This window comes from Sceloporus occidentalis, unplaced genomic scaffold (assembly GCF_023333645.1).
Source record: "Sceloporus occidentalis isolate IW3139 unplaced genomic scaffold, rSceOcc1.0.p SCAF_50, whole genome shotgun sequence".
Lineage (NCBI taxonomy): Eukaryota > Metazoa > Chordata > Lepidosauria > Squamata > Phrynosomatidae > Sceloporus > Sceloporus occidentalis.
Genome location: NW_028317030.1, coordinates 4638348 through 4703640, shown reverse-complemented (window position 1 = coordinate 4703640; position 65293 = coordinate 4638348). Strand labels below are relative to the sequence as shown.

At 39.5% G+C, this 65293-nt stretch overlaps 1 protein-coding gene across 1 annotated transcript; it reads left to right on the top strand.

Moving 5' to 3' along the window:
- The first annotated feature begins 4736 nt into the window (after nucleotides 1-4736).
- On the top strand, nucleotides 4737-63551 carry LOC149288681 (myoferlin-like). The gene is made up of 54 exons (XM_089491385.1): nucleotides 4737-4824; nucleotides 12550-12605; nucleotides 14832-14923; nucleotides 22036-22144; nucleotides 22508-22604; nucleotides 26816-26970; nucleotides 27342-27470; nucleotides 27794-27856; nucleotides 28032-28082; nucleotides 28371-28401; nucleotides 28620-28735; nucleotides 28838-28964; nucleotides 29452-29555; nucleotides 30705-30773; nucleotides 30885-30928; nucleotides 31487-31569; nucleotides 32403-32441; nucleotides 33549-33673; nucleotides 34559-34672; nucleotides 35600-35777; nucleotides 36118-36242; nucleotides 36725-36831; nucleotides 37198-37390; nucleotides 37774-37929; nucleotides 38174-38305; nucleotides 39099-39262; nucleotides 39684-39798; nucleotides 40042-40147; nucleotides 40576-40718; nucleotides 41090-41260; nucleotides 41683-41794; nucleotides 42433-42510; nucleotides 43470-43651; nucleotides 43744-43902; nucleotides 44445-44543; nucleotides 44843-45004; nucleotides 45427-45592; nucleotides 46372-46448; nucleotides 49626-49637; nucleotides 51327-51425; nucleotides 51665-51790; nucleotides 52324-52479; nucleotides 52857-52948; nucleotides 53634-53804; nucleotides 54142-54290; nucleotides 55324-55463; nucleotides 56671-56759; nucleotides 57365-57460; nucleotides 59011-59152; nucleotides 60285-60384; nucleotides 61379-61554; nucleotides 62603-62712; nucleotides 63027-63174; nucleotides 63513-63551. The coding sequence occupies exons 1-54, from the start codon at nucleotides 4737-4739 to the stop codon at nucleotides 63549-63551; spliced, it is 6162 nt and encodes a 2053-aa protein (XP_089347511.1).
- Nucleotides 63552-65293: the final 1742 nt, after the last annotated feature.

The following is a 65293-nucleotide window of genomic DNA, read 5'->3' as shown; positions in this document are numbered from 1 at the left end:
CAAAGTGAAGACGATACCCATCGTACAGCGCTACGGAATATGATGGCGCTGTATAAAAACAAGGAATAATAATAATACATGGAGGCTAATTTGAAGTCCTAATAGAGATATTGGGTAAAGAATAGATAAATTCAGATTTTAAAAATCATTTTTTTATAGGGCTTTAATTTAGGAGGACCAGGCAGGCAGAGGTGTGGGTGGAGGCAACTTCTAGTAATATTACGCATACATATTTCATGCAATTTTTCCAGTATGTTTTTATTAATGAAGAAGAAATGTGACTTCTGGTGTTGTGTCACTTCCTTTAGACTGCACCGTTAGTATTGTGACAGCCTCATCTTTTATAGCAAAACCATTCTCCAAGTTAATTGCGCATTTTTCACTATAATGGTGGAAGCAGGAAACCCCATAACGAAGACGATGTGCACGCAGATTAACGTTAGATTAGTATGATAGATAAATACAGAGGGGTATTTATAAAAAAAAGTTTGGAAAGTGATTTTATCACCGTAGCAACCAATGTAATCCCTGCTTATTAGACCATTGGCTTGGTTGCTATGGTGATAAGAGCACTTTTCCAACTTTCCACTGAAATTAGTGCCGTCATTGACTGGTGTGTTGCTGTTCCTGGCAAAGACAAATGGAGGGGTAAAAAGAGTCAATGATGGCAAGCTCAAGCAGCAATTAGGGGTAAGTGTTTAGTGGAGAGGGTCAGAGCTTGTGGCAAGATGGTGGTTTGCAGAGCTTGGGGGCTCACAGGAAAAGTTTTCCTATCAAGGGTGTAATAGAAACCACAGGGCACCTGGTGTAAAAAATTGCCCCTGGCCCCGCCAACTTCACCAGGCAACATGTCCCACAGGGCCAGCTTTGTCCCCAAACTGCTTGTGAGTGACACTTTTGCCCCTGAACAGACTAAACTATTAGTACTATGTATGCCCCAAACAGCTTCCCTGTGCCATATTTGCCCCCAAACAGCTTGTCGGTGCCCTCAAACAGCCTGCAGGAGTCCCTCTTCCTTCATGCAGTGATCCAGCATGCAGGAAGTGGATGTGATGTCGCTTCCTGCAAGCTGGATCAGTCAGACACAACATGCAGGGAGAGTGTGAGCAATCATCTGATCGAATGATCTTTACACTCTCTATTTTAAAAGGGGCGGACAAGTGGTCGCAGGGGTCTTCTGGACCCCCTAGAATAGCAGGCCTGGCCACAGTTGCAGCTCCTGCGACCATAATTGTTACCCCTGTTTCCCATATTGCAACAGCTTGTGGCAAGAAGGTGGGTTGCAGATGCTTGGGAGGTTACAGCAAACGCTTGAAGAGATTTGCAGCAGTCTGGGGACCCCAGGGGAAGAGAAGACCTCTGAGGTCTCAAAGGCTTAAGTAATTTTATTTTACATACACCTTTTCTATGCTATCCAAATAAAGGTACTGGGCCAAAATCACGACTGCTTCCTAAGGGCAACCAGTTAATGGGGGCCTTTTTAAAAAAAAAAAAATGATCTGGGGCCAAGTTTTCACTATAGAGGAATCACCATGGAAACGATTTGAAATGTCCGACTTATTATCGCTCTATATAGCCCAGAGTTTTATGAGCACCAACATTCCAATTTCTAGAACACATTGTAATAATGATTCTCCTGGATTATGCGGCTGGGTTGCGATTTTGTTATTTTTTTCAGTTATAACTCCATATTATACAATTTCCTTCCTTGAAATGCTTTATTCAGCCCTTCCTTCCTGGCAGAGAATCCACCGATGTCTAGGATGCCCCTCATAATTCTAACACACAAACATAGAATTTCAGACCCGTTCGACCCGGTCTAGTCGCCCGTTTTTCGCTGCAGTTAAGACTTAATCAGTCCTTTTAGATTCAGGAACCATATGCCTATCCCATGCATGTTTAATTTCCCTCACTGTTTAAGGCTCTACCGCTTCTGCTGGAAGGCTGTTCCCCGTATCCACCACCTTTTCAGCAGTGTAAAACTATTGATGGTCCTAGTGTGATTGAACGAGTGAGGTCTCTTTCTATGGCTTTCAAACAAATGTTACTATATGCAGGTAACCTACTGGCGCCCACAAAGTTGGGTAAAAGGAAATTAACTCTTTGTCTCCTGAAATGTTATTGCTGATTTCTTTGTAGGAAAGTAACTATGTAACGAAAATAGATGAATGGTGGACTTGGCCCACATGTAACATAAGCAAGACTGGAACAAGATACCGGACGCGGGTCTCAGCTGTTCACTTACATATACATTTAAGAGCCGAAAAAAGCAGATGGAGGCTGCGGAACGGTTTACGGGAGCCGCTAAAAATGAAAACAGCTGAAATTCCACATTTAAGAGGCTGGGGGTTGGCAGACAAGATGAGACTTAAATCGGGGTAACCACATTTCCCCTATACTGAGGAACACATATGGAAGCCATTGCTGACTGCTGCCCTGCATAATGCATTATATATAATATATATTTATAAATTTGTTTTAACATTTCTGCAGTTTTTGTGTTCAGCTGCAATTTTCTTCTTTCTTATTTACTGTACCCACAAATTATAAATTGATTTTGTCAGGACAAGAAGAGCTTTCCTTGGATACCATTATTTTGATCATATCATATAATGTATTAAAAAAACATAATAAAATACATTACATTCTTACATTCCACACTATTTGGTTGTTTTTTTGTACTTTGGGGGCAAGAAAATGATTTTTATGTATATTTCTAGCGGGAGTGGAACACCTATGTTTTTAACATTTATTTACTTTTTTTTTTACATGTCAATGGTTCCCCTTGTGGTGTCATGGTTACATCACTGGACTTTTTTTTACATTTTCATTTATTCTTTATTTAAAATGTTTAAATATTTAATTTTTTAATTTTTATATATTTTATATTTGCAGGGCTCCACTGCCCATGCGTTGCTTATTGCAGCGTCTGTGAGGTCTCAGGATGGACGTCGCCATCTTGTAAAAGGCATTCTGCTTTTCGATTGGCGAATGTGATCGCTCCAATGAATGAAGTGATTAGAAAGCGAACGTTAACTGCAGGTGTTAACTTTTCTGTGACCTGCCTGGCATGTCAATTGTCATTAAGGGGTTAAAGCCTGTAATAAATCTTTTTCAAATATGAGCAAATTCTGCTATCTACCGGCGATATATGTAATCTATATTTGTCAAATAGTCTTTACCTAATGTATTGGTTTGCCTTCAAAATATTGTGTGTTGTTGGAGCTATATAAATAAAAGATAAAAATAATAATAAAAGTAAATAGAGGGAACAAAAACAGTGGTGGTTTTCCATTTTTACATCTAGATTGTAAGCTCTTTGAGCAGGGCCCTTATTACCTTTGTTTCTGTAAGTCCAGATTGTCATTTGATGCATTACTAGTTTTGTCCTGTTTACTTGTACAACACTACAGAATATGATGGCGCTATATAAATCAACAAATAATAAATGTTACAGTTTACATATTGTAGTTACAGTGGTCTGCCAGCAGGGGCAGTATCGGAATGCATCAAATGGCAATGATGCAGCTGCTCGCGTATAAAGAAATATGCGTCCGATGGGATGATATAGGGGTAGGTAACCTTGGGGTAACCTTTTCTGCTGCCTTCAGCCACCTCCTCCTCGCTCAGCGTCTGCACCACTTTAAAAAGAGCACCTTTCAGACACAAGCGGCGAAGTATGATGTCATATCTCGGCGAGCTGTGTCTATTGTATACCTTTAAGACAACGCTTCCTTATAATTGGAACCGATGTTCTAAAAGAGTGCATGCAATATGCGTCATGCAATGAACGATCGGAGCTCTTTTGAACTGACATCAGTCGTAGTAATATGGGCTACTACTTATTGGATGAGATATTTTAAGTATTTTTTTACCTTCTGCCACTCAAAAAGGTAATAAGATCTAAAATATGTATTTTGGTCTCTAACAGTTTCAGGGGGTGCAGCGTTAAAAATAAAACTTTTTTTTACCAAATGCAGAAAGTAATATGACGGATTGGGTTAATATGTTTATTTCTGACGTTGACCAGGAGCACTGGCCAATGCTGACAACTCTTTGAAGACGCATACCTTTCTGATCTAAAACAACTCATTTTGGTTTGGGGCTCATTTCATGTTTTTAATGTAGGACTAGCAAGAAACCGAATACAATGTGACAACAAGCCTTGTATGGACAGTCCTGGGAACTCAATGGACACTACTGACAATCCATGGGCAGTACTTACAACCTATGGGCAATACATACAATCTATGGGCAGTACATACAATCTATGGGCAATACATACAATCTATGAGCAATACATACAATATATGGGCAGTACATACAATCTATGGGCAATACATACAATCTATGGGCAGTACATACAATCTATGGGCAATACATACAATCTATGGGCAGTGCTGACAATCTATAAACAGTACTTGAGAATTCTATAGACAATCCTAACAATCTATTGCTTTTGCTTTAGGGCAATTTAACCAAGAATTGCTCCTCTTTTCAGCGTGCATGAAAGCGCAGGCTGGTACCTGTTTCTGTTAGTGATCTGCAGAGAGATCGGTTTACAGGTATTTGCAGAACTGCCTTTTTAGTGAGTAATAAGGTCCACCCTTCTCCTATTGTAAAGCTGCTTCCCCTCTCTCCTCATTAGGAGCTGCCTTGTCCCAACACAAGGCTGGGCAGGCTTCTCAGCGACACGCAGCTTCTCCTAATGCTCCTCTATCCCACATCCTTCCAAAATGCTCAAGGTGTTTGTGGATTCAGCGGTTAATATCCCCAAAACCAAGCTTGGGAAGCCGGATCCTGTTGTCACAGTGGTCTTCAAAGGTAAGGAAGAAACTCCTAAGTGGGCATTCGGAATCTGAGCGCATCTGAAGTTCCATTTACAACCCCCCTTTACTTGGCTCTTGGAATAATATAATCTCCTGAACTCAAGAGACCATAAAAATGAGATTTATCTGCAACTGAGAAATGCGTCTTCTTCTGGAGTCCCTTTTATCTGAGTTGGCACCAAATGCAAATTTGTAACTTTCTATTAATTTCATTAAAAAAAAAAAAAAAAAAAGTTTAACTACAGGAATCCAGGAAGTATCTCGCACATATGTTATATGTGACGATACGAGGCACGTTGCTGTGTGTTTATTGAAACATGATACTTTGTTTTACATATAGGAAAATCGTTTTTTGACGACACGGCTTAAAGTATAAATAATCATGATAATTTGTAATTACTAACATTCCATTCCTCGTTTTCTTAGGTTTAATACTTTATTAGGTCATTTCTTCTTGAGCGTGATTTTCTGGCAAGGTTACTTATTCGAAACACTCCATTTCAACATAATACACATAAAACATGTAATTATTACACAGCATAACCTTCTTAGTTCATTCTGGAGGTATTACGACTCTGTAGAGCATTCCTCGCCATCGTGTCCATGATGGGGTTAAATAGCTGTGCTGAGAACAGTTTTCGGCATTAAGGAACACGCCTGCCGTGCATTTGCGGTTACTTTTGTAGGTGATTATTAGACACGATTAAATTCTTACCTACCGGGCATACCCGCAAGCCTTCTCTCTGTATTAATGACATGCAAATGCCTATGGTTACCGGATGTGTTTTGTACAAATATTTTGGAGGTTGCTTAAAGGGTTAACTAGTGGAATTTCTAAGTAGGTGTTTTTGGAAATGTAAAGGCCTTTACTACTTAAAGAAATACCTTGCGGCGGAGGGGGGTTATTCTTAATTCAAGGTTCTGGGGATGTGTTTATAAAATTTAATATTTATAATATTTCTAAATCTATATGCAGCTCTGTTGATTGGTAGGTTCCTCAGCGCTGCCTTTCTTCTAGAATGATGTTAAAATGTACTTTTTCCCTCTCGGATTAAAAATCTTATTTATTGTTAGAAACCTCTAAATCCACAAATATGTGTACCACCCTCCACGCAGGGAGTACTTTCCAGGCTAGAATACTATGGGTGTTGGGGTATTAATGTTGGGCAGCTGATGGTGATACAAAAAAAGCAATGAATGCATTTTTATTTTGTTTTATTCTTCTTCTTTTTTTTTATTTTATATATAATAAACTTGTAAACTTGGATAGGTCTCCCCCCTCTATCTGCTTAGATGGTATGGTCCATGTTAAGTCTGATTCCCAAATCCTGCTGTATCCGGTGATCCTCACCCTGAAGTCTGGTTTCTATGTAATAACAAAAAAGAAAATCACTAGGATTTGCTAAAAATGTCCTCCCTGCCCCCTTTGCTCTGATGATCTCTTTCTTTTAACACTTTATACCGTAATCTAGACTCTTCATTACTTTTCTTGACCATGGCAGTCCAACCAACCATTCATTCTATTTAGCATTTATTTTTTCCACTTCCTCTTGCTTTGCACTTTTTTTTTTTTTTTTTCTCTTTGTGTAAAACTTTCCTATGTTCGTCTGGTAAAAATATCAAATTACTGCGCTCTGTGCCAGATTTTATACCCTGCATAATTGTCGGTTGAATCATGGTTGAGATTGCGATGTTTTGACTTGCAACAAACCAAGTTTTGCTTACTGCAGAAAAGTGCACGTGGGGGAGGAGGTTGAAGTGTAGGTATCATTATGGCTCAGCTGGATAACTTTCACCGTTTTCATCCTGGATCATCTTTTAGTTTATGACGAAGAACACCATTTAGGTGACAAAGACTTTTGGAATATAGCAAGCAATTTTACTAGCAGAATAATCTAGTGATGGGGAACCCAACCTCGGAAAGGCCAGATTGGGTCTACAGGAGGACACCAAACGAAAAGGTGGAAAATAGGAGCTCTGGGTTGTCCAGGAGCTACACCGATCGGGAAGATGTTATGACGTGGTTTGCCTACTGACAAGGCCACACACGGTGGCCACATTCAAGGGCGAGATGCGGGGATGCTTTTTAATCCCAGTCCTGGACCAAGTTTATAGCTCACCAAAGACTCTCGGCTATAGACTCAATCACATGAATCAGAACAGAAGCCGTATGTGATGTTTTCTGGAGGATAAATGCCTTGTTTCAAGTAGCTGGTGGTGGGATTAATGGATTCCTCAAATCTGATGCTTAAATCAGCGCTCTGGGACCGTATGGTCACAAATTCTGGCTGATTTCTCCATACTGTACACTATTTTCGAATATATTGAAGACATTTAAGAATGAGTGCTATCAGGTTGTCCCCAAAGAGCAGGTAGGGCTTGTTAGAGTTGTCATAGCTGTTAGCGTCCCAAGCGGTTCTCGCTTCCTATGGAATTCGGTGTTTCTATTTGTAACGGCATCCAATTCAGAAAATAACTAGAATATCATATTAAATCCCGTTTCTAATACAGATAATTCTACTATGGATTCAGATATTTGTATCGGCCCATGGGGAGCGGGGGGGGGACTCAAGTAGGCAGTTTCTTCTCTCGACAGAGCAATCTTAGAACTCTGACATTGCTGCCAATTCTGGAACTATGTTAATGAATTAATTCCTGCCATAGTACGTGATCTGCGCAGAATGTTTTGAATGCTTCTTCTCCAGAGTTAAACTCTCAAGCTTTCTCATAATCAACGAGGAAGCCAAAAGTCAAGTCATCTTCTCTACAATATTCTACTTATCTCATACCTTGGACGTGTCAATGTTGATGCTCAATTCTGCATTCTAGAATAGTTCCAGAATCCCCCCCCCCCCTTTCATTATTAAGCCTATCCATGTCACAGGAAAGTAAGTCCATTGGCAGTACCGGCAGTTCTAAGCTCGCTCTGTCTGTGCCGGGTCACAAACACCGGTTGATGCCAGCTGATTGGTAGAGGAAAGTTTCACGTTAAATGTTTTATAGCTCACCTTAAACTTGCTGTGATGTCATCGGATGATTAAAATGACACTTTCATGCACTTTGTTTCTGGAAACCTGGAAGGTGTGTCTGACATTTACAATATTTCAGGAACCAAAAATACATTTAATGGCACAGGGCGCACATCGCTGATTGTGAATACAGCAAAAAAAAAGCAGACTTAATCTGGAGACATTATAACAAAGACAGCAAAAGGTGCAGCTTGTGTGAAAACTAACTCTAAAATTCTATTTTATATGTCCCTTTTGTCTTTTTTTTCTCTTTATATACTGTCTTCCATAGGTAAAGGAGCTGATAAAACACTAAAACTTTCAGAAAGTCCATCCGAGGATCTTTTACCCCGCGTTTTTTTCACATTATTAAGAGTTATCAATAATAATATTTCCGAATGTATGTTTTAATGCGCAGGTCAACACGGACCCCCACCTTGACCTCTCCCCCACCAAGCACTAGTGATAAAGGTTTTTTTAAATTAAGATTTGAAGTCCTGGATCTTTCATGAGAATCCAACTTCCTGATGATTTGACCAATCTTCTTTTATTATTATTATTATTATTATTATTATTATTAAGACCAAGGGCAACTTTTTCTCATACATTACTTTAGGACAGTTATCTTTGTACAGTGCTGTCTGGCAGACAACTGTTTTTTTACTTAATGTATTTTATTTACCATAAAAAATTATCAGTTTTTTTTTTTTTTTAAAGTTTGTTTTATTGAATTATTTTAATTATCAGCGTCTCTGTAGACATAGCCCAAAGGCATGTATGCAGGGGGAAGCAGGGAACCTCCCAATTTCCAAGGACCTTCTTATACTTCATATGAAAATGTAAATAATTTCCCTATCTCGCTGATCCGTCTTCTCAGGAAAGGACATGGGGGGGGGGGGTAAACATAAAATAACTTTTTCCTGCTATTATGGGGAAATATTTACATTTAATAATATTTACAGAATACGTATCAGTGTTTAATATTTCAACTCGCTATATATTATGATGAGCTGACCCTGGTGAGCTTCTCAAGCAAGAAGCGTTCACCTGGCCCTGTATAATGTATAGTTAAATAATTTAACTGGCTCCATAGAGTAACAACATCCCCCTCCAAGTTAATTATGCATTATACAGGGCCAGCTCAGCCCTTCTCGCAGTAGAAACTTGTTTGGGTTGGCCATGTTATAATGCATAGCGAAGACATGGATCTGAAATGTTTGCCTTCTGCAAACTCCTTGTTAACTAAATAAACCACTCTCTCTTTATCGATTTATTATTATTATATACCCTTCATAATATTTATATCGGTGCTGGCGATTCTTTCCTCTAGGGGGCGATAGCCTAAGGAGATTTTCCCAATAGCAGCCCACAATTTATCTTATTACATGACCTGTGTAATTAGATAATAGGACCATTATGCACTGACCAATGAGATTACTTTTTTAATCATTTCTGAAATACTGTTAAAATGTATACTTTCCTCCCAAAATTTTGCTTTCCTATATCCTGTACCACAAAACCGATGTAATGTTAACTCTAGTAACCAACTGAAAAAGAGCAGATCTAGTGTCGTGAGGTTATAACATTACTCAAAGTTCTACAGCTCCCCGGTTATCCGCTGCTTAGGCGTGTAATTAGCGTGTTGCTCTGTAGTTTCCGCAGGTGAGGGCGTTGGCTGGGCTTATACCAGTTTTGTATCCCGTGGCCATGTCGAGATTAAGCCGTCGATTGTCAGCTTCTTCTACAGTAGAAGGTTGCTTTTGTGACATTGACTTTTTTTTTTTTAACAGACAAGTGCCTGTTAACCCTTCGAGTACGCCTGGCTATTTATTTATTTATTTGTGCCTTTGAGTTTAACCCCTTTTGGAGGTATCTGCACCGGTCAGGTCCTTGTCTTCTCCACTGCCAGGAAGTCGATGATGTCCTTCAAACCGGTTGTCAAAATACTGTACTAATCCATAGTGTTAGCCTTAAAATAAGGCAGTTTATGACTAATCCAAACCAGAGCTTCTACATTTTTTCCAATTATATAAATCATTTTAACATAGTCCTAAACGTAGGGTCGTTTTGGGACCGAATGTTGGGCGAGTAAAAACCAATTACATCTCTACAAGGCATCCCCCCCCCCCCCCAAAAAAAAGAGCATTTTATTATTAATAAAAAAATAGAAATAAAAAAAAAATTCTGAGTTATCCTGTAAGGTGCTATGTTGTCTGGTTCTATAGTCCGTATTTGGCCCACGTTCAGTTCCATTCTCTATGTCTGTAATAAAGTCTGATTTTTATGACAATTGCCCAAAGCGGTACGGCTTCGAAGATTGCGTAAGTGTGTGTGTGTGTGCGTGGCTTCTGTATACCTTCTCATAATAATATGAGGTTATTTGCCGTCTCGGGCTCTCCCTACTTGTCTTTCTTCCTGTATTTACTCAACGGACAATTCAGTGGGAATACACTCCCTTGTATAAACAATATCGGCAAACAGCGCTCAGCCCTTCGTCGGGTATTACAGAAAGCGCTAAATACGTAAACTTGTCATTATTTGCTCAATTGCCCTCGGTAACGCGAGTGTCTTCATTAAAATAATTTATTCCACTTAAGCAAGAGGGCCAATAATTGCTACAAATTCCCTTTTGGAATAATCTCCTTAGAAGGTTTTGCTATGATCTGTCATATTAAAGGTGCCGTTCCACCTACTCTGCTGAAGTTAACACTCCTGTAGCCAAATGCAGAATTAGAAAACTAGAGCAGAAATCTTCAAGTAAAAGTTTGACATCTTCATCGTTTTTGCCCGAAACACCTGTCATGCGCTATCCCCAGAAGCCTCCTCCAGTCCTCCTCTGCTGGCTTTGTCATTAAGGGGTTAATAAGTTTTTATTTTTTTTTATACATTAAATATAAAGTAAAATAATAAAAATTCTACGCTGAAGTTTTTTCCCCAAAATCTCTAAAAGCGACGCTTCCCCCTTGTATGTTTTTATACACACAAACGTTTGAGACGGTTCCATTTTTTTTGGTCTTTGGAGCATCTCGCATTGATTTTCTCTGTGATCTTCAGAAACTGCAACTCCTCCAGCCTCACGTGGATTTTTTTAATATGTTACAGATGCTTTGTTTCCCATCCCCCCTCCCAAACTGCAGAATGTTTATGACATAAACTTTCTCCCTCCTCAACGCGAGAAATCTTAAGCTGTTAAGGTACATATTTAGTGTTGGTCCGTCGGAATGTCCGATCGTCGCCAGCTACGGTTTATTTAAGAAATAGTTACTTAAACGACAGTTTAAACTCGGTCCCGGCCTGTGGCCCACGGGAAGTCGCAGCCACTCGGGTGAGTCACTCGCTCCAAAGGAATGTTAATGTTGTTACAGATCCTAAACCAGCAGGAATGCTATATTTAAATGCAGCTGTTCATGACGATTGTGTGTTCGGTGATGCGTTAATAGAGGCAGCTCTTCTAGATCTGAACTAGAACAGCGCCCACCAGCAAACCCCTAGGAGATGATCATGTGGGTTCCTTGGGGGTGGCGGAAGAACAGGTGAAGAGCGGCATTTGCGCCATTGTGGCACAGATTCACCATGTGCGCCCTCTAGTGGCTGCACGATGCAACTGTTCAGCATCACGAGTAAATGATGGGGACTACTGATCTCTGCTCCCTCATGGGTGGTGCCATTCGATGTCCCTCTCAAAGTTACACTATTGGTTCTGCCTTCATAATACAGAGTAAAGGAAAGGAGACAAAATGTGGCCCTACTGCAAACTGTGCTGAGAGCCCCACTTAGAAACATAAAATTTGGCAGCAGATAACCATTTGGCCCGTCTACTCTGCCCATTGCTCCTGCTGTGAAGACGAAATCTGTTGTCTTGTCTTGGATTCTGGATAGCCGTATACATGTTTATGTTCCCTCGCTGTATTTGCCTCTACCACAGATGCTGGGAAGCAGATCTACCACCCACTCGGTAAAGGAAGTATGTATACAGTATCTTGGATCTAAATGGCTGTGTCATGAAATGCCATTGCATATATGCATACCAAGGAAATTCCCAGGACTCCCCTCTCCTGCAGTGGGTGGGGGAGGGGGACATGGCTTCTCCCGTAATCACAATGTAACAATTTTACACAAACCCCATGGTGTGCGTAACCTGCAACTTTCAAGGTATCCTGGCCGTTGTTTGATGGTTTATTATTTGGCTCCTGTCCTTTCCAAGCCTATTGGTTGAAATCCCTGCCACGCCTCCCTCATTTCTTCTCATCCTTCCCCTGAGGAACATTAGAGTGTTCCAGGGGCACACACTTTAGTGAATAAAGTCCAAACTGACCCTTCAGCTCTTGTAAACAAGTTCATTTGATACATGAAATCACGTGATACCACCAGACATCAAAGAACATAACTATTTACCCCACTACTTGTTCCAGAATCGAAGTAGTTGACTTTCTGCTAGCTCAGCATTACTAAGTATTTATTTATACATCCATTCCATTCACTGTTTAACCCCTTAAGGACAAAGCCCATCAATCAAACCATATTCTGTTTTTAAATAGATTGTAAGCTCGCATGGACAGGGGCCTCTTCTCTGCCTGTGCCAGAACAGCTTAATGTGTGTTAAGGTTATTGATTTTAATGTTAATTTTCTCTTTTTCTGTTGTAACATCCCTACACGTTCTACCGGCACTCTGTGAATAAAATGTAATGTCATTTCTCGTTTGTGTTTACAGATGAGAAAAAGAAAACCAAGACGATCGACAGCGAGCTCAATCCTGTCTGGAAAGAGGTGATTATTTTTATTTTTTTTATTTTTAACAAGTATATCACAGGAGTGATAAAGGGCCATTGGAACACAGGAGTGATAAAGGGCCATTGGGACACAGGAGTGATGGGAGTGATAAAGGGCCATTGGAACATGGGAGTGATAAAGGGCCATTGGAACACGGGAGTGATGGGAGTGATAAAGGGGCATTGGAACACAGGAGTGATGGGAGTGATAAAGGGCCATTGGAACACAGGAGTGATGGGAGTGATAAAGGGCCATTGGAACACAGGAGTGATGGGAGTGATAAAGGGCCATTGGAACACAGGATTGATGGGAGTGATAAAGGGGCGTTGGGACACAGGAGTGATGGGAGTGATAAAGGGACATTGGAACACAGGAGTGATGGGAGTGATAAAGGGCCTCTGTACGCCTATTAAGAGATTCCAGTAAAAATCGGCTGTTTCCAGCTATAATAGTCATTTACAAAATTAACCCCGTCTGCGCTGGATTTCTGATCCATCTCACGTTATTTTAATGTGCAAACTTTGTTTTTCTTTCTAAACCCAAACATTTTAAGGGTTGCGTGTTTATATACCTTAAACTGTTACGCTAAAAGCAGAGAGAGCGAGCAACTTGAAAATGCTGCCAACCCAAAAGCAAGGATTTCACGCACATGAATAAAACCTATTTAAAGGAACTTCCATTATTACAAAAGTGTTTTTCATCGAGTGATCCGACGCGTCTCGTGGTGCCGTAGGTGGCATTAAAGGAAGGGGCACGGATCTTTATTTAACATTCGGAGAGAAGGAAGTTGACCTCTCCTGCCTTTTGAAGTCGTGTGTTTACTGTAACCAAATCCAAACAGAGAGTATTTATCATGGAATTACATCATTTAATCCTTTTAGTCGTGGAAAGATTTGGTTTACGTTTGTTCTCTGGACACCACTATATATTGTTTTTAAAGTGTAAGTCCCATGGAAAGAATGCTTTTATACAGAAACAGCCCCCTCCCCAAGCGCTGTATACGGAAACAGCCCCCTCCCCAAGCACTGTATACAGAAACAGCCCCCTCCCCAAGCGCTGTATACGGAAACAGCCCCCCCTCCCCAAGCGCTGTATACGGAAACAGCCCCCCCTCCCCAAGCGCTGTATACGGAAACAGCCCCCCCTCCCCAAGCGCTGTATACGGAAACAGCCCCCCCTCCCCAAGCGCTGTATACGGAAACAGCCCCCCCTCCCCAAGCGCTGTATACGGAAACAGCCCCCCCTCCCCAAGCGCTCTATACGGAAACAGCCCCCCCTCCCCAAGCGCTCTATACGGAAACAGCCCCCTCCCCAAGCGCTCTATACGGAAACAGCCCCCCCCTCCCCAAGCGCTCTATACGGAAACAGCCCCCCCTCCCCAAGCGCTCTATATGGAAACAGCCCCCCCTCCCCAAGCGCTCTATACAGAAACAGCCCCCCCTCCCCAAGCGCTGTATACGGAAACAGCCCCCCCTCCCCAAGCGCTGTATACGGAAACAGCCCCCTCCCCAAGCGCTGTATACGGAAACAGCCCCCTCCCCAAGCGCTGTATATGGAAACAGCCCCCCTCCCCAAGCGCTGTATACGGTAACAGCCCCCTCTCCAAGCGCTGTATACGGTAACAGCTCCCCTCCCCAAGCGCTGTATACGGTAACAGCCCCCCCCTCCCCAGGGCTGTATACGGTAACAGCCCCCCCTCCCCAGGGCTGTATACGGTAACAGCCCCCCCTCCCCAGGGCTGTATACGGTAACAGCCCCCCCTCCCAGGGCTGTATACGGAAACAGCCCCCTCCCCAGCGCTGTATACGGAAACAGCCCCCTCCCCAGCGCTGTATACAGTAATATATCGCCCTATCTGATGGTTCTGTTGCATGATATTTCCAGGTTCCTTCCGATAACCTCTGTCTGGTTTCTGGTGTAGAATCCGTAACTGAGATTTAACCATTTAATTTCAAGACTTGTAAGCAATGCCTTTTCCCTCTTACCAAAACATTTGTTTTTCCACTGTAAACCCCCGTAGGTCACGTCTGCCCCCCAGCACTACGTGTGAGTAACCGATAAAGCAGATCAGCCGAGTCTTGTTAGTAACTTTTCATAAAGTAAATTAAATTATAATATCTTATGACAAAGGGAGGGGATTTATCCCTGCGTTTCTGCGCACGTCTCGTCGCCTCTTTGGAACTTTCTCTAATTTCACTTCTGAGCCTTTATTTTGTTTTCCAGCTGCTTGAATTTGATTTAAAGAGAATTCCCCTGGACTACTCTTCATCCTTGGAGGTTATTGTGAAGGATTTTGAGACTATTGGAAAAGACAAGTAAGGTTTCTGTTCTTGGGAATGTGTGCGTTGAGTTTCTTGTTGTGTTGACTTTGTGTTTAGAGTAAAAATTTTTTTATTTTTATTTTTTTGTACTGATTTGTTTCAGTGGCTGTTTTTTATTTCTCATATTTAGAGTTTTACACTTGTTTTTATAACCCGTGTTTCTTTAAATTGTTCCACCCTATAAAGAGAGTCCCATGAGACGCCACGTGAGTTGCCATTTAGAAGTGGGACCATTTGAAGGTGGGGGGGGGGCAAATATAGATGCTTGTAGGTAATTGAACAGTTGTTAAGTTGACAGAACTGCCCCTGTTACTAAAGACCCATTAAAGTGATATAAACCCCAGTGCTGTATACGGCAATAACCCCCCAGTGGTGTATACAGTAATGTAGGCTGGCATTGGCAAAATCCAAAGACTTTCATTAGTCGGAGTGGGATTAGGCAGTATGATAAGGAGTCTGAGTGTTTGTCTAGTACAGGGGTAGGCAAACTTCGGCTCTCCTGATGTTGTGGACTACATCTCCCATAATGCTCTTACACTCATAATGCTGGCAAAGCATCAAGGGAAATGTAGTCCACAACATCTGGAGAGCCGAAGATTGCCTACCCCTGGTCTAGTAGATTTGGCTAGATAGCTGAGTTAGAACACGTGTACAATATAAAACTATACCGGTACCTTCCTTGCCCTTGTACAGCTGAGTGGCCCCATGCCCCTTACCCCCTCACATACTCACTATAAAAGATAACCAAGGCTACACATATACACTCACTCTAAAATACACTAAAACATACTCGCTTTATCAATCACACATCCCCACATATCACCGCACCATCACACCCTTACCTTGCCTGGATCCTTTCCTTATCGCTGCTCACGCACTGTGCGAGGGGCAGCGCTATTATCGCTTAATGTCGTGTGACGTGACCCCACTGCGCTCTTCAATGACTTCCAAAATATCAATCCTTAATAGATTCCCGAGAGCCCTGAAAGTGATATTCTGTATATAACGTTGTATGTTTTATCTCGCCAAGACTGTTACTCTCTCTTTCTCCTCTCTTTTTTTTTTTTGTAATTAAGGCCATTTTTTGTTTGATTAAAGGGCCACATTTAATGTTGTAAGTACAGTTCCTCTTCGTTATTGTGGGTTCATCTATTGTATGACTAGTGAATAATTGTAAATAGACGGGTGGGACTCTATCTCCTCGGTACACAGAGCTGTGGTCAGACTCGCCTGTTCCAACTGGAAGGCAACCGACTCGATTAAAACGTTTTTATATTTGCGCATGTTGCGGGGCTTGCTGTATCAAAGGCGACGTTGGGAATCCAGCTTCAGAGTAAATCCTAGCAGCCGGCTGTAAGGGGTCGATTGGTTTTGCTGCGTCACTTTTTTTCTGCATACTTTGGAAATCTTTTAAGTTAAAAATGGAGTGAATTTTTTTTTAATGCCACTCCACCCCACCCCCCCTTTACATTTAAACATACAGTGTTATTATGGGCCGGCTCGGTGAAATATCTGATTCTGCCGTATTTACCTGTGCTTTACGTATAACGCGGTACTTTTTAGTTAACCGTGTGCTGTATACATTGCTCTTTGAATTATTTTAGGCTGAGATTATAGGTGCATACCTCCAAAATCTCCCATATTAAGTGGGGGCTGTCCTTATTTTGTCCCGCTTTTGTTGGGTTCATGGACTGGTTAAGAAGATCTCCCCTGATCGGCCCAGCGAGCTGAGTTAGATCTGTATTTTTGTATCACAGACCTCAATCACAGCTGACATCAATGACATCATATCCCAGGAGTTATGGGAGTGATAAAGGACCATTGGAAAGCAGGAGTGATGGGAGTGATAAAGGGCCATTGGAACGCAGGAGTGATGGGAGTGATAAAGGGCCATTGGAACGCAGGAGTGATGGGAGTGATAAAGGGCCATTGGAACGCAGGAGTGATGGGAGTGATAAAGGGCCATTGGAACACAGGAGTGATGGGAGTGATAAAGGGCCTCTGTACGCCTATGAAGAGATTCCATTAAAAATCAGCTGTTTCCAGCTACAATAGTCATTTACAACATTAACCCCGTCTGCGCTGGATTTCTGATCTATTTCATGTTATTTAAATGGACAAATATTGCTTTTTCTTTCAAGAACACGTAAATTTGACCCCAGGCGTTTGAACGGCCGCGTACATCCTATTCAGTAGTAAGATCTATGAATAGCGTCTTCTCTGCGGGATGAGTTTTCCTTCCTGAACGAGAAAGAAAATATAGCTGGTGCTATGACTGGGAAAGAAATGATCTGAAATGACACATTGCCAGACTTTCTGCGGTTTTGTATCCTGGTAACAGGGGGGGGATAAACTCCGGACCCGTGTGTCAGTTATGGAATGTGCAGCACTTTAACTCCTGACAATACACATTTATTATCTTTTCCTTCAGCAGACCCCCTAATCCTAACCCATGCTGTTCGTGCTATTATAATGTACTGCTTGCTGCCGCTTGCTCGCAGAACTTTATATTGTAACAAACTCTAAATGAAGTTGAAACTTTTTTTGTTGGGCAACGATAAAAAAATGTAAATAAAAAGATGTAACATTCTATAAGCTTTAGAGACCTCAGTGGTCTCCTCTTCTGAACAAGTCCTTCTCAAAAGCATAGGCAATGCTACATTTTCTTCCTATGGTGGCCCGATAAAGGTTTCTACTTAATTTAGAGTATATTACAATATAAAGTAATGCAAGCGCGGTATAATGTGCCAACTTCAATTACAGATTTGTTCTTGGACAATCTTATTACGAAAAATTTAAATATATGATATATTTATAACATAATAATAGATATATAATTTATATATATGTGTGTGTGTTTTTAAATGCTTTCCAAAGTATATTATATTATCAGACGAGTCGATTCTGACGGTTAAAATATATTATTGCCCTTAATCTTAGCTTTTTGAAAAATGTGAAAAAACTAACATGCAGGAACTAAGCAAAAATCACATTTTTACTTCTTCTTGCAGCCAAATTTAAGGTCAATGCCTTATTATAGGGAACGGATTTAGTATTAATGAGTACTGAGGTCTCTTGCGGTGGGTAACCCGTTTGTCTTGTATTTTGGTAAATTATAGGAGGAAAATGTGGGACCCTGACATTTTTTTTTTTTTTTTTTTCCTTCTAGTAATAATTATGTTGATAGGGGGGTTCTCTAGATGTTATAGACATATTGTAAGCTTGCGAGCCGGGCTCTCCTTACCTAATATATCGGTTCTTAGTCTATCGGTTCTAGTTTAGTAAATGTATGGACTGTAAGGAGCGCTGCGTTCGTTGTTGACTATATGAATAAAATGTAATATGGGATTTTCGCAATATTTCCCATGATTCTTAGCTGCAAACGTTTTATGGTTTACTGACAAAATTATGGTGAAATAAAATAAATGGTGAATTATATTGATAAATGCTGGTAACTCAGGCATTTATTGGTCGTGACTCCCCAAATTCACCGCTGCATAGTTCCTGTTTGGAAGAGCGAGCGGCTCGTTGACGATTGGACACACCAAATATATATGTGACTACCCTATTCAACTCGACCGTTTATGTGTAACTAATGCGAAGATATAGTCGGTTACGGAGCTGAACTAATCAAAGCATAGAGGAAGATGGGGGGGTTATAAATACAGTGTGGGGTGGTGGTTTAGAGGATAAATTGCTGCGTGCTAGCGGTGGCAGGAAAGCAGAGGAGATCCCACTTTCAGGCAGGCAGACGGGCCGGACTGCCGGTGACTGCCTGTGCCAGGCTGAACTCCCATTCAGGAGAGACAGATTCTCGGTTTTGAGACCTCCTCCTACATAAGAGTTCAGAGATTTCAGCGTCGGCAATCGGCTCTTTGAGATACGGGCAAAAGGTGAGAATTTTCCTAGTTTTAAGAAATTTTAAACTATCACATATATTAAAATGTCATAGAGGTGACAAGGCACATGGGCATTGCTTGTGTGTGTGTGTGTATGTGTAATATATATATATATATATATATATATATATATATATATATATATATATATATATGTATGTATAAATTATTAATTACATGTGTATGTCCTATAGCCAACTATATTGTAGATGGGTAAAACCTTTTTGTAGAACGTACACCTGATGCCAAGCATTGAAGGTGTTGCCCTCACCTACTCTGCTGAATTTAACACACAAAGTAACTAATGCAGCATTAGAAACACGATTCCAAGTTCTGCTGAATGGCCGAACCCTACTCGGGAAATCTACCTCATTTATATATTTTGCTGGGAAAACTTAATAGTCATGTGACACAAAAGCAGGCACTGATAGGTTGTCACCATAGTAACTGACAAAAACTTTGTTTTTATGTTATTAAAAGAGGAAAGAATGATAGTCGGATCTGTTGAGGTTTATTTTAGTAACTTTTACCGGTTTGAGCTGCGTTATTTTTTGTTATGCCGCTGGGTCTTTGGAGAGGTGATGTGTATGATGGAGCAGGTACCTTCTTGTTTTTTCTGTAGTGATATGGTACAAAAATAATACCTTGTATCTATCAGGGGAACATCGTTTCTTACCCCTGAATTTTAAAGTGTTCATAGCTTACCTTTTTGTTACCCGATATTTGAACCAACAATGAAAGATTTGTTTAAAAAAAAATAAAAAAAAAATTGCCATCTGTCACATGTTCCTTGATCATCTATCCAAGAAAAATGTGGCTGTTGGACCCACGTTATTTTGTAAGAAAATCAATGACGCATAGCAGTGCGGACATTTTCAGAAAGTTTTTAGGTATAGAAAGAAAAAAAGATATATCCGTGTTCCAATTCTGTAACCGATAAGCTTATCGAACTAGCTTTGGAAGTGATTGGATCTGGCAGAAAATGGAAATTATAGGATTGCTTAGAAATTTTATTTCTTGGTTTAATGAATAATGAGGATACATTCAGGCAACGTGAGAAAAAAAAAAAAAATAAAATAAAAAAAAAAAAAAATATATATATATATATATATATATATATATATATATATAATTTTTATTTTTTTTTTATTTTTTTTTTTTATTTCTTTCAAGTGGCTCTTTTGCAGAAAGTGGGTATAGGTTAAATTTAGTAACAAAAAATAAGTGTGTACGTAAGAATCCGTATAGTCAATTATGGTTGAGTTATGTCCAATTGGCTATTAATTCGTAATAAGTAGTGATAATAAATCTGCTACCAATTTAACCGATACAGATCTTTGTTTGTGCTATAGAAGGTCCCCCAAAACTTAGGTTCTTTTAAGGTCTATTGGATGCTTTGGGAATGTTTAAAATCCACTGCTTATTTTGGTTAGAAAAAAAAATCCTTAAATCGTATTTTTTTTTTTTTTTTTTTATCTCTTCAATCCAGATTGGGACAGATTGTATTGTTTAACAGAGGGCACAGTCATATAGAAACACGGCCACAAATTCTCACTATAGCCGCTCATATCGCCGATAGAAACGTATTCTACGTGCCAGGCCCGGGTCATTGTAGCACAATATATGTTCTTTGAGGCCTCCTCGCTCACATTTCTGTTTCTCTTTAACAAAACCTTTATGGCCTGTAAGTGAAGCATTTGCCTGACCCCGTTGACCTTCGGCTATGCGCTCCTTGACTTTAAGTTGAGTTGGCGCTTGTACGGAGAAATCTTTGCTCTTGTGAGAGCATTCCTTACTCCTGCGATGTTTATGTTTGGACAGACTTTCTGCTCCTGGGATCTTGAGTCCATATTTCATACTCCTTCTTCGTCTTTTTGGCCGGGATCCCAAATTACGCTCCAAAGAAAACTTTACTTGCGAGAGCACGCGCTGGGCACCGGTTCAAAATGCGCACAGTACGCATTTTACAGTCTGCGATAACGCAGGTTTACCCTTTAGTGTAAGCCAAAGTTAATAGGGAAATTTTGGCCTTTTTTATTTATAAACAATATTTATCAGCAGTTCCAGAAGTAGTCATTGCAGGCAGTCATTTGATATTTTATCTATTTATTATTATTTATTTATTTTTTATTTATAATGATAATATCTTTAATATATATTGGTTGCATTTCAAACACCACACTGAGCTGATGATTTATGGCAATGCTAATGAAGTCCTGCTTATCCAATGAAATTCTTTCCTCAGAGACATTCACTAGTCAGAGAGTCCTTCTAAGTCATTGACTAAACCATTTCATTGTTTACCGCAAGGCACTATGACAAGAACTTTAGTATGTGTGTGTGTTAGATTGTGTGTGTGTGTGTGTTAGATTGTGTGTTGTGACAACTAATTGAAACCAAAGTAGACACTGCATTGTAATACTTATACAATAATTTTGTTTTTAAGTATTTTTATATGAGTTATCCTTTGACTTCCTTCCTCTTGGACTTGGTATTTTTCTACCGCTTATTGGGAACAAAAAAACTGCATATCTTGGGATTCTCACGTGGGTTGTTATCGTGAAATTCAATGCTCTGTTGACCCGTTAATACGTTCTTATTTATTAAAGTATCTTGTAATGCTTGGTGATGACATAAAGGGGTATAATGTGTTTTATGTATGGGTTTTTTTTCTCATGTGTATCCGTGTTGACCCAGAGTCTCCGGGTGAACGATACATAACCAGGTTACCTTCCCCAGGAAGTGGAGTGATGTTAGGCCGTTCCCACTTCCTCTCCCGCTCCCAGCTCATTTATAGTTTTCTGGAGATTGCCACGCCCTTCACACAGCTAGACCTGCCTCTTTATAAATGTAGCCCCACCTCTAGCCCTGCCACCACACTACCCCAGAATGGGGGAGGGGGTTGTCATATTCTGTATATTGTATTCACTTTGTCTCTTGTACTGGAGGGGTTAACCTCAGGGATAGGCAGCAACATGCTTGGACTGGCCATCTGGCACGGCAGGCAAATGCTCAGTGTGCCACTGGGTCCGTAAGCAGGACACTGGGGTCCGGACGCTACGCCGACCGCAAAGATGGTGGTAAAAATTTGGTCCACCAAAGGAAAACATTATCTAAGTTCCTTTGTCTGAGAATCTTGATTTATGTTAATTAATGGCCTATGTATTATAGTTTAAAAATGTATCAATGTTTCCTTTTTTTATACAGATTTATTGGTAAAGTAACCGTATCACTTAAAGAATTTGCCGGTGGCCAGAATCGATCCCTCCCATTTAAAGGACTAGCACTGATGAGTGAGAAGGGGCAACCCATTGGGGTAAGTGCGGTATTAGTTACCGGCCCACTGGACTTGGATATCCCATGCCCTCTCCCCATATGCCAGAAATTAAAATAAGGTTGGGGGGGCCAGGATACGCCACTGGCCTTTATGACTTGAGAAATATTTGATTAATGAAATGGCAAGAATCAATCTAATTTTTTTGTGGGTGCAATTTTATTTTCAAACATAACCTGCCGGTATCCCGATAAGACATGGGGGGCCTTATTCTACAAAGTTCTTAATGTGGAGCGGTCATAATAGAGTAATAGGCCCCAAATCGCTACTTTATAAATATGTCCAGTGCTGGTGGCTTATACAATTGCTTGTTGCGATGCCAAGATCTCTTTTGTTGGTCTGCAGGCGACCATTGATTTGATGATCTCGTACGAGTCCCCGGCGTCCGGCTCTAGTAATCCCAATGACCCTGCCGTCCAGGGAGATGGGGGTAACCTCGAAGGTAAATCTGGGTTAGCCTTTCTAATCTGCGTCTTAACTGCTTAAATCAACGGCGTACAAAAGGGACCATGGAGGGGGTGCTGCGCTTCAGCTCTGGAGCTGCAGCTTTTCCTAAGTACGTACAAAGAACTTTAATACACGTTCTTTATTGGTGCGACTGCATAATGAACTGGACTACGAGTCTAGCCTACCTATAGCTGTTTGTTGGATGACTTCTCTCCTTTGATTCTTATTAATCTGGGCCGGTTCAAAGACGATTGGCGTTTTGGTTCCACTGCTGACTCGGAATGATGGAATTTGTAGCTAAAAGGGATTGTCTGAATTTCCAAATTTCCTACGGTTGATACTGCGCAAACCGTTCTATGAGTCATAACGATGACCTAACATAGGAAGGGTCTGTGTTTGGCAGCAGAAACGGGAAACTGTGGGAAAAGGCATAAAATGTTTAATTAACTGTTTGTAGGCAGGACCTTTATAATTCTGTTTCTTTGTAAGGAATTTCCATTAAAAATGTTTTCGAGTTGGTGTGTATGTATGTATATGTATGTATGTGTATATATGTATATATATATATATATATATATATATATATATATATATATATATATATATATATATATATATATATATATATATATATATAAATTTTTTTATTTATTTTTTTGTGTGTGATTTTTTTTTTTTGTTTCCTGGTGACAGTTTAGAACAGGGGTGGGCAATTAATTTTCCCATGGGGCCACATGAGAAATTGGAATGGTTTTAGAGGGCCAGACCTCTACAAACTACAAACTCCGAAGCCTTGTCCATTTTGTTAACTTATGTGCTGTTTAATAAAGTTATTCAAGCCTACGTCATTGGTAGAGGTGCTTGAATAAGTAAGGCCTGAATAACTATTAGCACAGCACAGAAGTGAACAAAATGAACAAGGCTTCGGAGTGCATACCGTATTTTTCGCTCTATAAGACGCACCTGCTGATAAGACGCACCTAGATTTTAGAGGAGAAAAAAAAGGAAAAAATATTTTGAGCTAAAAAATGGGCTAAAATATTTATTACAATAACTGAATAAGCTATGAACACAGTAAGACAAACGCAGTAAGACACACACAGACACAGTAAGACACACACAGACACAGTAAGACACACACAGACACAGTGAGACACACACAGACACAGTAAGACACACACAGACACAGTGAGACACACACAGACACAGTAAGACACACACAGACACAGTGAGACACACACAGACACAGTGAGACACACACAGACACAGTAAGACACACACAGACACAGTAAGACACACACAGACACAGTAAGACACACAGACACAGTGAGACAGACACAGTGAGACACACACAGACACAGTAAGACACACACAGACACAGTGAGACACACAGACACAGTGAGACACACACAGACACAGTGAGACACACACAGACACAGTGAGACACACACAGACACAGTGAGACACACACAGACACAGTGAGACACACACAGACACAGTAAGATACACACACACACAGTAAGACACACACACACACAAACACAGTAAGACACACACACACACAGTAAGACCTCCCTCCCTAACCCCCCTTCTCAGTATCTCCCCTCTAACTCCCTAACCCCCCCTTCTCAGTATCTCCCCTCTAACTCCCTAACCCCCCCTTCTCAGGATCTCCCCCCCCCCCGCCCCGGTCACTTACCTTAAACTCCTGTGTTGGAAGCGTGAGGCGTTTGTCTCGGGTGCCGGCGCTTCACTGCTGATCGCCGGCGTCTGACGTCATATGCCGGCGCCCAGCGTAAAGCGCCGGCACCCGAGACAAACGCTTCCAACACAGGAGTTTAAGGTAAGTGACCGGGGCGGGGGGGGGGACACCGGACTCATTGGTGAGTCACCAGGACACTCTTTGCGGGCCGGTCCGAGCTATTCAGCGGGCCGGATGTGGCCCGCGGGCCGTGCTTTGCCCAGGTCTGGTTTAGAAGGTAATTATCCTGATTATACTAAAGTGCAGAAGGAAAGGATATTCATAATAAAATGATTGAATTGTTTCATGTTATAATTTGTGCTTTTTTGCCATTGTTAAAAGCACATTTCAGGTGTTAAAAAAAAAAAACCCCCCAAAAAAAACATTAAGTAGAGGAAACGTTCAGTGCATGGTCAGTATTGATAGCAAACTCCGGTAATCACAATGCATCCAGCTTTCCACCATCAAAAGGCTGTTGGGTCATAATAACCCTCCCAGGACCAAGACATTTCCTGACATTGTGTAGAAACATTCATAGTTTAGAAATGTGCATTTTTATTTTTTTTAGTGGCTCGCTAGAATAGTTTTATTATTTTTTGAAATTTTTCCTATGGCTTCTTGTTACTTGAGCGCATGTTCCCTTTCCCTGGAACGATGTATCGGAAGGTTACATCTGGTGGTATCTAAGGCTTCTCTTGTTACTCTTCACCTGCAAAGTATCTCTTAAATGTGTCCTTTTCTCACGTAGCCTGACCCTTACCTATAGAGTCCCTAACAACTCGGCATCCCCTATATCTCTAGTCTCTACTCCATTTATCTCCTTCTTCACTTGGCCCATGAATTGTCTCCCTTCAGCTTCTGTCACTTCTTCCCGTTCCCTGCTCTAGGATTTTACCTGTGCTGTTCCTGTTTTGAAGAATTCCGTCTTCATTCTGTAAGACTTTCTCCTGCTTTTATTGTAACTTCGAACACTCGCTAAAAAACCCAGCTCTACAGAGAGCGATAGAACCTACCCTCCCAAAACTCACAACCTTCACCCTAAAAGAAACGTCTGTTGTCCCCACCTTCCGGATGTCCGGGCCACCGGCTTCTCCTGATCACCATTGCTACAATCTTTCTTGGTCCCTTACACTTCTATTGGATTGTAAGCTCACAAGAGCATGGCCCATTCTTCCGCTTCTGTGGAATTATGCTTTAACTTTTGCCAATTTTGTATATAGTCAATGTGGACGATATCCGCCCCCTTGTGGATATTCGTTTTCGCTCTCCCGTATTTTAATATCACTACACAACCTACCGTACTTTAAAGCATGGCAATCATTTATATTACACTGGGAGAAGGGAGTAGGTAAGGCTATTTAGCACCCTTCAACCCTGACAATCTATGTATCCACCCCCCCACGCCCGCCATGTACCTCCTATATATTGGAAGGACCCTCGTGGTGGTGCCCCCTACCCTAATGCGCCTACATGGCAGTTCTAGAGCTCTCTGTAAGGCGGAGAATAATTTGTATCTAGTTCTCTGAAAGGAGTCAGAAATATGATAATTTATGCTTTACTGATCCCTCCAGACAGCATGAGGCTGAGCGTGTTGGCTGGAGGGTTTCCCTGCACGGAAATAAAGCCGGAAATGCCAAAGTGTGGCATAATTCTTATACGTTTTTTCTCTGCTACTTGGGGGGAAAAAACTACTTTTTTTATTTTTTTTCCTTAAAATAAACTTTTTCTGTTAACATGAAATGCCTTCCAACATTAACAATAGGAACACTACTGATTTAAAGTTACAATTCATCCCAAATTAATGACCCCAGTCTGCATCCTATATACCCTGCCAGGTCCATATATTTATACAAAAATGTCCAACTATACTCGCAACCGAACGAGGGGTCGCAGACAAATTGGTTACAAACTATATTTACTTTTAGATGACTTTTACAGCCAGTCTTTAAATACAGTAGCACTGATACACTGTAATTATATCACCTTTGTAATTATATCTTCAATCCGGGGGGGGGTTATTTCATGCTTATGCTCGGCTAAAAATATTAACGTTCAGATAACCGGTTTTTCCGGTTAAGGTTTGTATGTCAACTGGTAGGGCTCATGGGAACCTACGACAATGCCGTCACATTGTGAAGGTTAAAGGGAAGTAAATAAATGGACCATTTAAAGTGAAAGCCTAATTTAACGATACACCCTCTCCTGTCCTCGATGAATCACGTCAAGGGTTAAGGTTCCCCTAGGGTTACTTGAATGACCCTCTTTTGGATGCAACTGCTGGGGTATTTCTCCAATATTATCCCAAGGGGTTAAAATAAATGAAATGGATCATTGTTTACTTATGCTAAAGTTAAATTGTTTTAACCCTTCGCTAATTTTTGTTGCTACCCTACTGACAGCTGCAGCGGGGATCTCTTGTTTTGGGTCACACGCTTTGTAGTTAATTATTACAATTTCTAATTTAGACAAAGAAGATGGCGAAGATGAAGATGCTGTTGACGTTGGAATTAATCCATACGTCCCAGGAACCGCTGGCCAAGCCGAAAACCAGGTCGCTAGACGTCTTACGAAGGGAAAGAAGACAAGGAGGATTCTGTCCAACAAACCTCAAGACTTTCAGGTATAGAGCTCAGTCCTTTGTGCCTGTTTTTTGTTTTTTGTTTTATTTTTACATCAATAATCTGCAGTTTTGTAAATGTAACACTAATGTGAGTGGGTGTAATATATATAATTTAAAAAAATTAATTTATGATTTCTGTATAGTGTCATTGTATCCCTAAGTACTTTTAAATTAAAGTTTGTCACTGGCGTGTATATAAAGGTAGCCACGTGATTTGCTCACCAGTTAACGCTTAAAATCTAAGTTAAAAACCTCAAAATTCTTTCAACAAGAACAATATTTTTTCATATTTTTATTTGTAAGCAGTTTCATGAGAACGTTTGGCCTTAATAGTCTCTTTCCTATGATTCTGTCCAACAAATCATCCTCAGATTCGCGTTCGCGTTATTGAGGGCCGCCAGCTTTCTGGGAACAACATCAAGCCGGTTGTGAAAGTTACTTTAGCCGGCCAGACGCACCGGACGAGAATTAGGAGGGGAAATAATCCGTACTTTGATGAAGTAAGTGTTATCAGAAGCATGTTTATGTCCTAACTGCACCCTAAAATGCCACTTTTCACTAAAATTGACCAATATGTAGCAACAACAAAGCCAGCCATCGGCGCAGATCCAGCAAATACGATGACAGGCACTGAAGCTTAAATATTGGGGATTCCGTCACGTTATTTGGCCCTATATTGCGTATCTTGTTGCTCTCAATCAGGGGCACGCTATACGTTTCTAAAGTGATTTTATTTATTATAAAGGATTGAATGGTGGTGATCACTGCTTTTAATTTGAGTAATAATGAACTTTTTTTTTAATTTTTTCTCGTCATTTAACAGATGTTCTATTACAACGTAAATATGACCCCTTTAGAGCTTCTTGATGAGTCGTTGACCATTCGGGTGAGTAAAGGAGACCTGTGTGGGGAATCCTTAATATTAGAGCCTTTCTTTTTAATAGAATACTTATTGGTGAAGAATAAATACTCTTTGTTCTTTTGAGGTACTATTAGCACGTCCTTAATGAAAATGTTTATAAGAAAAAATTCTGATTTTATATATGTTTTTCCCCCGTTAGGCATTCAATTCTAATTCAATACGAGCAGACAGTCTGATTGGAGAATTTAAGGTGAATATAATAGATAAGTAAAAAAAAAAAACAAAAAAAAAACTCTGTTGTTCAAAGAGCCGTTTGTATTTAAGTAATATGTATAGTGGATTTTACCAAAACTGGACATTTTTAGATCTGTAGCCAAGCTGTTATGTTTTTATCTTTCCAACTTATGGCAAAAGTTCCAAAATGCTAACTCTATTAATTAAACTCCTTTTACTTAAAAATACTTAACACAGCCGTACACTTATTTGTATATTTTATATCTTTGTAATAACTGTTTCTCATTGAAATTTTATTTTTCAGCTCGATATAGGCTTTGTTTTTGACGAACCAGGTAAAATATATATTTTTTTTTTATGCATTTAATTTTTTAGAATTATTATTAGTTTTTTTGGATAGAAGATGCCCAATTGAAGATTTTGGCACAGATTAAAAATTACGTTCACAGTAGAGGGAGAAAATAGGGGCCAAAGTGCCTTTCTAATGGGTTTTGATCTTGAAGAAGGAGGTGATATTATAAGTGATGGTGTTTCAAAACGCTTCATTTCTTAGGCCATGCGGTGATGCGAAAATGGGTTCTTCTCCACGATCCAGAAGACTCGAATTCTGGGGCAAAGGGTTACCTAAAAGTCAGCATGTTTGTGGTTGGGACCGGAGATGAACCTCCGGTGAGTTAAATTAACCTTTTAATAATCGTTACCGTTTTACATAAAGTCAGGCTGAATCTTGAAACAAAGAAAGGGGGCTAAGATGAAGATGACTTTTTGCAGGTTGAAAAGCGAGGAAGAGAAATTGATTCGGATGACGTGGAAAGCAACCTCTTGCTGCCAGCTGGAGTGACGCTTCGATGGGTGACGTTCTTGCTGAAGATCTACAGAGCAGAAGATATTCCTCAAAGTATGCAGTTCTTTCACATTTCAGTCTAATTAGTATTTTTATTTTTAAAAATCTGTTTGTGTGGAGCCTGCTTGGTTACGTATAAATCGTTTAGATGTATGGAAAGCCTTTTTTACACACTACCGGTAAAATATATGTATAGAAAATATCTTCATGATCGGTCAAAGGCTAGATTTTGTTGTCTTTTGCATCAAGAACTATCATATTTGGACATTCTGTATTTTTTGTTTTGTTTTGGGGGGGGGTCATAATTTGATTACCATGAGAGGGCTGGCACCTTTTGGCCTGGGGGGGGGTAAAGCCAAGTGGCCCCATGGCTTGCCCACCCCTGTAATGATCACTAAACTGTAGTTTAGGCTTTAGGCTTTACTGTGATGCTGGGAATTGTGTCAGATCTGATGTTGGAGTTCTGTGTTTTCCTTTTGTTTTGTTTTATATCTTTTTTTTTTTTTTTTTTTAAATAACATGTTGTTGTTCCTTTATTCAGTGGACGATGCCTTCGCCCAGTCAGTCAAGGAGCTGTTTGGAGGAGACTCGGATAAGAAAAACTTGGTCGATCCATTTGTTGAAGTGTCTTTTGCAGGAAAAAGGGTAATTTTAACTGTAACACCTGTAAATTAACACATGTTCACGTGTAGCCCTTCCAAGGAAGACCTAGAACCATATACTACCCCATATTAACTAAACCCTTTCTGGCATAAAGGAGAACATTTGGGACATGCATAATGAATAGCAACGTTGGTGATATTGAAGACGTCTCTCAAGTTTGTCTATGCATTGCACAGGGCCAACAAACCCTTTCTTGCAGGGAAATTCACCAAGATTGGCCACTCATGTGGCCAGCTGGATTGTCTCAATTCACCAGCAAACTCAATGTTTTTACTAAAGAATATGTAAAGAAACCCTCTGGGGTAATGTCAAGTGCATCGGTGAGAATGTAGAGAATTATGAAAATGTATCTGAATGAACCGGCAGGGCTGGATTTTCCGCTAGGCAGATTGGGGTCTAGAGCTCTGTTCTTTTAGGGGTTTCCAGGGTGTCCTGTCCACCCATACCAAGCTCTTTTCTTTAAAATGAATCGTCGCTCGCCCACAAACCATTTTTATTTTTCATTGGATTTACCGTGAGTATTAATGGTCTTTGTGCCTGAAGCCTCCTGAGATGTTAACCTGGTATTGGGTGGACACGGCGATCACCTAAAGTATATAAAGAATGCATTTTTAGGTGTTGCCCTTCAACAGCATGCTTTACATTTTGAGAATTCCAGCCTCTTTGAAACTATAACATGCGAAAGGAGCTGCGTGTAATAGGTTAATTGGGCTCAATGTCGCAGAATAATTTAAAGAGACATTAAAGTTTTTTTTGTTTTGTTTTTAAATTAATTTTATTTAAAAAAAAAAAGTGACCCTTGTTTACGTGCAGTCAATTTCTAAACAGATTCAGCCAAAAAAAGCTGAGTAACTTACTTTACGCGAACCCCCTCTCCCCATAAAAAAAGAGCACTTGGGATGCTGTGTATATCTAGCAGCAGTTTTATGCATAAAATAACATAAAATGTGAACTCGGTATATTTTTTTCAGAATCTGTAGTAGTCAACCTTTTTACTTCTTGTTAAAAGTATATTTGTGTTTCTGTGAATTAAACGAGATAAAGTGAATACATGTAAGATCCAACCCATCTAGCCATAAATATCACATTTTTGTTTGTGTTTTATTTATTTATTTATTTATTTTGTTTCAGGTTTGTACTGATACCATAGAAAAGAACGCCAATCCGGTGTGGAACCAAGCAGTCAACCTCCAAATAAAGGTGAGTCTACCCTAAAATGGGTAGGTTGAGAAAATCGGAGTTAAAAATGTTCACTGTAGACAACCCTAACCCATTTAAGGCACATTTTGCGTTTCTGTATTCATTCTGCAGTTCCCTTCTGTCTGCGAGAACATTAAGCTAACCGTTTACGACTGGTAAGTTCTCGATCGCTATGTTTTAATACAATAAATAAATACAGAATATAGAGTGTCTCGTCTGGTCTGTGATTGGCTACTAGATGTTCTAGATCAAAGGACTAACTCGAGGCGCACGCTTTGGCACCTAAAGCTTTCTTCAGTTTTGTGTTTGGGAAACAAAGTTGACATTATTGCGCAATTTATAAAGAAGATCATTAATATGGTTAAAGGGTCAGATTATTAATTATGGTGATTTGTATAAAAAATGTAATCTACTTTTTATGGTGCCAGCCCACTGGAATCTGAAACCAAGGTTTTCCTGTAGTGACCCTTTATCTATTCTTACCAAAACCCACGTGGAATGTTTTTTGTTTCTGTTGATACATTTTTTGGAGACGATTAGAATTCACCTTTTGTCCCACTTTGGACACATACAACTCATCCTCCTATGACTTTCCACCGGATAATGTTTTTAAAGCTATGCTCCGGTTCACGTGTCCGGGTTGTATATTTTTGGGGGAAATTATTATTGTCCTGGGGTTAAACTGTGTATTTTTTTGTTTTTGTATCATGCAGGGATAGGCTTACTAAAAATGACGCCATTGGAACAACCACTTTGAGTCTGTCTAAGATTGCTGCTTCGGGTGGAGAGATGGATGGTGAGAAAAAAAAAAGGGAAAAAAGCCTTGTTTATGTAAAGGAAAAATGTCCTTATTTTGCAGAAGAGGCAGTTTCTGATGCTCGGTTATGATGTAAAATAAAGAATATAATTACTTTGAGACGGAGACACCATTTAGGAAGATCTGTAAGAACTGGTATGATAGATATGCTATAGCCTAGAGAGAGTAACAAAGTAGGGTGACCACCATCTATGTATATATTACTCTAGGAGGGGAGAGACTCTAGAAGTATAAGACTGAGAAGGTCCAAGCCTAACTTCAGTCAAGTGGTCCAGAGAAAGCCTGGCATTTGTTGGTGGTCCTTGGACCCTTATATTAAGTCCACAGTCTATCATTAAACAAACTGTTAATTTATTTATTTTAATGTCTTTATTTTTTTTAAAGAGACATCGCTTTCATTCTCTCCAATCAGTTTGTGCTGTGATTCAGCTCATGCTTTGGCTGTGAGAGCCTAGCTTGGCTCCGGCATGGCTCTGTGACTTATACATGCAAATGTTGACCCCAGCTTTATAAATCATCCCCGCAAAAGATATCATGCCTTATCAAAAAAAAATTACTTGTCTTTGTTTAATTTTCATCTACTTGGTGAGCAATGGTTTCGTGATGCTTAAAAAAAAAAAAAAAAATTAAAAAAAAATCTTTGTCTGACCCCCTGCGAGTTGAGTTTGTACGCAAACTTAATGGCAATTCGCCGTAGTAGTCCTACTTCCAAAAAGATGAGTTACTATATTCCGGAGTTGGCTTGTTTGTTTGTATATTGTTTCTATTCCAAATCAAATGTAATGATTAACTGTTCTCTTTTTATAATATAGAATCTGACTCTACGGGAGTTGGGTCTTCAGCATTGGAAGGTGTATATCGTGGTGTGTTTTGATTCAGTATTCCACTGCCCAAACTGTAACCCCCATCATTATCTCTCCAGCAATAACATACCTAGAATATATATAATATAGATAGATAGATAGATAGATAGATAGATAGATAGATATATTGTAACAGTTTGTTTCATATTTCGATGGGCAAATGGTTTTGGCACTGGAGAGCGCATGTTGAGATCGTTCTGCATGGGATTTGGGTGTGCTGGCTATTCTCTTATTGCGTCTGTTGTGTCTTTGTAGAGTAGACATTATCTGAGTAATAAAAGGATACTTTATGTGGATTTAAGTAAAGGGCATTAGGTGACTCATCTTTCTCTCTTGTCTCTACCTGTTTTGCTGGAATTTGGTTGAATAATAAAGCTGTTCAAACGCTGCCGGACGACTACCTCCTCTTCCTCTTTTCACTTTTCATTACAAACTTCTTTGGATTATCTTCTCTTGGACCAGTAGGGCAGTATCCGTTTTTGTATTCACTGACGGCCAAATGGTACCGCACTAAGCCCCAAGAATTCTAGTGTTTGGCTTATTTGTTGTTGTCCATCTTGGAGACAAAACTCCTGAGCTATTGGAAGAACCCCAGAGGAGCGAAGATGTTACCTACCTCATCGTGTATTAAGGGCGCTTTCGTCTATCTTGCTTTTACTGATTGTGTGTTTTTCCTGAAATCTAGTAAAAACCTTTTTTTGTTAACACCAACGCAACACATTCTGCGCATGCGTTTGCTCTAATAATGAAATGTTTTAATATTAGACTAACCATGCCTGGCTATATAACAGACACCAGCGTCACTCCTTGGAGCAAAAATTTTCTAACGCTCAACGTGAACTCCCTAATAACATAAATAACAATAACCGTCCCGTGTTGCTTCAAACGGCACCGCGCACCCTTCTGGTGCTCAAAGGGTTAACCCGTTCTGAAAAGAGACCAATTTATTTCGGTAGAGGACTTTTAAAAAATCAGAACATTTTTTTGTTCTTTTATTAGAAAAGCAACATTTTGCTAGCCATCTACAGAGTATTTGGTCTCTTTTCCTTGCGGTTCGTTAGTTGTGCCAATGATGATCTGTCTTTTTGTAATTAGGCATTACTGACAAGCAAGAAGTCGGGTTTTTACCAACTTTCGGACCTTGTTACCTAAATCTCTATGGAAGTCCGAGAGAATACACCGGTTTCCCAGACCCTTATGACGAATTGAACTTTGGGAAGGTAACTTTTAGGTTTTTAGGTGCTAGTAGCTAATTTGCTTAAAATTCATGTCTTTAGGAAATAATACTCTTCAATCCGGTTGCTAACGGCTCATACACCGGTACTAGAAAATTTATTTGAATTTATACGTTCTCAGTTTGCAGGATTCTGAGAAATATTCTCCCAATCGTATTTAGTTACTAAGCTGGGAGTTTAAAAAACATTTCTACCCCATGGCTTCACTATGCAGAATTAATGACCAAGCCCTGGGTAATGAATAGTTCATGTAGGAGGTCATCGCTGATTTTAACTATGCATTGTCTAAAATAGATATGGGTTTTCTTACTAGAATCGACTTTATCTGCCAAAGTTACTGAAAAGAGGAATAAAAGTTACTTTTAGCATCCAATTTAGTGGTCCCTAAATTAAAAATAACATTATTTTTTCTATTGCTGCCAGTGTATAATTTATTAACCCCTTAAGGACAATGGGCAGTCCCAAACCCCATTGAAAACAATGTACGGGCTTTGTCATTAAGGGGTTAAGTCTTTATGAGATTTAGAAACATATCTATCAGTACGTATGGGTAGGTTTGGGAAAATTTGACATTTTCTAGTACTAAAAATAATTTTGATTCTAATTTTAATAATTAGTACTCAAAGTAGGAAAACTAGGTTTAAAAATATTTTTTATTATTTTATACAATAGATTGTAAGTTCGAAAAAGCAGAACCCTCTTCTCCTTTTGTGCCAATATGTCTTAATTTTTGGATATTTTAATTGTAATTTTAAATTCTTGAAATATTTTCATTGTCCACTATTGTAACAGCGCTACAAAATTCCTACTGTCACAACCCACAAACGGTATGTAATAAGTGTGTGCGCCCCAATATTGTTTACGTTTCAGGGCGAAGGGGTCTCGTATAGAGGAAGGATCTTGGTTGAACTCATTACTAAACTCGATGGCACTCCTTCCAAGAAGATTGAGCCTATTCCAAGTGATGACCTTCTTGTGGTCGAGGTAAAGAATGCTACAATAAATAGTTACTTTATATCAGTCAAGCTAGGTTATTGTTTCTCGATGACAATAGGCTGAGCTTACTGTCAATTGCTACATTTTTTAATTTTCTATATTCTTGCTGAACGTTTAGCGGCTCTCCTACCAAAAATATTGTTTATACATGATCAACAGAGCATGAAAGCTACGTAACACACACACTACTATGGAAAGGTTTGGGGATTGCTAATCTGTTTTCATGGAAAACAAGGTTTCTGTCTGTAACATGATTTTAAAATGATTTTCTAACGATCAATTAGCCTTTTACACTTAAACTTGGATCAGCGAGCACAACGTGCCATTCGAACACAAGAGTGATGGGAGTGATAAAGGGCCATTGGGACACAGGAGTGATTGGAGTGATAAAGTGCCATTGGAACACAGGAGTGATGGGAGTGATAAAGGGCCATTGGGACACAGGAGTGATGGGAGTGATAAAGTGCCATTGGCACACAGGAGTGATGGGAGTGATAAAGGGCCTCTGGAACACAGGAGTGATGGGAGTGATAAAGGGCCATTGGAACACAGGAGTGATGGGAGTGATAAAGGGCCATTGGAACAGAGGAGTGATGGGAGTGATAAAGGGTCTCTGTACGCCTATGAAGAGATTCCATTAAAAATTGATTTCTGATCCATTTCATGTTATTATAAAGGACAAAATGTGCTTTTCTTTCAAAACTAAGGACATTTCTAAGTGACCCCAAAATATATGTAGTATATATTAACATAATATATTAAAGTTAGATTAATGCACTACGATTGTTATATGAAGAATAAAGAAAGCAAAGAAATGTTCCCTTTTTTTATGTAGACGGCTATTAACAGCTGGAATTACATTTGCGGTTGAGCTAGAATAGAATATTCATTAAAACGCAAAATGTCGTTTCTTAGAAATATCAGCGCAGGAGGAAATTCAGCCTGTGTGCCGTCTTCCACGCCGCCACCATGCTGCAAGACGTGGGTGAAGCCCTGCAGTTTGAAGTTAGTATCGGAAACTATGGAAATAAATTTGACAGCACTTGCAAGCCGCTCGCATCGACGACGCAGTACAGCCGCGCGGTGTTCGACGGTACGTATTTAGTGGCGACTTATTGATCTGCAATCTGGAATTAAAGAGACGGCGAAGCTAAAATTCTAGAGGCAAAGAGAAATGGGAATAATTCCGGTAATTTGTTTTTAAGTATTCAATTTGTGTTGATTAGAGACGTTCTAGAACGTTATCTACAAGAACAGTTTATATACCTTCTTCATAAATATATATATATATATATATATATATATATATATATATATATATATATATATTATTTTTTTTTTTATTTTTTTTATCATTTTTATTTATTTTTTTGGGTACAGCACATTCTTTAAAAATTAAATAGAAAATGTTACTTATTTTTTTTTACATATAGGAAACTACTATTACTACCTTCCGTGGTCATCCAAAAAACCTGTGGTAACACTAACGTCCAGCTGGGAGGACATCAGTCATCGGATGGATGTTGTCAACATTCTCCTGTCCATAAAAGATCGTCTGGTAAGTAGTTAGTTTCCCCTCCGAGAAGCCCAAACGTTTGTGTGCCATCCTATGGAGGGGTCACGCTAGTTTTAGTATATTTCAGGCACAGGGGTGGAGGAGATCTTTTGCAGAGTAATTGTTTTGACAATTAATTAAAGGAACTTTTTCCCCTAATTAGTTTTATTATATATATATAGAATACTTTATGGGTGAGGTTGTTGAGTCCGCTGGACGATGTCTGAAAATCTGGTTTAAATGTAACCTAAAAGGGCCATGGGTTGGTAGGGGGCACTTCTCCGAGTCGGTGCCCCTCATAAATAAATCTTGGTTGACCCTATGGGGTAAGGATGTCCCAGCCATAAAACACGGAAATGTTTAAAAGTCAGGTCAGTGATACCCCAAAATAAATAGGAGCATATAATAGCAGCTCCTAAAAGATTATATGTTTTGTTTTAAAATAGTGTTTAGTAATTAATTGGGACTTTGATACTTTTCTGCAGCAAAACAACATATCTGCCCTTAAATCTGCAATAGAGGCAAAGCTTCCTGATACCCGATTGGCTGAGATCTGGCTTAGGTTAATTGATCAGCTTATTGAGGATATAGTGTAAGTATCTTTTTTTATTTTCTTTGGGCTAATCCTACTGAGAGATGTTGACCTATTATATACCAAAAGCTCCTTTTTTATTGCAATTTAGTTTGTGGCCACAGGGGGCAGTATAGCTTAATATTCAGCAGATCATCGTTTCGACTGGATACAAGTTATCTTTGTGACTTCTCTATGGTTACCCATTGTTCCTTTTAATCTGTATATGTTGGACAGGACTGACCAATTTGCGGTGATTAAGGCGTTTGTACTATCTAGCCCCCCTCATGTTGCCATTATGTACTGGTAATTGCCGGCGGTTATCCATCGATGCCCCTCCATGATGTTTCCCAATTGCTGACGTTTGCCCAATGTTCTAATGTGCAGGAAACCACTGCCTTCGATGGAAGGGAAGGCTAATGTAACCATGCTGGACATACAGCTGGAAAAGCTGAGGAAAAGCTCTTTGAGACTCATCGGGGAGTCGGCGGTCAAAATGCGCGGGGAGGCCACCGACGTGAAAGCAACTCTGCCGGAGATTGAAGACTGGTGCGAAAGAATACAGCAACTTTCCGAAGAGGTCGGTACCCTGCGCGGAACGGACATCGCTGCCTCTTCATGAGACTAACAAATGACATAATTATAGCCATTAACTCCGTAACGAGTCATATGAGAATGTTAGAAGACCAATTGAGAAGTTCAAATTGGAATTTGCTGAAAATAACCTTAAAATTGGTGATGACCCCCCCCCCCCATTTTCCAGCCTTTTTTGAGAATAATTGCATTTAAAGGGGAATGTTATATTAACTCTTGCGACACTGGTTAGTGCTAGCTGGATGAGGGCTTCCCTAAAGATGACGTTGCTGGTCTCTCTTCTCTTGATCTTGATGTTTTATGAAGCGCTACGAACATTGTTGCCGTTTACATGAATAAAAGATGATGATGATGATAATAATGTTTCAGCCTCAAAACTGCATGCCGGATGTTATCATTTGGATGATTCGAGCAGAGAAGAGGTTGGCGTACGCTCGCGTCCCGGCCCACCAGGTTCTCTATTCCACCACAAGCCCGGAAGCTTGCGGCAAATACTGCGGAAAGACGCAGACCATCTATTTACAGGTACGCGGAACGATTTGTACTTTTTTATTTTTTTTTTTATTATATGCGTTTTTATAAATGCGGAATCTATTTCTAGTCTATTATTTGCACCCGTTTTGTTTTAAGACTCACGCCCCGCTTCTAGTGGATGAGTTTTCTCTGGGCTATGCTTGTTGGGCCCAAGATGGCAGCTTTTAGCTTGAGGGATAAGCTTGCTGAGGATATCGTAACAAATGTCTTTTGAATTATTATTTCTTAATTCTAGTATCCGCTTGATAAAAATAACGGCATCAAGATTCCAGCTCAGTTGAGGGTGAATATATGGCTGGGATTGTCTGCCGTCGAAGGCAAGTTCAACAGCTACGCCGAAGGAACTTTCAGCGTTTTTGCAGAAATGGTACGTTCTCATATGATCCTTGCTTTCCAAAAACGTGTATAGAAGTTCTTTTTATTTAGTGAAGTCTAGCATAGTTTAGCAATGTGGGGTAAGTCTTAAAACAGTTTTTTTTTACAACAGAATTTTAAAAAGGGTCCAGATAATGAATGCAGAAAATCCTAGCAGGACAAAAAAAAGTGGAAAAATGTATTTAAAAAGTATTGTTTTAATGGCCGCCTCGTGATTTACCAAAGTTCGGGAAATAGGGGGTTTTTTTTAGCACATGCTTTTCTTGAGAAATATCATAGTTATTGAAACATTATTGTTACGGCAGCAAAGGCTATGCCTGTGTGTTCTCATATGTTACATGACCATGCTTGGGAACTTTTGGGCTCCGGTTAACTACCCTTGCGGGACATAGCCAGGACTACCCGCTGACGTCGCGGGCTAGAGCCTATAAGCGCTAGGGGCCCTGAGCCTATAAGCAGCATGGCTAGGGATCCGAACAATCAGTAGCCAGACTATGCTGATATCGCCCTATGTAAGCAGTTTTCTCTATCTATTATTATTATTTACTGTTTTATATAGCGCCATCGTATTCCGTAGCGCTGTACAAAGGATAGGGCTGCAGGGGAAATTATTCTTGGAGGAAGTGTAACGGTTTAGAGTTCCTGACCAGCGCCGGTTGTCATCCCCCCCCCCTTTTTTTATTTTTTTATTTAGCTGATGTAACCTAAAGGAAAAATATTTAATACGGGTCTCCTCGTAATATCCGTCCAACAATCATTCAATGCTTGATCGTCTCTTCCACCAGTATGAAAACCAAGCCCAGATGTTTGGGAAGTGGGGCACCACGGGACTGCTCAAGAGACCCAAATTTTCCGACGTCACGGGGTCAATCAAACTGAAACAAGAAAGCTTCCTGCCTCCAAAGGGATGGGAGTGGGAGGGCGACTGGGACGTGGACCCCGAACGGAGGTAACCGCTGATTAAATGCCATGGACTGTATATAATATTTTGACTCCTAGCTGCTGGAGTGGACTGAGATAATCGAGGCGGCTTTATAGATCTGTATTAAAGGGAAGCTAGTATCCCATTTTTCCCCCATTTTTTTTTTTTGCTTTACTAAAAATAGATTCTTTTTTTGAGTTTTCTGATGTTACTGAAAGCAACGGAGAGACTACGCAACCTGAAAGGTGTTTGCAGTGTGAATGCAAAAAGAAGGTTTAATAAAATGCGCTCAATCGTCAGACATATATTACTTTCTGGATCAGGACATTTTTTTTTAATTTTTTTTAAATATATATTTTCTGTATAATTTAATATATATTTCTAGATTATATCTTATTATTATATATTATATTTTTCTCTCTAAGCAATGCATGTCCGCTCTCTGTAGTTTATTGACAGAAGCAGACGCTGGCCACAGCGAGTTTACAGATGAAGTATATCAGAACGAAAGCCGATATCCAGGCGGCGAATGGAAACAGGCAGACGAGCCGTACACCGATGCCGTAAGAAATAAAAAATCCAATTACTGTCCCTCACTGATTTAATTATACTTTATCCAGGGCTGGCTCCGACCTTCTTACAGAAAAAGCTCATGGGGATCGGAGCTTTCTTATCTAAACCTGAAATTTACCAATTTATTAAATACACCCCAATGCTGGGTTCTTGCTATTGACATAAATGTTCAGATTATGAAAAAAATGAGCTAATGTTCTTCAAAGGATGAAACCTGACCTCTTTCCTTTTAGAATGGAGAGAAGAGTTCCTCGCCCGGTGAGATCGATTGCCCTTACGGCTGGATTTGGGAGGACGATGCGTGGAGTTACGATATAAACCGAGCTGTGGATGAAAAAGGTACAGTCGGTCCACTGAATTCACTACAGGTTCGGCATTAATAAATAGACGATATATAATTAATATTCACCAATAATAATAATTAATAATAATTTATTCACCAAGATGGAGTTTGCAGGAGAGTTACAGTTTCATCTCTCTGACTTCGCTTTACATTATAAAGGGGCAGCCCGAGTGGGTTTGGATGGCCCTGTATAAAGCATATTTCAGTCGGTGAGATGTACATTAACTAACTGTACATTACCAAGAGGCATCTTAGCCCTTGCTGCAGAGAAGTATTCCTGGGGTGGCCCTTTTATAATCCATGGAGTAATAATTCATGGAGAAGAATCCCTGACTGTCCTGTCGACTGCTTCCTTACCGGTGGTAGATTTTGTTTTCTTTGAGACGTTTGCTGGACTGTGACTGAGAACGTGTTTCTGCTGTAGGCTGGGAATACGGGATCACAATTCCACCAGACAACAAACCCAAATCCTGGGTGGCATCTGAAAAGATGTATCATACGCACAGGCGTCGAAGACTGGTTCGAAAGAGGAGGAAGGACCCCACCGTCTCCTCTTCCACCACCAAGGTGAGAGATGGCCGCCTGGTCGGCTGGTTGTTGGGAACTTCTGACCACCATAGAAAGTCTTCATCTTCCGCAAACGTTTAAATGCACAGATGGTGGATATGCAGCCGAGGTTCTACAAGAGTTCACACGTGGGGTGCAAAAGCAAATGCTGAGATGGAACGGGGAAAAAAGTGACTGACCAAAAAAATTCTGGACCAAAATGTTGTGTTTTTAGCAAAAATATTTGTAGGGTAGAAAGTCTAAGCTTTAACAGGGACCGCACTGGATTATTCACAGGCACGAAATGGTTAACAAAGGCTTTTATAACTCTCCAGCTGGGCAAAACTCCAGTTTTATGACAAGTAATTTGAATGATTTTTTATCACGTGTAGGCGTTATCCGTTCAGGACCGGGAAGGATGGGAATACGCTTCTCTCATAGGCTGGAAGTTTCACGTGAAGGAACGCAGCTCCGATACTTTCCGCCGGAGGCGATGGAGAAGAAAAATGGCCCCTTCTGATAGGCTTGGGGCAGCCGCCATCTTCAAGCTGGAGGGAGCTCTTGTAAGTTTTAAAAAGACACCACCTTCTTATATTTTATTACCTTTATATTCAAGTTAATATATTCCATATTTCAAATTGCATTTTTGCATATACAGAGGAAAGCGCTGGCATCCAGTAAGCAGAATGTATGTAGGTGATACGTCTTATTGGGCCGTCATCAAACAAAGATTTAGTCTTGTAAGCATTTGTTGAGTGTCTGGAGATTTCTTTCTATTGCGATCCTGAGAACATCTTGAAAACTTGTAAAACATATTTTTGCCACTAGAGGGCACTATTGAAACACTTCTCACAAATTGCTCTTTGCTAAACAGAACATTCTTTTTTGTTTTGTTTTTTTTATAGTGTGTTTGTTTTTGTTTTTTTTCTTTTCCTGATAAAAGCCTAGCATTGCCTTAATTGAAAATGTGTTTCCTTATGTTTAGGGAGCAGATACAAGTGCAGATGATGAAGAAAAGAAAAGTTCAGAGAAGGGGAAAGAATCGGCGACCGCTATTTTTGGGGCGAATACCCCCATTGTCTCTTGTACCTTTGGAAGTAAGTGAGGCTTCTAGAATTAAACTAATGATATGTGGTGATAATATATTTAATATTACTTTTGAATAATAACCCTTCCAAAAAATGTTTGCCCTGTCCAAACATTTCAAGCCCAGAGCATCAGTCAAAGTTTTTTATTTATTTATTGCTACTGATGTAAGACTCAGGTCTTGATCTTTGATCTCGTGTTGAATGCGGGATAACTTCATGCCCATCCCATGTATATTTAAATTCCCTTGCAATACATATGAACTACAAGTCCTACGATCCCTGATGGGTGTTACAGTTTATCGGTTCTGAGTTTATCAGAGTAAAGAGTAAGACACTAAAAGAGAAAAAAATAAGAAATAATAAAATACATTATGTCACGTTTATATTTTAACAGTTCCGATGTCTGGATTTTTAAAATAAATATTTTATTTACATGCTCAGTAAGAAAATCAATCCACATTCTATTGATAAATAGATAAATAAAAAATGGCAAAACAAATATTTTTTCCCCCTCTCTCCAAGTGTTAAAAAATTGTATGGATCCGTAGCCTGAGTGACTGCGTCATAGCATGCCACGTTTCGGTTACATCATAACTTATTGTTCAGTAAAATAAGCAAAGCGCTATTCCTTTTATTTTGTTTTCCAGAAGTCTATAACTACCACCTCCGCTGCTACCTCTATCAAGCCAGGGGTCTCATCGCCTTGGATAAAGACAGCTTTTCCGGTAAGGAACAATTACCTATTTTTTTTTTTTATTTTTTTTTTATTTAAAAACTGCTTTTTAGAAATTGTAGTGTAACAGCCTAACGTATTAAAAATAAAAAAAATATATATATATACAATATATGACATTAACTGCCGTGTGATTTGTCCTTTAAAAAAAAAAAATAATTATTCTACCTCAACCTTTGAAGCTACAGCAATCTGTGATTAACGCTCTGATAACATTTATTGTGTAATTTGTAAACATCCCCCGTAAGGTTCCTAGTGACATTGCTAGGTTTAAGTTTTACTTTTAGCCTTAGGAGGTTTTGACATGACCTAAAAATAACCTTTTAAATCCCCTCCAGCGCCGAGCAATGGCAATTTGTACAGGAAATGTTAATACACGTGATCTGATAGCTTCTTTTTTCTTCCCTTCCCCCCCCCCCCCCATTCTTGCCGCTTTTTCTTTGAGAGATAAAGTTGATTTACAGGCTCAACTAATAGTAGGCCAGAAAACGCTTTTCATCATTTTCACGAGGGGGGGGCTAAGGTAGTCATAAATAAGCGAGTCTAAGATGTGCCAAAGCCGGTAGAATTTATTGTTCAATAACAACCGGAAAGATCTGTTTTAGTTCTTGGGGAAGCGAGGGGGTTCTGGCCAAGGGTGCTCCGTCTCCAAAAAGTAAAATGGTCATTTCTAAAGGACGTTCTATCTAAAAAAAGTTTTGTATAACGCCAATGAAGTTTGTCCTGATGTTGCCATCATATATCTGGGCTTTTGGCACACGTGGCAAGGATCTCTATATGGTTTAAGGGGTTATCCTGGCAATGGCTGCCCAGCAATGTTTTGGCTGCCTTGATTTGGCTCTGGCCATTTTTGGGTATTGAACATGTTCTCAATGGTACCTTTTTTTATTTCTGAGTTGTATATATTTTAACTTTTTTCTTTATTTTTATTTGAAAACTCCTTCTTTTTAGACCCCTATGCTCATGTTTCCTTCCTTCACCGAAGTAAGACCACAGAGATCATCCATTCAACCCTTAACCCGACATGGGACCAAACGCTTATATTCAACGAAATAGAAATCTATGGAGACCCACAAACTATTGCACAGAACCCTCCCAACGTGGTCATCGAGATATTTGATAACGACCAAGTGGTACGTGTGACACTTTGTATCAAACCGATACCGAGTCTTCTCTGCCCAATGTCAGGCGAGGTTTATTTATCTGCTTATTCCGTTCCTATCAGGGAAAAGACGAATTTCTCGGCAGAAGTACATGCACGCCCATGGTGAAACTGAACCCCGAGGTCGATGTTACGCCGAAGCTTTTCTGGCATCCGGTGATGAACGCGAATCAGCACTGCGGGGACGTTCTTGTTGCTGCTGAACTCATTCTCCGTGATAAGGTCTGAATTTAGTTGATATGTTGGATGGACGAGGCTCAATTATTTGGGATTCAACAAGTGAAGCTAGATGGGGGAGAAACAGGAGGGTCCCAAGACTGTCTACTCACAACCAACACTTCTTCTGAGATATTGATAAAGACAGAGTGGTCTATTCACTAAAGAGTTTACTTTTATCTCGCTTTACGTTATGAATAGCCGTCCCTACCGAGCTTCTGCCGCAAGAATAGCTTGGCTGGCTACGTATAAAGCATATTTAACCCCTTAAGGACAATAAGTTGTCCTTAAACCCATTAAAAGCAATGCATTGTGAGCCTGTACATGTACGGGCTTTGTCATGAAGGGGTTAAATTGAGATTTCTTGAAAGTCTTCTAGGTTGCTGAGCTACCGCTCCTGGTTCTTGTGATCTCTACCTGCTGTTTTGATCAGCCTTTCTAAAATAATGTTAGGTTATCGCCGGTGGATAAATATTATTTTAAATTATTCTTTAAAATTGGGCGAGGAGTAACATTAATCATACATTTTTGTTTCTGCGCTGAATTAGGAGGGATCCAATTTGCCGATTCTTCCGTCCCAGAGAGCTCCAAAGCTTTACATGGTGCCCCAGGGAATCCGTCCGGTGGTTCAACTCACTGCCATTGAGGTAAATATACAAGGCGGCTTAGCGGCGTTGCCTCTCTGTTTGCATGATATTGACTGTTGGTTCTGCTAAAACATTACAAAACATTGTTTCTTCTAAATCAATGCCTATAAATGAGCCAGACATGTAGACTTGGGGCAAAAGTTTACCGTGCGGCTCCACGTATCCAGCAGGCGACCGTAAACGTTTGGCATCCGATGGCCTTGAATTGCCCATTCGGTTCCTGGGTTCAACGCCATTACCATGCTCCTTTTATGCAATACATTTGCGACCTTTTTATGGCTCCCTTTTCCCTTTGACAGATCCTTACTTGGGGTTTACGTAACATGAAAAGTTACCAAATGGCGTCGGTGACTTCTCCGAATCTTATCGTGGAATGCGGTGGAGAAATTGTGCAGTCAGCGGTGATCAAGAACCTTAAGAAGACTCCAAACTTCCAAAGTTCTATCCTCTTCATGAAAGTGGTACTGACACAATTCTATATGTGATGTTATCGTATGGATTTTAGCGATTCAAAATACTCTCAGTGGGGGGGGGGATATTAAGTATCTAAGCACCTATGTGTTTGAAACTCAGCCCCGCCGGTAAATCTTATGTTAGAATAAAAAGCCTTTCTACAAACTGATTTACGACCAAAATTTAAATATATCTACATTCGGAATATTTTCTGGATCAAAGAGCTGCAGTCGGAAAGTGGAAGAAATACTCACATGAGCAAAATTGGGGGAAAAAATACAATATTAGAGTTTAATTATAATGTAGAAATAGTTTATTTTTTTTATTTTTTAAGCTTTGTGTCAATTGTCTCGCCAGTCTCTAATTTTTCCCAATATCGATATAAATTTGACTGCTCAGCACCAATGATGATATTATCTCACCGCTCCAGCTTCTGCCAAAGGAAGAAATGTATGCGCCACCCATAATCATCAAAGTCGTAGACAACCGGCCCTTTGGGAGGAAGCCGGTGGTCGGCCAGTGCACGATCGACGCGCTCGAGGAATTCCGCTGCGACCCGTACGCTACGAAGCAAGACGAGGCACCAGAGATGAGAGGTAACCTCATATAAAATGAATTAAAGAACACATTACCGGCACTAAAATCCAAAATTCCAAATATATACATTGACAGAAATGAGACTGATGGTGGGGAAAATGGATGGGTTTAATAGATTTCACCAGTTTAACCCTTAAACCATGGGCGGTCCCTAAACCCATTGAAAACAATGCATTTTGAGCCCGTACATGTACGGACTTTGTCAGCAAGGGGTTAATAGGGAGGCCGAACCAAAAAGAGGACAAATTATCAGTGTTCAAATCAAAACCATATATTGATTTCATCATAGATAATTTGTTCTTTTTTTTTTATTAAATATGTCTGTTTTTAAATTATATTTATATATAATATATTTATTAAGACGATGGCTTTTTCTGGAATCTGCCCGGTTCATGTCTTCCCGTCTTCCCAGTCAATGGACTCCTATCGATTTTTTTTATTTTTTGTTATTTTTTTTATGTATAAACGTCACAGCATCCCAGGTCAGGATTTCTCCTGCATTTAGGGAAAACAGGTCGTTTAAGATATTTGGATTTCAGTGAATTATGCTGAATTTAAAAAAAGGAAAAAATATTTGCATTTTGAATCGTTTTGGTTGCTCTTCAGAGCTGTGATTTATTATACGCAACCTTCTAGCACTTGGTGGACTGTACCTCGCTTCAGCCTGTTGCTGGTTATCGGCATGATGGGAGTTGCAGATTATATCATTAGACGTAATGGTGGTATATGATAGGAGATGAGTGAATTTCTCAGTGTTATCGTTATGTGCTTGTTTTAGTGGCGCTGCTGGCCTCGGCACCTTCCCGCGATGTAATCATTGAGGTTGAGGACACCAAACCGTTATTAGCAAATCAGGTAACGCACTATATTATTTAATTTGTGTTTGTTTGACATAAGCTCTTAAAGTTGCATTTAAATATAGAAATATGTAATGGCTGGGTCCGGGCTGGCCATTAGCCCCCCCCCCCCCGCGTACCTTCATTGTCGCTTCATATCGGAGTTATGCATCAAGAGCCATTTTGGTGCAAAGTGGTGAAAGTGGTGCAAAAACCAGAGCAAAAATATAACGCTGTTGCTGGTGGCACCGTTTTTAATGATTTCACCTTTTTATACACCAGAGGTCTCCAAAAGGTAGCTTGGGAGAGGAGTTGGGTGAAAACTTTCACTCGTATAAAAATGGCAGAAAGAAGCAATTTCCGCCAATGTAGAAACTCGCTTGGAAATATTTTTTTTCTTATGGCAATCATTTGCATTGAAAGCCTCCCAACGCGTGCGTCATGTGACTAATTGTGACGTCTCCTGCGTCATGTGACTATTTGCGATGTCTCAATGCGGCCCAGTTTTGGGAAAAGTGGCACACTCGATCTAGAGGAGAGGGCCGGCGTATCTATCTATTCAACTACCCCTCTGATAGAAAATATGAAAGAACACAAAAAAACCTTTATCTTCTAAGCTTACATTTTTCAATATATTTTCAGAGTAGTCATAATTCTGATAATTCGGAGACCCCGGTTTGCTTCCAATTCAGCTTTAATGTTTATAACCAGTTTCAGATGTTTTTACAATCGAAAAATATACATATCTGATGACGGGACGGCCCTGACAACCTGGCTGGATCCCACCTTAATACACAATATCAGTGCTAATGATCCAATTCCCAGGACCCTGGACCTGCCATCGGGCATACGGGGCAAATGCCTAGCGGGCAGCCAGCCGATAGCCCCCCATACATACCCTTTCGCCAGCGCCGAAAAGGGTTCCTGCATTCTTTCTAAGTATAAAAATTTTAAATTTACAGCTATTGGCCTTAAACTGCTTTTTTTTTTTTTTTTATCTCGAGTCTGACCCTGATTATGTCTTTAGCTGAAAACATCCAATACTCCAGGAAAGTTGCAATTCCTTATTTTGTTCACGAAGGTATAAAATTGACTATAATTGTAAATAAAGATTATTTTTTTTGTCATTTTCTACTTAATGTATATCCGATTCTCGGATTCTGTTTGCACATAGGCAGGTTTTTAACCCCTTAATGACAGCCCGTATATGTTTTCAATGGGTTTAGGCACTGCCCATTGTCCTTAAGGGGTTAAACAAGACAGACGTGTTGCTATAGTAGTAGTGCTTAAGTAGTCTTTGCAATCAGTGTATTGAAAAGAAATAAAAAAGAAGCATGCATACCTCCCAACTGTCCTGTATTGGTAGCAGTCTTGATATTCAAGGTGAATGGAGCCTCAATGGCCAACCGCTATCCCTGCCGCTAGCCAAGTCCCGAGTCCGGCTTCGGTTGGGGGGTATGCAATGTACTGAAATGCTATTTGTTCACTAGGGATAACAAAAATATATCCTAATATCTGACTTTGCAGAGCTCCCAGACACTCAGTGTAATAAGCATAGCCAAGGTGTGTATCCGCTCACGTACCTGGTTTATTCTCACCTGGTGGCCAGAATTCACTTTTTCCTTTTCTTATCTTACATTCAAACCCAAAGCTAATCCCCCACCATGACGCCCGATTATATGTCTATACAAAGGGAATTCCCATTATATTTCTAATTGGAAACATTGTTTAATAAAAGTGCTTTAAAAGCGTGTAGTTCTGTTTCAAAATAATGCCCTTTTTTTTTTTTAATTAAATATCACATTTTGATAGCTGTACATGTAAGTCACGTGTTAAAGCTCTGTTATAGTATGTTGGTCATCTAGACCGTCCTTATCATATTGGAAAAGGGCTCTAGAAGTTTGAGTCAAGACTTTTGAATGCCAACTTTGAAGATCTAAGGAGTTGATGGCGGGATCTGCAATTTGTTTACTGTACCTACTGATAAAAATGATAAAATTATTTAAACTATTAATATTATATGCGTTATAATTGTTGTTATATAACCCCCTAATTTGAGAAAAACGCAGTATGGTTTATTAGCAGCAACCCCTTATTATTTGAATAATTACATTTTACGAAGTTATTCAATTAAAAGTAGCAAAGATTCACTTCCATAAGAATAATCCGCAGCATCGTAATGGAATTACAGTTTAATAGAGTATAATTTATTATGCAAAATATGATGCTTTTCCCCCTTATGTAAAGCACAAAAGCTACTATATAGACTCTCCTCCCAACATAGAAGAAAACATTAAAAAAAAACACACACACAACAGGTTTATCCTACAAATTTCACAAATTATGTTCCAATTTCCAGTTATTAAGCAGTATGTCAACAGCAGTCGGAAAAATGACATCACCAACCACCGTGCATGTATGTATGTCGCGTGACCTCACCTGACCTGTCTGGCCAATAGAGCCTCTTCTCGGTTCTTCAGTGGTGGGATTTTGGAGTGACTTTGTTTCCGAATAAGACGTGATTACAACAATTTGTTTTTTTGAGTCCCCAAAAATAATTATTTTGCCCCCCAAAAAACAAAATCAATCAGTTTTGATGTCTAAACAAAGCATATTGTAAATTTGATCACAATATGCTTGTATTTCACTTTAATTAAAATCAAATCTTCATCAGAAATTCTCTTTCGAAATTTAGGAAATTGTCTGAATTTTTTTTATTTTTTCAAACTTTTCAATGATCTCTCCAAAATCTTGTTGCGTCGGAATATCCATATATGTATATATATATTTCAAAGTAAAACACAAGCCACGGGGATCGGACTAAGAAATCCTGTATCACGCACATGGCTTAAATGGGTTTCCTAATTTAGATTTTTTTTTTTGAATGGTAATATACTTTTTCTATTTTTATTTTCATTAATTTTTTTTTTCACAACAGACATTTATTACATACTAAAAAGATGGTAAAAAAAACCAAAATTAATTATCCTGATGGTAAAAGTGTAAAAAAAAACTAAAATAAAATAATCTAAAAAAAATGTGTTTTTTAGTATGTAATAAACCGAACACTAACCTTCATTATTTGTTGCCTTTGAGTAATTTTATGTTTTCAGCCAGATAAATCCTATTTTTCGAATACTAACAAGTTGTTCTGTTACTTTTATTTTTGGCTCTGTTCCTTTTTTGATGAAAACAGCTTCAAGAAAAGGTAAGAAAAAAAATTCAAATTCTTATATGGAGCTTAAACGATGTCTTAAGAAATCCAAATGTTTAAAAAAAAAAAAAAAAAAAAATATTTATTAGAACATAATATTATTGAAAGAAAGCCTGTTCCTAATCATTTTTAACTATTTTTTTACATACATTTTTTTTTCTTTTTTAAATTATATTTTAATTTATATTATTACAGCCCTAAAAGTTACTAGAATGTGTATAGAAACACCAGGAAACTTGCTTGTAAATGTATTTCTGTATACTTAATAATAGCATAAAAAACATAACGCTACCTAAAATATGGTGGGGAAACCAAAGGAAATTCTTGCCTGAGGTTCCATGTGGTCTAGAACCAGCCACGAAGCTTATAGAGATGTCTCGTGAGATAAGGTTTGGTGGTTTGACACAGAGCTGACTAGATGTACTGAAACTTATGGTTTTTATCTACCATCTCTGTTTTTTTCAGAGAAAACCTTGTGCTTGCACTCATATAGAGAGGTGAAAATATTCCCTAATATTAAGCAGTATAGGCCCAAAAAATTAAGCCCCTTAAAGTACCTCCAATTTAAGGTCTTACTGATAAATATTCATATGAAAGAAACCAGAGCTGATTTTTTTCCATCAATTGCAAGGAATTTCACGTTTTGGCTGCCATTCAGAGCTTCGGAGTCTGTTTTCCGTGGCTTAGGACACACGATCCAAAAAAATACACATTTCAAGTGTATCTTTTTTTGAGCAAAGGGGGTTGAGGACAGGCAGGCTGGCCAAGTAGTTCTTATCGTTTTGTCGGCTCTCAGATTTCTGTAGATTACTGAGAAATTTGTGCTAATTTTGTGCAGAGTCTTGGAAATTTTCTTAAACCCATCTTGGTGATAAAGGGTAGCCAACCTCTGAAATTACATCTGTTTGTCAACTACAACTACAGTGAGTTGGCCAAGCAAATAAGACGCCTTCTTTGGTCGATGGTAATAGCTTTTTTTGGGCCTAGGGTGGTGTTTCCAGGGGGGGGGCACTCTCTTGACCATTAATGCTACTGCTCAAAAGAAGGAGATCTCTGATCTCCCCAACCGGCCCATATACGCCACCATACCCATAAACTCCGTTGGAAATGCCCATAGACACTGAGCGCGGGATATGACATCCTAGCCAGGCGCTTCATTGGAGGGTGTTAAATGTGGAGTGGGCGGCTGAGGGATCCTGCCATGGATCAGGCCTAGGTAAGCTCCAGAGGTAAATAGGTCTCTGCCAACTTTGAAGGTTATGTTGTTCTACATCTTCGTCTATGTTGGTCCAATAATACGTATCGCCTTCTACCAAATGCTTGGTCTTCTCTCGCGCCAATATGGCGATATCCATTCTCGAGACAAGTAAGGGATTTTTAGGTCAACAAAAAATTGGCTACCATTGGTATAGATTGCATGATCCACTGCGACATCAGTTTGTAGCTTTTGTGTTATATCCAATACCTTAATGTACGATATACCTGCAGAAATCTCTAGACAAACAAACGTGATAATTCAGTTTTTTTTGGTTTTTTTTTTTATTAACAATCTATTTTAATTGGAAAAAAAAAAATACTTTTTTGGTAACTTTACTGCTAACAGGTAAGAATATACACAGCTGTTAGGGTGTCCTGCTGACAGATATGCTTTTATGGTCTAAGAGATCATTTTTATTGCCTTAGGAGGAAGAGATTGTCGACTGGTGGAGCAAATACTACGCTTCAACAGGAGAGCACGAGAAATGTGGGCAGTACATACAGAAGGGCTATGACACGCTGAAGGTGGGTCGTAACACGGCGCTTGCTTTACGATAAATGCATGTGAAGTTCCCAGGGCTAGCTTTGCTCACTGCCTGCCCCTTTAAATCTAATGAGATTAGCCCATCCCCCCCATATGTAGCTTGCTCCACCTCTTTCCACCTCCCACGAGGAGCAGGAGAGCTCCAAGTTCATCAGCATGATTATAGATAACAGTAACATTCTAACAGTCTGTAGTATTAACACTCTTGCTTCGTCTATAGGTGTATAACACCGAACTGGAGAGTGTTCCTGAATTCCGTGGTCTTACAGATTTCTGCGATACGTTTAAACTGTACAGAGGGAAGTTTGAGGAGAACGAGGACCCGTCCGTTGTAGGAGAGTTTAAGGTAATCGGTTTAAGGCTGTCATTGAGCTTTTGAAGAGTAATTGGATATTTTGTCAAATTGTTATGATAATTACATGTGATTAATTCACAATATTACCCCCTTGGTGAGTCAACAACAACTCTAATGATGTACCTGGGCACTCAGGTGAGTGGATACTCTACAACAGGATGGTTAATATTCTACGCTGTCCGTAATGGTGCTAACGTCGTCTGAACTAATGAATTCTCACATAGCTATGATTTAAAAGAAACCCCTTGTATAATCGGCCTAGTCTACTTAAATGGCAAAAAAAGGTTTTGATTTCTTAAACTGTGTTTAGTGGTTTAAATCCTAAAAAGCATATTAACCCCTTAAGGAGATCAGGTTGTCCTTAAACCCATGAATGAAAATGTATTGTGAGCCCGTACAAGTACACGCTATGTCGTGAAGGGGTTAATATGGCTAATATGGGATAATATAGAACTACAATGTAAAATAAATAGGCTAAGAAGTATGTTTATGTAAGTATAAAACTCTTCGTTCCTTTCGTGTAGGGCTCCTTCCGCATCTACCCCCTTTCAGATGATCCCAATATTCCTGCACCTCCTCGACAGTTCAGAGAGTTGCCGGACAGCGGTCCACAAGAGTGTATAGTACGCATATACATCATTAAAGGAATAGATCTGCAACCAAAAGATAACAATGGGCTGGTAAGTGTCTAGAAAATGATCTGCCCCCAGGTTTTGTAGCGGGGGGGGCAACCACCTCCTTGGATCTGCCACCCTTGGCCTTGCCGAGCTGATATTGGCCTATGGAGAACCTCCAGTTCAGTCGCTAGATAACTCGGGTTCATCAATCTGCTCCGGCATTGTATTTTAATTTACAATCCAACCTGCGGCCCTTCGGCTGCTGCAGGACTACATCTCCCATACTGCTCAGCTAGCCCCTTAGCTGAAAGAGCATTGTGGGAGATTTAGTCCTGCAGTAGCTGATGGGCCGAAGGTTGGACGCCCCTGCTCTACTTTACATCTTAGCACAAGCTGCTGATTCTGATGAAATGCTGTTTTTTTCCCCATTTTTTTTTTAGTGTGATCCTTATGTCAAAATTACGCTGAGCAAGAAAGTGATAGAAGATCGGGACAACTATATTCCCAATACTCTGGATCCCTGTTTTGGAAGGTATGAGATATTGTGTGTGTGTGTGTGTGTGTGTGTGTGTGTGTGTGTGCGCATATAATCACACACTTTTTTTTTTTATATATATCTTTATATATATATATATATATATATATATATATATATATAATATATTTTATTATTATTATTAAATTTTTTTATTTTTTTTTTACAAAAGAATAAAAATAACAGTCTGTGTTAGTTGTGTTCCCATCACTGAAGGCATATGCAACACAAGCTTTATATTTTGTATGTAAATGAATCCCTATATATAGTATAGCACTGGGTGCTGCCATCTGGAATAATTCTAATTACCCATATTTTGCCTATTGGTTTAGTTGAATTATATCCATTAGCTTAACTTTGGGAGATGGTTTCTCCTTATTATACTTCACCATAGGTCACCAGATGTTATGACCAAAATCTGGTGACGTCTCTTACTTTTTAAAGAAATAAATCAATGAGAAGCTCTCACAAGTAAGCGTGGCGGTACAACGCACATTAAGAAAGACAAGTTTTGCAATAAAAAAACTCAGCATACAGTGATTTTAGTGTTTAATATATTTTTTGAAGACACTATGTTCATTCTAAAAAGGTTCTCCCATGGTCCCCAGCCCGTTGACCATCATGATTTAGTAAAGGTCTCCTTATACCCTCAATTAAGCTCTTCTGATACTTCTTCCTACAGAATGTATGAGCTCAGCTGCTTTTTGCCGCAAGAAAAAGACCTGAAGATCTCGGTTTATGATTACGACGCGCTGACACGGGATGAGAAAGTAGGCGAAACCATCATAGATCTGGAAAACCGCTTCCTTTCACGCTTTGGGAGTCAGTGCGGAATCCCCCAAACCTACTGCGTGTAAGTTCATGGCAATCGCCGGCGTCTTCATCGTCAGAAGCTCGTTCCCAGTGTGACGCTCTAATTTCTCAATTATTATTGTTATTATCTTTTATTTATGTAGCGCCAACAATTCAAAAGGGTCAGCATTTACGATCTGGGTATTCTGATAAGAAAGCAGGCAATGCAGAGGGTATTTGAGAGAAGCATATTTCATACCTACTGTTCGCAGACTGATACCCCACTGCGATTATTTAAAAAAACAAAACAAAAAACACCTTTATTTAAAATTTTTCCAAGACACATCAAGTCTTTATTTTAATAATAATACATTTTCATATATTTTATTACTTTACAGTTCAGGAATAAATCAATGGAGAGATCAATTGAAACCCACCCAGATCTTACAGAATGTCGCAAGATTAAAAGCGCTTCCTCCTCCCGTGTATTCAGAAAATGGAACAAAAGTCTGTTTGGCGGGACGTGAGCACACACTCAATGATTACGGTGAGTTTTAATGTGCACCAACATTATGTCCTGTTCCCTGTTGTGACTGTTGTAGCTTCGATCTTCCAGGCTAGGCTTAACTCCCCATTGAAAACCCCAATAATGACACCACACCATAGAATATGGATAAGAAAAGGCCACAGCCAATTTTATTTTTTTAGAGTCATTGTCACGCCAAAACCTGAAACAATAAACATCGGTGCGTTAACAAGGACAATGACTCCAAACACCAACATGTAAATATATACAATAAACACCCAAGCTTGCCAAGTAATGCAGGTACCAGAACCAAATACCACTTAAGGAAGGGATATACCGAGATGCCCCCACCCTGACCTGAGGTTCCCAGCACTGACAGCCAAGAACCTCCCACCAGATGTTACCAACCATTCACTTACCACCACATTAACCCCCTGGATACCTGGCAAGCTGCCGCCCCACAGACTGTGACAAACGACACAAACCAACAAACAAAAGAAAAAGGGAGGGAGGGTGGGACACGCAACCAGGTAAGCTGACCACAAGAATGGCTCCTGAGCCCAGGAAAGCAGCCACTTATATAATCTTCCCCCCAACTCCACCCCCGAAATTCCCGCCAAAAATCCTACCCCTCCTTCGCACAACAGTCAGGGCCCACTATAGCCCATGCTGGCCCCCCCGTGGGCATCATTACGATAGGCACTTCCTAAGCAATTATTCTCTTTTTGGGTCTAAACAGTCAAAACAGCTTTAACTCCCAACACCCAAAGCAAGGACACGGTTTCTGGTTTTCAACACATTTCTTGTTAAGTTGTAATTTTTATGCATGGTTATTTAAGCAACGGATTGTTCTATTATTGCTTAGCATAGTCTAGCCACACAACTTTTAACCAGGTCCCTGAAAGTTGACATTTAATTTAAATTAGATATTTATTTGTTTACAATTTCAAATATGCAGTCTATATGCTGAGTTTAATTGTGTGTGTGTGTGTGTGTGTGTATGTATATATATATATATATAATTCATTTATTTGTTTTTTGGTTTTTTACTTAGAAAGTAACAAACAAATTCACCAGCACCTGGGACCTGAGAATGAGCGTCTGGCCCTGCATGTCCTGAAGACCCAAGGTCTTGTTCCTGAACATGTTGAAACCAGAACTTTGTATAGCACTTTCCAGCCAAACATTCCACAAGTAAGTTGGTTTTTTTTAATCATTATTATTATTATTTTTATTATTAATACGCTTACATCATTAATAGTATTTTTACAAAAATGGTGCTTAAAGAATTAAAATTTTAAAATGTAGCCCTTTTTGTCGCCTCCTTTTAAATATGTGCCACTTATAGTCTATATGAATATAGTCCACAGGTTGGTGTGGTACCCGCCACGTTGTTTACTTTTTTAGTACGTTATAACCATAGTGATGTAAGTCTATTTTCAGGGGAAAAAATATTTAATAACACTGATTGTAATCGTTATAATCAAAGTACTAGTAATATACTTGTGCATTCGTACTTATTTAAGGTCTAACGAATGTTCGAAAACGGTGAGGGACCCCCAACTAAACAAACGAAAACAGAGAGCTTCAACTTTTGCGTTTTTGTTGTGTTTTTCCCCCACCACTTACACTCTCTCTCTCTCTCTCTCTCTCTCTCTCTCTCTCTCTCTCTCTCTCTCTCTCTCTCTCTCTCTCTCTCTCTCATGTTCTCTCAATGTCTCTCTCTCTCTCTCTCTCTCTCTCTCTCTCTCTCTCATGTTCTCTCAATGTCTCTCTCTCTCTCTCTCTCATGTTCTCTCAATGTCTCTCTCTCTCTCTCTCTCTCATGTTCTCTCAATGTCTCTCTACCTTCACCGCCAACCACTTGTCCCCACCGTGTCCCCATCTCCTTTTCCGCAGCTCTGTTTCTCTTGCCTCTTCTTGTTCTTCTTTCTTAGTCTGCTTCTCCTCAGTATCAGCTCCATAAACCAGGCCTCCTGGAGCGCTTCCATAAAAGGGAGGAGCCTCTGCACCTAGCCTCTCTCCGATTGGCGGATTGAGGGAGAGGCTGTCCTCATGGAGCGATCCTTTGCCCTGCCTTTTGACAGAAATACAATTTATATATATTTATATATATATATATATATATATATATATATATATATATAATCTCTATCTATCTTTTTTTTTTTTTTTTTTGACATTTACTCAACTGCTCAAATTTTCTGTGGGTATCGAAAGAAAAAACAGTCTAGACAGATATTTAAATAAGAAGGTGAGAGTGGGAGATGTATGTGGCTTTACACACACCCCAGCATATGGGGGTCGATAAAAGTGATTTTTCCAGAATGGGGGGCCTTTTTTAATGAAGATATAAAAAGTGAATTTCTGTTTTTTGTTTTCTTTTCTTTTTCTCCTTCAGGGTAAATTACAGATGTGGGTTGATATTTTCCCTAAAAATTTAGGACCACCTGGACCACCCTTTAACGTCACGCCACGCAAAGCTAAGCAGTAAGTTACTTGAATTTATACCAACATCAAACAATGAAAACGATTTAAACATCTCCACAGTTCCTTTTATATTCCGTTTTTCCATTTAATTAGTGACATGTGCATCTTCAGGGCGCCAGGGATATGAATGTAGATTTCCAGTATACATTGACTGGAGTGGACGTAGGATCTCTGGGTGTCTTCTACATCCAAGCATTGGCCAAATATGCGTTTCCAGTCCATAGGTACTGGACACACATAATGCGATCCCTGAATTCACAGGAGCTTTTTGATAATGACCCTTCGATGGAATAAAGAATGATCTTGTATTTGCTATTGTGAGAGTTTAGTTCTTTACATCTTATCTTCAATGGTGGAAGCCAACGCCGACTCCAAGCCAATGCCTGACTCTACCTGGCATGTTAAGCGTGAATGGATGGGAGCTAGAGCCAAGCCGGCTCAAATTCATCCTCTTGTTTAGTCCTGTTGTCCTTTATGTCGCAGACTTGTGTAACACAACAGGCTGTCAGAGATAGACTTCATGGTTCCATGTTTGCTGTAATGATTCACAGATTTTCGGTTTCAGGCTCTAAGTTGTAATTGCTTTCCTTATGTGTGCATCATAGGTATGTCCTTCGAGTCATTGTTTGGAACACCGAAGATGTCCTCCTAGATGAGAAGAGCATTACGGGTGAAGAGATGAGTGATATTTATGTTAAAGGGTAAGCATCATCCCGGTTTTTAATATTAACTTACATGAAGTGATTAGATATATGTATTGAGGCTCAATGAGCCAGAAGATAGAGGAGGAGGTGTATGGATGGACCAGCCGTTTACAGTAACTGGCATACTGACATACTGGTCATTAGGCAGCTTGGGATGCCGTATATTTTAATCTAATTTACATCTATCCTGAGCGTTATCCAGCCAACCCCAGGGCAACCAAGACGTCAACACCATTGTTCCAAGGGCAGTATTCCAATACGCTCCTGTATTCTAAAACCTCCAAATGATTTTCATTTCGGGGGTTAGAGAACGGATTCCCTTCAAGGCATCGATCCACCAACCGTAATTTGTTTTAGACAGCTACAAAGTACTAAATATTCCGATATTGACGTTATCCCATAAGTTTAAATCTTTTTGCGTAACGCCGACTGATTTACTACGGCTTTCTCCTTTGCTTTTAATTTTCATAAATATGTAAGTAACCTATACTCCGACGAAACAGTGGGACGGCTTCTTTTTATATGTTTACGGGAAAATAATTCTCAAAGGGTTAAACGCCATTAGGGAATATTATATTTCCAAACCCACTCAGGACTTGAGATCATCATATATCATCATCTCATCTCATATCAGACCTCAATGTTTTTTTGGGGGGGGGATTGTGACCATGTGAGACGTCTTCTTCTGCCTTGGAGTTTTTCATTTGTATGTTAACCCCTTAATGACAAAGCCCGTACGTGTACGGGCTCAAAATACATTGTTTTAAATGGGTTTGGGGACCGCCCATTGTCCTTAAGGGGTTAATGATTAGACCCCCATATTGCTGCTCTTCTTCGTGCTGGTGGTCCCAGCAGGTGCGAGTTTAACGGAGTGTTGAGTTATGATGTCATATCCCAATGATCGGCTTCACACACAACCTGAGGAGACCAAAAGCTTGAGGAGGACCTTCAAGCCCAGCTTGCTCCTTCTTAAGGACAAATGCCCCAAAGTGTCTTCTGCCTCTAACGACAACCCAACGCAGTAAGTCTCTATAACAGAGGAGCCCACCCAGGGAATCATCGTGACATCTGACTTGTGGCATTGATCTGACTTGATCTCCGCTTTTGGTAGAAACGTTCCACAGCAGAACCATGAGCTACGTCGTTGCCCCGTACCGTCGCCCGGTGTCAGGATGTGTTTTTGTGTGAAACACCATGATTTAATTAGATTTAAAATATTAGAAGATACTGGTTCTTTGATTCCAGGCTTGGATACTGTGTCTCACTGTTTGATTTTCACCAACGAAAACGGCTGTATTTTCCAAGTTTGTGTTTATTTTCGCTAAATCGCTGCCAGATGAGGGGCCATCGAGCCAAGCCCGGTTCCTACCCACCGCGATTTCCAACCCTTCATTTCACGCTTGGCGCGAGGGCAACTTCCCGAGCAACAGGGCAACGCCGTAACACTTTAAACACACGCTCCCGTAATCGCCGCGAGACTATTCCTGGAAGGCATCGTTCTCTGAGTTATATAAACCCCCCCAATATGTTTGAATATTATTTTTCAGTTGGATTCCTGGCAACGAAGAAAATAAGCAGAAAACAGATGTGCACTATCGGTCACTGGACGGCGAAGGGAACTTTAATTGGAGATTTATTTTCCCGTTTGAATATCTTCCAGCTGAACAACTGTGCATTATTTCTAAAAAGGTAGGTTCTTCAAACACAGCGGCATCTGTATTAAATATGAGGATTTCATCCGGAGACATGCGCTGCCGCAGGGGTCGAGAGATCATTTTTACCCCTTTTAGTAAACCCTACCAAAATCTTAAAGGTGCTGTCCCATGTACTCGGCTGAATTTAACACTTTCATAACCAATTGTGGTATTAGAGCATCCCAACTCTTGTTAAATGTCCGAATCCTTCCGAGGACGGCTCGGGGGTCGCAAGGCGGCCATGGCGCTTTAAGGTGCGTAAGATGTATCCGCGTATCCAGCTGGTGGATATGCTATATTACATTTTTATGCTATCCAGCCGGCGGATATGCTATATTACATTTTTATACTATCCAGCCGGCGGATATGCTATATTATATTTTTATACTATCCAGCCGGCGGATATGCTATATTATATTTTTATACTATCCAGCCGGCGGATATGCTATATTACATTTTTATACTATCCAGCCGGCGGATATGCTATATTACATTTTTATACTATCCAGCCGGCGGATATGCTATATTATATTTTTATACTATCCAGCCGGCGGATATGCTATATTATATTTTTATACTATCCAGCCGGCGGATATGCTATATTACATTTTTATACTATCCAATTGGCGGCCGCATTCTAAGAAACCCTATCTGTCGCTAGAGCGGCAGTGTCGGTTTACCAGCCACCGGCCTACTAGGCACCTGCCTACTGTGCCAAATGGCCAATCTGGGCCTGTTCTTCCATCATATAAAAGTCTGCCTGTTATTTTATGGAATGGTTAATTAGGATCCGGCGCAAAAGCAGGCGCTGATAGGTTGTTGCAAATGAAAAAGGACTATTAAAAGTTAATTTCATTCATTCGATTAAACCTTTTAGAGTTAAAATACAATGTATTGCGTACAACGCGGTATCCTGCTAAGGTTGATTTTCAGTTCATCTTTAAATGAAACGATCGAAAGGATAAAGCTAGGTTAAGTTTAGCAAAAAAAAAAAAGGTTTGGAGACGATTAGTAACAAAAGCCACAGACGATGCAATACGTACCAGTTTCTTTAGCTTTAAAATAATATATTATATTATTTCTATTGGCTGCTTCTCTTTCTCTGAACCCTTTCTCTATTGGCTTAGGAACATTTTTGGAGCCTCGATAAGACTGAATTTAAATTGCCACCTAAACTGGTCCTTCAAATATGGGACAACGACAAATTTTCACTGGATGACTACCTGGGTACGTAAATTCACGTTTTACCTATACGAATGATTCCTTGCGATTTTTAATATATAATACCTTAAAACAACAATTTGAAACTCTCCTCAATCTGGAGAAAAAAAAGCCATCAAACCCGTAATCTGCTCGATCAACAATGTTACCGATACGTCATTGTTTTGTCCTTTTTAAGAACGGAATATCTGATTGCAGCACTGAAATAATTTAGTAAGAACCTCTGATGTATTCTCAATCATCTGCTTTATTTGTTAAGAAGCCAAACTTTTTAATTCCCTTTTTATTCTTTTTAATGAGAAAAAATCACCGCTGATCTTTGATCTCCGCTGAAGCTTTGCTGTAATGTATGTGCCAAACCATATGTGATGTATCCTTGGTGGGGGGGGGGGAGTGGAAAGGGTCCCTATGGAAGGACCGTAATTCTCGTGGACACTTTTACTAGTGTACTGACTCATCCAAAGCTTTTACCAAAATTATTGTTTCAACAATAACCTGTTAGGATGTAAATGTTTGACCTGGGATGCCACAAAGAAATGCCGATTAGCATTAATCAGCATTAATTTATCAATTTTTCCAAGGGTGAGATTGTTGATTTGGGGTATCCTGAAAACCCATGATACTTTTTTATATGCTTTAGGTATCAGGTGGGTAAACGTAATCCCTATAGGCTTCGCTATATGGGTTAAGTCATGTTTGTGGACTACCTTGGTCAAATAAACCTTAGCAGGTCTTTCTATTTATTCTTTCCTATGAAGGTTTAAATGTGTAAAACCAACACCGACTTTTAAGAAGCCTTGGTAGGATTAAAGGTTCCCAGGATTAAAGGTTTAATGTAAATTAAATAAAGAATTGTTTATTGGAATTGTTGGACGGTGACAAGGCCTGGCGAAAAAAAACGCCCTGGTACTTTAAGGCCAGTGGGTGCTTAAATGGCGCGTGTGCATCAAACGGTCCATAAAACCTGCTCTGAACTTTTTTTTTTTTTTTCTTCTTTTAGGTTTTGTTGAGCTTGATTTGCATCGCACGATAATCCCGTCAAAAACTCCAGAAAAATGCAGTTTAGACATGATCGACCAGGTCAAAACTGCCAAGGCGGCCTCTTTATTCGAACAGAAGTCCATGAGAGGCTGGTGGCCGTGCTACGCAGAAAAGGACGGCAAACGCGTTCTAGCTGTAAGGATCAGTTCCGTATTTTGCTAAGGCGTCCTCCTGCCTTCTAGGTTGATTGACATATAGACCCTATATAAAAGCATAGTGATAAAAAACTACGCATTAAGTCCCCTCTTTCCATGCCTCGTGGCACAGAGGGGGCCGTGCTGTGTTCAGTTTAAGTCCAAGGAAAGTTTGTGAACGGTTCATTTTTAGTCCATACGTGCAGATATTGGCCTAGAGGTCTTCTCGCTGATTACGGGCTACACCCTGGAACTTGGATGCTCTTGAAAAACAAAATCCGGTTTACAGTAAGGATTTCAAAAGATTCAATAACGTGGCGCTCGTTACATTGATGATTAATACATTTTTGGCTAAAAAAAAAAGGGAAAAAAATATTCTGTTCAGTAAAGCAAAAAAGGCAGACTTCTTTAAGGCCTTTTTGTTCGGGTCAAAAAAAAGCTAAATTCCAGAGCGACTCAAGTTTGCAGCAGTGAAAACCGGAGATGCGCACATAGATATAGAAGACTACAAGGGAATTAATTTTTTTAGGAAGGTCACCATGTGGCTGTTTTGCTTACCAAGTACCCCCCAAAAAAGACTATTAATTTATGTAATTAAGCAGAAAATAAAATAGGCCCTGAACTTTGAGATGTACCCCAAACATGCCTCCCCTATTTCATGCAGCAGATACACTGTATATCAGTACAAAACGTCCGCAAAATATTTAAAGAGGCAAAAAAAATCAGATATCTGCCAGGGTAGATATCATATATTTTCTTCTAAAAAAAAATTCCTTTTTAATATTATTGTTTACATGCAGTTAAGATTGCATTAATAGTTTGACAACAAAATGTCTCCTGCCGCAGCGATGTTGATACGTAAGCATGGAAGTTACATTGTTATACGTGCGTCATTCGTAAGACGGGTTCAGCCATGATGACTAACTAGCATTGTTTAATCTAACAAAGGGATATGGGGTCCTATGGTGGGTGTCCCCCCCCCCCCCCCGAAGCAGTCACAACACGGCGTTTAGTTAAATGTCATGAACCTGTTTTCCTTTTTGCCGAAGGGAAAAATTGAGCTGACGTTGGAAGTGCTCAACGAAAAAGAGGCAGAAGAAAGACCAGCTGGCAAAGGGCGAGATGAACCTAACATGAACCCAAAGTTGGACCCACCAAAGTGAGACAATTTTCTTTTTCTCGTTCACCAGCGTTTAGGAACGCACCTGATTCAAACTCTCTGCTCACTCTTCGGGATTTCGTTTATCATTCTTTAGTCTTTCTAAGCCTTCACTGAAGCATAATCCTTCAGTCCAAGTCCGACGGCGTAGACCCTCAATCCTTGTCTTCTCCTCCTTCACCCGCCTTGTATATCTGGCTCATTTCTCACTACTTAGAGTTAATTATTAATTGTAACGCATTATTTCACCAGCTAAAGCATTTAACCCCGTTTGTTAACGTGATTAATATTGTTTTCCTTCTTTCAAAATGCAGCCGACCAGAAACCTCCTTCCTTTGGTTCACAAATCCGTGCAAGACAATGAAATTTATTGTCTGGCGCCGATTTAAATGGGTCTTCATTGGAATCATCATCTTGTTTCTGGTTATACTATTCCTCGCAGTGTTCCTGTATTCTCTTCCAGTAAGTATTTTGGAGCGCTGTCTTTTAATACATCGCTTCAGTTGGCCATGGTTTTGGTGGGGGAATCCAGTAGTTACTGGGGGGGGGGGGTCTTTTCCCTATATAATTCTAAGACATCTGCTAAATTGAAGATTATGAATAATTGTTTCAAAGTAATATTTTTGTTTTAATTCTTACTCATTTTAATAAGATACATTTCAATTATGATTTGGTCTTTCCGATTCATTAGTGATTTCTTTGAGAATTACAAATTAATATAACTTTTTTCCTTTTCTGTCCACTGTACAAAATGTATATATTTTGTATTTATTTATTTTTATTATTTTTTTTCTCCCTAGGGCTATGTTTCAATGAAGATCGTGAAACCATATCAATAAGAGAAAACGGCAAAAAAAGTTACATTCCCCCCCCGAGCCCAAGTTATGTAGATTTTGTTTTTTCCGCTCCCCTTTCAGTAGTGGTTCTGAGCCGACAACTTGTCAGACACTTAAAATGAATAGTAAGGAGAGAAAAAAACCTTAAAACCAAGGTTAATGAAGGTTCATGGGGTCAAGACAAGAGTAAACTGTCACTTCTCCGCATTTCAAAACACACCTCTGGCCGAGTCCACCAGAAGTGTACCAATTTCTATATATTCCGTATATAAATGTTTTTGCTATTTTTTTATTTTTTTTTGACCTTCTATAGCTGACCCAAGAAAGAGTTAATCTTCTCACTTGAAACACGTTTTATTATATGACTGCTTAAAAGTGCAATAACTTGTACTATGTAATGTACATGTATATGATGAAAAAAAAATGCAATATTGTCTTGTTTTTTCATGTAGAAATTTTATAATTGTACCTATCTATAAAACACAGCAAAATAAATATCACTGTTTTCCATTTCCGTCTATTTTATTGATATATTTTGGGATTCCAATTAATATTACAACCAAATTCGTCAGCTGATCGACTGCACATATGAATAACAATAGTAGTTATGATATCGGAATATTTTAACATAAAGAAAACTCAGAAAATAAGTCATTGAGAATAATAATATATATTGTGGAAAATACAAAAAAGTGGAAAAAAAAACCATTTTTTAATTCTTTTTATTTTTTTTTTTTTAATAAAAAGGGAAAAAATATTCTAGCTCCAAAATGTTGCAACACTTTTAATGAATAATGATATCATTCTGCATGAAATTTCCAAACCTTTGCAAAAATAACACAGATAAATAAATAATCACAATAAAATAATGATTTTTTTTTTTTCTTCCCCCCCCCCCCAAAGGATTCTGTTATGGAAAAAAATAACCATAATAAGTTCTGACAAACGAGAGAGACTTACGTGTCGTTAAGCGATCTATATAAACCTATGTTTTTTATTTAAAAAAAAAGAAAAGAAAAAAAAAAGATGAGGTTTAGGTAATTGTATATGTAACGGAGTATAACGGAGCTATGGTTTGGATATAAAAACATGCGTGAAGAATCCAAAACCCGTATAAAATAATATTGACCCCTCTGCCCTATTGAAAAAACATAACAGTCTGGCTGTTTTAATTATTGATCTATAAATGAAAGGAAAAAGCTGAAGCCAATCATAACTCAGATGGATTGTCAATTCACTATTGATAAAAAGCGATTAACAGCTGGTGCGGTTAATATTTACAACATTGATTGAAACCTCAATAAATGGAAAGTTGATGGTCGATTTCTCCCCCCCCTCCTTTAATTTAAAGGCCGTTTTTTATTACTTTGTAATGGTTTGACTTGGGGCGAGGCCTCAAGGACTGAGAAATAAACCGTACGGCAGGAAAATAAAGAATTGTGAATGTTGCATTAAGTTTCCGCTAACATAATAAAAATATGTATGTTTTAAGAAGTCACCACGGCAACGCTAAACTTGTGTGGTCCATGGTACTAAGTCTTCCTATGTTGTTCGTTTTTTTTCTTTTTTTTATTATTTTGTTTAAAGAGTAATATTTCATGTATTGTATAGATCGAAAAATAATTTTGGCCCGTGAGGTGGAATTTCTAGGGGTCCCTTGTAGCTTCCCTTGTATATTTCCTAGAAGTTGGGAAATACTCGGTTTTTAAGAGCTGAAATATGTTTCATTTAATCATCGGTGGGAT

Bases quoted from the DNA above. Each gene is read 5' to 3' on its own strand.
- LOC149288681 (XM_089491385.1), top strand. From the start codon at position 4,737: ATGCTCAAGGTGTTTGTGGATTCAGCGGTTAATATCCCCAAAACCAAG. The intron at 28,402-28,619 runs GTAAAATATATA...TTCATTTCTTAG, and splicing joins CTTTGTTTTTGACGAACCAG to GCCATGCGGTGATGCGAAAA. The intron at 55,464-56,670 runs GTAAGTTGGTTT...TTTCTCCTTCAG, and splicing joins TCCAGCCAAACATTCCACAA to GGTAAATTACAGATGTGGGT.